Genomic DNA, 60,948 nt, shown 5'->3' with positions numbered 1-60,948 from the left:
AATAGTTGTTAATATGCCTTACAGAAATCAATGGTACTCATCTGACACATTCAACTTTCATATTTTTATATAATGTATTACACTATTCGACACAAAATTATTTGCTCTAAAAAAGTAAAATGGAAAGAATACTTAATGAATGAGCAGATTTAGCACCTCATAAAAATCAAAAAATAGTGAAATGCAAGCTTAGATAAAAAATCTTACCTTGTATCTAGTCGAATCTTTGTTCCAAACCAACTTATTTCAATCCCAAATCCTACAACTTGATGTGCAAGTCTCTTTATAGCAGGACACACACTTTTGACTGAGATAATCTCTGTCTATAATTCTAGGTCTTGAGAGATGATAACTTACATAACTGACCTGTCATAATTCTAGTAGTGAAGAGAAAAATATGTTTATTATTTTGCTAACCCTAGAGGCAAAAATTACCCTAAACCGTATCTACTCATAATTTACATTTTTATTAAATGAGATTCAGATTTACTGGCAAAAAACCAAAACATTATGGAGGAAGCGAGTTCTGTGAAGAAGAGCATCCAAGGGAAAGGTCAGCACATAACATTAGGACAGGTGCTTTTAGCAATTTTGTTGCATTCAGATGTGAAATGGTTGCTCTTGTTTCATTTCTAGCTGAGTGGGTTAGACCTCCATAACAGCAAATGGCTGTGTAGTTTTCTAACTATAACCTTGATTACAAAGAAGAACATGGAGGGAAGAAAAGAAAGAGCCTCAGGCCTGGAAGCCTTTGGTATCTATACATGTTCTTCATGTGTCTATCTTTATATTGGCCTCGTAGTATGAGTTCACTTGAAATAAAACAATTGAAAAATCACTAGACTAGATGATAATCAAGATCTCTGACAGCTCACAATTCTGAAGGAGTTTGTTTTTAACATGATATATTCCTGTCGACACACATTTTGACCCTCTTTCCTTGCAAGGAATGAAATCCATCTTAGTGAGGCCACTTGTTCTTTTTGCCTTTTGTATCTCTTAGCTATCAAAATATTATCAAGTTTGAAAGAAAAATACAATTCCAGCAGAGGAAATACAGAAGGGATCAGACCTTGTGTGATATCGCCATCATGAAAATCATTCATTACATACCAAAGTTTAAGAAATTATATTAGAACACTGCCTTAGTCACTGTTGCTTTGAAGAGACACCATCACCAAGACAACTTATGAAAGAAAGCATTGAACTGAGTACTGGCTTGCAGTTTCAGAGGGTGAGTGCAGGCAGGAGTCTCTGCAAACACCGTGGCCAGCAGAGTATCGATCCATGACAGACAAGAAGGAAGTCCAGTTCAGCATGACTCAGTAGCTAGTGTTGGTTCAAACTTCGAGAGTCTGGCATCAGTGTTTATTTCAGGCATATTTAAGAAAAACACAGTTTGGAAAAAAAAAGTTTCGTGGTGATAATTAACTAAATCCCATAGATACAATAAAGCTTAAGACACGATTACATTGAAACTCTCTGTAAAGTACATGTGACCTCTTCCATAAATACAAGTTCTGTAGATGAACTAGTGATACGTCTTAAAGGTCAGGGAGAGGATCTGCTGTGGTCTTGATCATACAGATAGAGCAAAGGCCATCAGGCTGCACCTAGCCCCCTGGGCAGAAAACAGGTCATATATATCTCTCCTTTTGAATATATAACCCTGCATGTTTAGCATTCCTGGTTTCCCCAGAGTTTATCTGTGAGCACATGGATCTTGTGCCTCCTACAGGTAAGTACATGACAACCATGGTAGCGAGTATGATAGCAGACAAGCTGGCATGATACTGGAGCAGTAGCCAAAAGCTTACATCCTAAACCACCACTTGGAGATGCAGAGAGAGTGATATGGCCTGACATGGGTTTTTGATACTTCAAAGCCAACCCGCATTGACATACGTCTTCCAACAATGTCATACCTGTTAATCCTTCCAAAAAACACTTTTGCCTACTAGGTACCAATCATTAGTTATATGAGCCTATGGGATCATTCTCATTCAAACACCATAAGCACATTCTCATTTCATTTTACATTTATCTTTAAATGTTTAACATATATGCAACTATAATTTAGCACTTATTAGTCTAATAATTTTTATAACTTAAAAATAAAATTATGTAAGATATTGTTCTAGTTTTCTATCTGTTGCTATGACAAATGCCATGACCTGTGTCAACTTATGGGTGAAATGGTTTATTTAGCTAATATGTTACACTTCATTTTGAAGGAAGATGGTACAGAAATTCTAATAGGAATTTGAAGCAGAAATCATGGCTGAACACTGTTTGTTGACTTTCTTTCAAGTTTGCTTAAATAGCTTTCTTATACAGTCTAGGACCAGCTACCCTAAAGATAGTGCTTCCCACAGTGAGCTGGGTCCTCAAGGCAATCCCTCATAGACAAATACAGGCCAATTGGCTCTGGATAATCCTTCAATTGAGATTCCTCTCTCAGATGACTCTGGGTCATGTCAATATATATTTTGTAGTGTGTCAATACTGTAGACATAGTAGGTATATCCCACTTTTCTTGAAACTTTTTCAGAAATTTTTGTAGTTTTGTATAAAATGTTTAATTAAAAAGGATGACTAGAGATTTGTTGGCAGAGGCTGCTTGTTTGTCTTGGCTGCCCAGACCCAAAATAAGCACACGGAAACTCTATTAATTAAAACATTGCTTGGCCTACTAGCATGTTTCCAGCTAGCTCTTATATCTTAAATTAATGCATTTCTATTAATCTATGTGTTGTCACTTGGTTGTGACCGAGCAGTAAGGTTCTGTCCGGTATTGGATATCTGTTTCCTGTGGCATATACATGGCTTCTCCCTGACTCTGCCTACTTTCTCGCTATATCTCTTCCAGCCTGACTATATTCTGCCCTGACATAGGCCCAGGCAGCTTCTTTTTTTTATCAATGGCAATAAAACATATTCACAGCATACAGAGGGGAATCTCACATCAGAGATTCATTCAGTTTCAACTTTCACTGTATTTATGCTTATCATACTATCTGTAAATCTGAATTTTAATATAGGAATAGTCAAAATAATAAGTTTAAAACCATTTAAAAGTCCACTGGAGAAATATTTTGTATGTGACTTTAGTCAAAAAGAAGTTAGGAAGGAAAATGATTGTTCTATTCTATTCTTATGTCATGTGTTAGTCTTGTGGACCGAAGTAGGCAAAAAAATTATAACATTAAAACTAAATTTAATTTTAGCCAAGTAATGGTTGGTCACACCTTTAATACCAGTATCTGGGAGTCAAACGCAAATGGATTTCTGAGTTCTAGGCCAGATTGATCTGTACAGCAAGTTTCAGGACAGCCAGGGCTACACAGAGAACAAAAACAAAATAAATGAAACAAACAAACAAAAAGCAACCCTGAATTTAATTCTAGAAAGGGCATAAAATTATAGAGATTTTAACCAACATTTAAAAAAATGCAAACAGTGGGCCAAGTGGTGGTGGTGTACGCCTTTAATCCCAGCACTCAGGAGTCAAAAAGGCAGGCCCATCTCTGAGTTCGAGGCCAGGCTGGGAACAGAGTGAGTTCCAGGACAGACTCCAAAGCTACACAGAGAAACCCTGTCTGTTTTAACTGCAAGCAGCAATGCATGGTTTTATCATGTGACTTCATAATGAATTTCTGTTTGTCTGTTCTGCTAGATCTTTGTCACGGAGCATATGCAAATGGTTAGAAAAGGAAAGTGAGGTTATGAAATTTTTTATTTTGGGTTTTTAGTGATGTATGTAGGCATTATAGTCTATAAATATTTAAGTTTGCAAATTGTTGTCTTCTTGTTACTTCCCATATGACTGTTTCGTCATTTATTTTTCTCTTCCTCTTCTCACTTCCTCTTTCTTGGTCTACAAATGTAAGACTACTGAAGGGAAGCCATCCCTAAGTGAGTGGAACAGTATGAAACCATATGAGAAGTGGGGTAGAGGAATGAAACTAAAAATGTCCTCTTTCTACTTTTAAAATTCTCATAAGGTAATAAAATACGCAGTCAGGCAGCTGTAAGTCTCAAAAGAACCTCACACACCTTGTGTTCAACAAATTATTTATTGTATTCCTTCCACAATCTGAGAAATATTGTGCTAGAGATAAGACAAATGAGTCACTATTCACGCCCTCGAAAGGTTTCTAAAAAGAAAAAAAAAGCTAGCATGAGAATAAAGGTGGTCACTGAGAACAATTTATAATTTATAATGCATGGGATAATTAGTGTTCTACCTAGTATGAAAGAGATTCTGGGAAGGGCTGCCCAAGTTGACCTAAAACAGATGAATAGATACTAACAAGGGGTGAGAGAAAATTGAGGGTAAAGAGCCACAAAGGCAAATATACACCCACTGCCTGGGCATAACATTAGAGTTTTAGTATTGGGGTATAATTGACTGGAGTAAAAACCAAGGAGCAATGTAGAGTGGATGTAATCCCTGCAGAACAGCTTATACCAAGTGAAGACTCTTGAGCTTGATTACATAGTGATAGTAAGCTTGGAAAGGAATGAAAAGATTTACTGTGAAATGACTTCACCCAAAATGTAGGTAAAGAGTGAACCTCCAGGAAGCAAGCCTGCAGATAAGAATATAGTCGAGAAGATTGCTGAGACAGTGTAGAAAAAGTGAATTTCGCCGGGTGGTGGTGGCGCATGCTTTTAATCCCAGCACTCCGGAGGCAGAGGCAGGCGGATCTCTGTGAGTTCGAGACCAGCCTGGTCTACAAGAGCTATCTCCAGGACAGGCTCTAAAGCTGCAGAGAAACCCTGTCTCAATAAAAAGAAAGGGTGAATTTCACACTTCCCTGGGACAAAAGGAACATGCAAAACACCCATTTCTATGAGTGGCTAATGTGAAGTGGTACTGGAAAGTCATATCCCTACAACTTTTTATCCTATTGGTACAACATGCTTAAGCCAAGATCCAGGGGCATTCTGTGAAGAGGAGCTGAGTGTATGCAATCTGTTTTTATAGCAAATGAAGATGGCTCCTTCTCTGTGGTACCCATATCTGTGCTGGGCACTTGGATGCAATGTGTCAGTCTCTCTTACATTTCTGGCTCCTGTGGAAGAATACCTGAGAGAAACAACCATCTGAGAGAAGCAAGATTTCTTTGGTGCACCAGCTAGAAGGATACAGTTTATCAGGGCAAGAAACACAGGGTAGTTGGAGTCATGATAGGAAGTGAGAGCTAAAGGCACAGATATTTATACATTGTTGAAAAAGAAGAGTTGAGTAGGTGAACTCATATCAGACTATAATCCTAAAGTCCACTCCCAGTAACCTCCTCCCTCCAGCTGGGTCTCACTTCCTACAGTTTCAATAGCGAGAACCACCACCATCCAGGGACCAAATTTCCGAGGCGCAAGCCTGTGGGAGACATTTCACATCCACTCCAAATGAGCTACATGAGGTCATGTTCTAAATGTGTGATGGATATCCACAACTTCTCAAAAATATAGCAATGTCACGTGCTTTCTTACATGATCTTTCGGTGGGTAAGTGCAATACTGTTTGCTGTCGTGTGTTGTGTCTATGAGATGAATTATTTTCTCAACTTGCCTTTCATCAGTGCTGATGCACTAATTACTCCATAGATGTTGTAATTGATAATCTTAGGTACATCTGGTGTTGGGAGTAAAATTCCTTTGAATTTTCAGCACACAGTGTCATTGACTCAGAGGTTCTACTGTTCCTAAGGAAGCAAGGAAAATCATAGTGTTAATTAGTTTAAACCTGTTTCAAAAACAGAGTCAAAATTTTCAAATTTCATTATTACCTTAATTATCCTCCTTTTGGTTCTCCAATGAGTATTTCTTCTCTCCCTTTTTGTTTTCCATTTTCAGGAAAGAAAGAATTTGGCATCACCCTTCACCTCTCTTAGAAATAACAGCACATTTTAATCAGAGATTTGTAAGTATCCTTTCATGTTTCTCTACTAAAAAAATTAGATAATGACTCGGGGAAAGAAATAGCTCCTTTGTTTGACCAAGTATAGCCACACAATATGAATGGGCATGAAAATTTGAAAACTAGACCTCTCTTCAAAGACAGCAACAAAATATTATAAAGGAAACCAAACACCAATCAGAAATCATTTACTACATGTATGTACAGCTAGTGAATATAACATTTATTCTTTGGCCAATTCTTCTTTCTTAATGACATTTTCACTGTGTTTTTCTCTTATGTGTATATGTGTCCACATATGTATGAGGCTGGCATGTTACATATTGATCTAATGAGGCACCTATGTAAACATATTTTAGAAAGTTTATATCACAGGTAAGAAGGAAGAGAAAAAAGAAAGGGCATAAATACAGGAAAGAGAAGAATGTTTATTCATTTAAAAGTCACGTGGCTTATGTTGTCCATGCTTAACAGTTTTAGTATGTTTTTTAAAAGTCCGTGCTGCATCTCACACAGCTAAGATTTGTTCAGTTTCAACACATTTTTAAAGCCTACTACGGTGTCATAACAATTGTGTTCGATGGGTCAGTTCTGGATCTGGAAATCTGACAGACCCATCCTGTACTACTTAGTGAAGAGTTGAAGATAAGCAAACAGATTTACAGATGTGTTATTAGGTAAATTTAGAGGAACCAGTAAGAGAAAAACAAATAGAAATCTGTCCTCCAAATGTTATTTGTAATGATAGCATTTTTACTATTGACTGTTTGAAAGAAAACTGTGGGTTTAATAAGGCTATTTTTATTTATCACTAAAGCCATGATGAGTGGATATATATTAAGTTAGAGAATGCAGTTCCAGGGTCCATGGTTTAAAGAGAGATCAAGAAAGCAAGGCCACTCACCAGCATCCTTACTAGCTGGGAAACCTCCACACCATATGCTTGGGTTTCAGAGTGGTAAATATCTGTATCTGAGGTTTGTTAACCTGAAATGATCACTGCTTAAGATCTTTCTATGATCCAGCAAAATCCTCAAATCACTGTTACTTACTAGTTAATATTCATTTTATCTTGGCTAATCTATAGTTGCTATAATAACCTTACCATTTGCAGGGTAGCCAATAAAACCAGTCAACAGGCACTTGACATATTTCTAGCTGCGTCATCAGATAAATTTTAGCAAATCATTTATTTCAAAGGGCGTGTTCAGCTCTTAAACATTCTGTAGTGGTGTGATCTGTTTTCTAGTTATGTGAGATGACTTTGGGGTTCTAATCCATCTACTTATTAATTTGCCAATCCCAAATTTCTGATGATGTTTTGACAGTACAAGGCACGCTATGGAGTTTCTTCCATAGGTTGTGATAGGAACCAAGTGAAATAACGAAGCAGCGCTACATAGAAATGAAATATGTCGACATTACTATCACATTTCCCCATCGTTCCTATGTCATTTTCATAAATTTTGAGCTTTTATCCGATGATGATGTTCCTTAGTAAACATCTACGAACTGTTTTATGTGTTAAGTTAGTCTCTGTGGAATCTTGGAGAAAACTCTTTCAGGACAGATGGTTGGCCACACTTCCCAGTGTTTCCTTCTGAAATGTGCTGATTTAGCAGATCAAGTAGCAGTTTCGATTTTAAAAAAACTATCTGATTTCTACATTTTGAATCACCTCCTACCTTCATCCCTAGGTGCTGAGACAGAAAGCTATGCACATGTCTGGCCTGTGTGGGTGAGGGGATATATTTATGTTTGGCAAGTCCAGATTAAGCTGAAGGAGTGAAAGATTTGTGTTATGGGTGTCTAATAAAAGCCAGGAGTGAAACTTGCTAGATGGCAGAGTTTCTCAGCTAAAAAGAACTGTAGATACTGTTTAGTTTAAGTCTCTTACTCATGGAGGAGAGAAGCAACTTAATGTTTTGCCCAAGGCCACAGCAGAAGAGAGGGATTAGAATTTGTATTTCTGCCCCCAATTCCACTCTATTCCTATTGCACTATTATACTAGGCTGGCTCTGCCTCTGCTGTTTCAGGAGCAGCTAACACGGGTGAAACCAGTTTCTCTAGTGCTGAACTGGACATCTGAGCAGTCTTGCAGTGAAAAAGTAGAAAGTGCTCTTTGAGACAACTTTCCTGTTCAAATATCCACCTGCAAGTATCCAGAGGAATATCACTTAGCAAGGAGGCCTCTGAGACCCAAGAGGGGCAGACTGTGAGTCCCATGTCCACCTCTACTGTTGCTGTCTTGCCTCTGATGCTGTGCCTTTTCTCAAGGTCCCCAGTTGTGCTTTTTTCTAAGAAACAAAATCCAGGTGGAAGACCATGTTTCCAAAGAGAGATGAACACCTCTCAAGATGAGCAGAAAGTGGCCAGCTAGCCTGTCCTTGGTTGTCTCAACATTAATGGGTCGTCCACAATGACTCCACAGGCGTTGTCACATGGAGTCTCCCCAACTTTGGGAGGTTTTGTTTTGTGTCTAAGCAGAGGTTTAGACAGCTTATGTGCTCACCTAAGGTTTTATTTAAGAAACAGAAGCACCAAGATCAGGTGACAAACCGTTGCAAATCCTGTGTATATCATGTTTTATCACTGATTCTTTTTAGCTCTGCCACATATAATTCTGTGAAAACAGGTTAATTTTAAATGCAAGTCACTTGCAGTTTTATGAATTGTTAAGTAGGAGACATGAGCTACGTTGTTAATTATTCTCACCTCTCCTTTAGACTACTGCAATGTTCTCTAAACTCTTAAATTTTAAGAACACACCAGCAAGCCTTAGGGATCATCTGCCTCTAATTCACCAACTCTGAAATTACAAGTGTGTGCCACCATGCCTGGCATTTATTTAAACATGGGTTTTGGAGATTCAACTCAGAATCTGGTGCTGAGAGAGAGGGCTGAGTTATCTCTTCAGATCCTGTAAACTCATTTCTTTATTTGCATGTGTGTATATGTGTGTGTGCCGTATATATGGCACACACACGCACACACACACACACACCTATATGATGTGTATGTGTGTATGTGCTTGTGTGTGTATTCATGTGAGTGTGCTTATGTGACAAATTACTCATGGATTATCTCATTTTGTTCTAATTGGCTGCCTTTAACCACATCCATCAGTTCATGTCAATTCCAGTGAATCGTGCAAAAGAAAGTGGACTGTGTATGTGATTATCTAGAGCAGAGGGACATGTAAATTTCTTCTGTACAATATAGATCACCATCTTAAAATAAGCCTACTAAAACATTTTCTAAACATTTCAATATTCTGTAACACACTTGTTAATTTTACTATCAACTGGTCACCTTCATGGGTCACTAAGATGTATTATGAAAAAGTTGTTATAATTTTCTCCATCACACACTGTGATGGAGCTGGGAACAGGAGCTGGGATCATGCAGTCCAGTGTATTAAGGGGGAGATTATACAAAAGTGTGGGCAATCAAAAGGAGTTATAGTTTTTAAAAGACTACAAATTTCATGTATAGTGCTAATTATTATGTGTATAGAAAAATAGAGAGATGAATAACCTATGTTTTGCAAACAAATCTGGAGGTAAGTTTTAAAAAGAATTAAATGAAAGAAAAGAATTTTAGATTCTAAAGCAAAATGCCCATCTTATTTGGCCTCAGCTGAAAAATATTATGGATACAAAGAAATACTCATTTCCTGCTATAACTAGTTTATCTTAGAATTGAAAGACACCTCCGAAACATGTTTCAAGTTATATAATGCTTTCTAGAATTTCCTGTGGAACTGGCTTAGAATTTTAGTCATGGCAATCAACAGTACTTTAGACTTGAGAGGCTCTGTGAGGAGATGGAAGGAACATCAGCTTTCTCTCTGTGACCCATAAACATTTGCTGAAGAATGTTATGCATGATTGCATTTAAAAAAGAAAAAAATTGAGCTTTATGCTGTTTTTGATTTTTCCATATGCTAGACTAGAGGCTACTGAAAATGCCGGAAATGTTCTTTTTTGCATATTTACATATAGTCCGAGTCTCACAGACCCCGGCATTTGAGGATTCCAGGTTTTCTGAAATCCCTGTTTTCTAGGGCACAGTGTGTATCTGGGAATTTAAAATTGAACTCCTCTTGGACTAAAAGCCTCAGGGACAATGGACGGATGACAAGGGAACTTGTACCAGAACATTTTTCATTCAACCCAAATAAGAGCTGTCGTGCACATAATAATTATATTAAGCTCATACTTTTGATGCAAATAAGATATAGTTTTAGTAAATTTTAGCAAAAAGCCTTCCAAATTTTAAACTGTTAAGGTTAGTACATTTAGTCCATAGGTCTTAAAGTGAAAGCAAATTGATTTTCAAATGTTTAGAACTAAATTAGACTATGCTTAGCCATTTTGTCCTTCCTTAGCATCCTGCTGTTTCCATTGAGTGGCTAGAAAGTCTAGGTTTGATTCAAGCAGGTGTGTGGAACACAAGTGTCTTAGGGTTTCTATTGCTGCAATGAGACACCATGACCAAAAAGCAAGTTGGAGAAGAAAGGTTTTCTTTGGCTTATACTTCAGGAAGGAAGTCAGGACAGGAACTCAAGGAGGGAAGGAACCAGGAGGCAGGAGCTGATGCAGAGGTCATGGAGGAGTGTTGTTACTGCCTTGGTCCCCATGACTTGCACAGCCTGCTTTCTTATAGAACTCAGGATCACCAACTCAGGGATTGCACCACCCACAATGGGCTGGGCCCTCCCCCATCAAGCACTAATTCAGAAAATTCAGGTTGTATTTTATGGAAGTATTTTCTTAAGGTTCCCTCCTTTCAAATAACTCTAATTTTTGTGTTAAATTGATATAAAACCAGCCAGTACCGTGAATCAGTGAGATCACAGGTAGTAGCTACTTATTTACTAGAAAGAAAACTAAAGACACAAAAGTATTCCTGCCTACAATGCAAACATCGAGGAGGCATTACGCAAAAAGGACCAAGGAAACTGATCCTTAAAGTGGTTAAGAAATTCCCTCATGTTGTGGATCTGGTTGTACTAGGAACACAAGTCTAATATCCTTTCTGGTCTTGAAAATAGGTAGAAAACAAAATTTTGTTTGTTCATAGAAAATATATCCCACCTTAAAAAATAATACCTCTTTTCCATTAGTTAATTGGTGGAAATGCTACCACTAATGAGTCAGCTGGTTTAGTTTAGAGCATAAACCTGTACATGAATGAATGAGTGAATGGTTTCCCAAGAGTTGGTTTGGATAGGATGAATTAAAAGGGGTTTTGGAGGATCTGTAAACTGATAGAACAGAAAGATGCATATCAATGAAAGAAGTTAAGAAAGAGGGTAGGGTATACAGTTGATCTGGGAAATCTGATTAAGAAAAACTCTTTAAAAAGCTTCAGTTCTCCACAATTGGTGGCTTCTGGTGGGGGTGAGGGTGGGGAAGGACTCAGTTTTCTTTAAGGGGATAGCCATGGGGAATTTGACCATGCTCCAATGACCATATGTGCAATACAAATTGGACTTGTTTTTAGTTAATGAGGGTCACGGGGTTAGGGGGGCAGACCTGAGAGGACAGGGGAATGAATGTGGCTGGGGTCCATTAAGTGAAATTCCAAAATAATCAATAAAAATATTATGTTGGGGAAAGAAAAGACAACGATCACATTGATCAGATATTGAGCTTCGTTTTTTTTTTAATTAAAACATGCCTGAGACAGTATAAAGTGTTCATGGAGTGTCTTCTTCACTTCTTTCACACATTAGTTCTCAGACTTTATCTCTTATAAAGATGGTAAATATCGACCTCATTTCCAAATATTTCTTCTGATTTGTTTGATTTAGGTAAGAAAACGTGTCCAGTAATACTTGTGAAACTTTAGTTAAATGCATGAGATCTTTTCCGTATTGCCTCTTGCTTTCTCCATCTTTTATATCTCTGAGAGAGCCAAAGAGATCTCAGTCAATAGATTCAAGATGGTGAGGCTCCCTTCCAGCCAAATGAGTGTCTCTTAGCAACGTTTTCTGTGAGCAACTCTTTCTCGACTCTTACTGAAGACCCTTGTAGGGTCAGGTGATTATTTTCTAGTTTGTTTGCTTGGTTTTGTTGTTGTCATTGTTGTTGATGGTATTTTCTTCAGTTATTATAATTCAAATAGATTTGGGAGAATTTTCCTATTCCAAAGTTCTTTGTTATCCTTAATCAAATGTCATAGGATGTAAGTGAAGAATTTGAATGTAAACAGAGTAGTAGGACAACTCAGAGTTGTCTTGGTTCATGCAGGTTACCTAGAAAAAAAATGTAGAATGCTTAAAATAGCAACAGACGTTGTATTCTTGTGTCAAATTCACTGAAAACTTCCTGTCTGTAAAGACAGGCTTTTCAAATGAGAGCAGCAGCAGGTCAGTGGATATGAAGTTCAGCTGGAGTGTGCAACTGAATCTTTGCTGTCCCTGGCTGATGCATAGAAAATATTTGCTCATGCCCCCCAGGAAACTATGTCTCTCCCAGAAGGAAAAAGTACCCTACCTAGTACTTAGTGACAACGATATTAAACTGTTTTATCCGTGAGCCTCATACTTGCCCATGAGAATGAAAGGTAGCAGAACCCAGAGGAAGACACTGACATATATCCTGATGTATGTAACAAGGGTAACAAAATTTTATAATTTAGTTCAATTTTTAATTTACTAAAAGGAAAATTTTACTTAGGTCCGAAACTGAGCTCGTAGGTCTCCAGGGCTGAGTATGTGAGTTGCTCGTCATTGCGAAAACCACCAATTACAACCTACTAAGTGAGTGACATATCCTCATAGATGTGAGAACCAATTAATCAATGCCGTCTGGAAAAGGTGGGAAAGAGACTACAAGATGCAGTGAGAAAGATGCAACAACTTGAGCTGTATTCTAATTCAGTTTTCAAGCCTGTTAGCCTCAATTACCTACAGAGTTAAGAATACAGATGGCACCAGATTCTCTAAATCCAAAGCTCCCTGGAATACAGGGAACTCTGCGTTGATAAGAACTGTCGTCATTGACGGTTATAGACAAACAAATTAGGCAAACACTTCATTCATTCTTCTGGCATAAGATTAATCCTCAGCAAATAGGGTTTCTTTGGTTTTGGTTTTGTGGAGGTTTTTTTTTTTTTTTTTAATGTTGATTCTTTCCCTCCTCCTGTATGTCCCCTGGCTCTCACATTAAGATTTTAAAAAAGATCTCAGGAAGAGCTAATTTGCTGTAAATTCTGTTTGCCAGGCTCCAGGCAGGCACAGGTGGGGTGTAATTTTCAGAGACCTCATTTTGTCTTCTCCTTTCTACAATTTAATCAAGTGCAAAGGTGAGAATCCAGTTCCTGGCAGAACAACACATAAGAAAGAAGAGGCATTGATTTACACTGCCTGGCATCAGAAGGGAAATGATTTTGTTAGCAAAGCTATAAAAAACCATATCTAAAGGCTGCTAAATTCAACAAGGTCAATGTCAGGGCAGATGGATGAAGCAGAGTGGCTGGTCATTCAGCAGCTAAGGTTAAACGATATGTAGGCTGAGGTGTATGTAGCTAGAAGAAGGTCACAAAATCTTTGTTATATGTTTCAAAGGGAAATTGCAGGATTTTGCAGAGCATTTCAGGTGGATTTGCCTTACTATATAGAAATGACTCAAAGGACAGGATAGTAGCACACGGCCCCCACCTGTCTGCTATTGTTAGTGCATCAAACAGTGGTTTCCTTTATTGCATTATTTGTGTCTTTTCTCCTTTTCAAGAGAAAATGTTGTTTTATAAGATGTAAATCATTTTAATATTCGAATAAAAAGCCATAAGGATAAAGTACATCAATAAAACTCTAAAATGACATTTGAAAAACTCTTAAGTTCATTAAAAACCAAATTCACATTGGCCTCATACTGTTTTTAATGAGTAATTTCTGTTACCTATTTTGAAAAGAAAATAAGGTTGAAGGTAAAATTAACTCACCCAGACATAACATAGTGATTAAATTATATAGAAATTTATACCATAAATTACAAGAGTTTTCTATTCTATGAAAGACTTTTAATGAATATGGAAGTATGTATTTCCTCCATATATAAACTGTATAATAGTTAATGAGGAACATGAAGAACACATATTATTTTCAAAATTATATTTTTCAGTTCCATGATTTATATTTTTAAGAGTAAATAAAATTTTAAGAGTCAATTCAAATCAAAGTGTTTGAACCAGTTGAGTTGCTTAAACAGTATGTTGAGTATAAAGCACTATGGAAATGGGGCTCCAGAGATGGCTTAGTGGTTCTTGCAATGGGCCTGAATTCAGTTCCCAGCATCTAAATTTGGCAGTTTGCAACTACCTATAAGTCTAGCTCCAGGATTATAATCATTTTTTGGCTTCCATGACCACTGGCATGCAAACAAACACACACATATACACTACAGTTAAACACACACACACACACACACACACACACTAATACAATATGATATAATAAAGTAGAAATACTGTAGAGAGTATTTGGATCATAGAGGGACAATACTTTGAGGAGATTCATGCATGTGACAAGTGAATGTACTAAGTAAGTTTTAGGGGGCTTATTTCTAAATTAAGATATTTCTATTTTATACTATTATCATCCAATTTTATAAAGGTCAATGGAAACTGGATAGAACATAATAAAATCACTAAAAACCCATGTTTTGGAATTACATGTAAGAAATTTAAATCCTAACACAGGGCAAGACTCTCACCGTCTAGAAAATTCAGTTTTACTCATCTCACGTTTATAAGCTTTCTTTTTCTCTCATGCGCACACACATTTATATTTGCGATAATGACTAAATGAAATAATGCAGTAAAGCAATATACAGCCTATAGATGAATATAAAGCAACTGCCTAACTAAAGGCCCATTGAAGAAGAGCTGCTAAATTTGTATGACTGATAACAATTTAATTATTAACTGAGATTTCTTTACTGGTTAAACTTCCTTTAGTGTCTTGCATGAGAACTGTTAGCTGGAAATAATACACATAATCTAGAACAAAAGATCACCCAAGTATCTGACGTTTGTGAAGTGGAAACAAAGAGCCACAGTCATGAGAGCCAGAATGGCTTCTGACAACAACCTGACTTCAACCTTCTGAGATGAGACTGGAGAACTGAGAACAAACCTTAGAGGAGGAAAAAGCAAACAATGACATAAGAGTAAGGTTTTATGTTCTGGGAAGGGAAATGAATCATTTACTAGCCAGTGGGAGAATTCATAATTTGAGGAGTACTTGGCTATGGAGTATTTGCTGAGGTCCCCAGGTCTCCAGCCCTCTTAATTGAGCAGCAAAGACATATCAATAGAAGTTTTAGTGGGGTTAATAAATCCAAGAGAATTACACCCTAATTTCTAGGGAAAATCCTAGCAAGGTAGACAAGTTCCATAGGTACTAGGGCACTAGAAAGGTAGAGAAGTCATAAGAAACAGAGACTCCTAGGTCGATGAGCTTGAAGACCACCTCAGAGTTTCTAGGCTCTTAGAGGAGTGTGGTAGAAACAGCAAAATGATTCAATAGGTTTCAAACACTAATATAAGTTGTTTAAACAGACATCAAACTTCATATATCCTAGACTGGGCCAGATGCAGCTCTGTATTATACTTCAACTCAATGTTGGGGTTACATTTGAAACAATTGTAGATCACAGTGTACAGAATAAATTGCACCCCACTGAGGGTTGGTGTCGACACATGATGTATGTAAAACCAACACCTTTCCCCTTTCTATCCTGCAGGCTCCTTTTCAAGGGAGAAGGAAAAGTGGTACTATGCGATGTTTTCATCTATTTACCCCCATTGAAACGAAAAGCCAAATGCCACTTGACACTGAAGTCATAAAGCTGAGGGCAGTTCATCAGCTGCATATAGTGACAGCATGGGGATGGAATGGGCATGGGGAGAACACTGTATATTTTCAGGGCCACAGACAGGACAGTTTTTATGTATAATGATGTGCAGATGCCACTGGCTGCTGAGGAAAAGATGTAATTGGTTTGCTCGAAAATTTATACAGGCAGACAGAGAGTAGGATCCTGCTAAGTCAGGGTTTTTAGAACCGGTGCTTGGTCCCTTTGATAAGAACATGTGTCTGGCTCAGAAACCTTATCTATAGGAAGAGTGGTGAGGGGATGTATGGCTGGACCAGTTGCAGAGTATTACATCAGATGCTCAGCCTTAACTTTTGTCCTTAAGCCGTAATTCATGCTTGATATCAATTAAGGTGGTTTGTTTTGTTTTTAATGTTTGCTTTATTGTTTAGTTTGGTTTTGTTTCATTTTGTATTGAGATGGGGGTCTCACCATGTTACTCTGGATGGCCGGATTTACTATGGCAAATTCAAATTTATGGTAATCCTCCTGAACCTGCCTCCTGAGTAGTGGGATTATAGATATGTGCTATTAAACTTAGTGAACAACAGTTTATAACCAGATAATAACAGAGACTCTTAGGAATTGGCAAAACATCTCTACTTGTATGCAAATCACCCACTTAAGAAAATATGACAACATATTTTGAGATGGCAATAAAACATGTGAACTTTACCACACAGCCTCTTGTCCAGCCAATAATGGCAACTCAGGGACCTGTGTGACACTGACATAGAACTCATTATCTCCAGATACCAATCAATGCCTTTGGTGAGAGTGACACTTAGCAGGGGCAGGGGTATCATTTTCCAAGTTGTGTTTTAAATAAAAATTGTTTGGAAAGATCATTAGAATTCCTACCCTGGCTGTCTCCTAAGCCTAATCATCACTACATCTTTATGGGAGGTTGAATTCCCACTAATGTCTTCCTCAGGCCCTCAGCCTGAGTATTCTAAATCACATGATTTCCCAGGTTGTTATTGTTGTGTAGTACTCCTAGTCAGATAACAAGTATCGTAAACAGAGACTGCACTTTCAGACCTGAATAATCACACAGAAACTCTATTAATTAGAACCCTGTTTGTTCAGTGGCTCAGGCATATTTCTATCTAGCTCTTACATCTTAAATTAACCCATTTCTATTAATCTCTGTATTGCCACATGGTCATAGCATTACCTCATTTTCTACATATCTGTTTCCTTGGTGACGGGCTGACATCTCGCTTACTCTACCATTTTCCTCCTCTATCTCTGCTTGGATTTTCCATCTTGCTATATTCTTCCCTGCCCCTACCATAGGCCAGAGCAGTTTCTTTATTAACCAATGGTAATAAAACATATTCACAGTATACAGAGGGAATCCCACATCAGAGTATCCTATTGTGGTTAAGTTGTAGTGTGAACCTAATAGGAGAATTGGACTGACCTAGTTCATCCTTTGAGTATCTGTAAAACAATAAATTCCCAGTGTTCATTATCGAAGGGAGAAACTTATGGTAATGGTCTATAAGTTGGGAAAAACGTTCATGTGGGGCCATTGGCCAAGGCATCCAGTGCTTATATGAATGCCTACAATGTGCCTAATGAACCACCCTTTGGCTTTTTCCTTTATTAGAAATGTTTTGACTAGAAGATAAAAATAAAAAAACTCTCCATAAAGATCCATTGTATGAAATAGAAATATTACTACTGTATTCACTCAGTTTACCACAAGAAATTTGTCATATTGCTGAGAACATTGAGAAGTGGAGGAATTCATGAATGTCATGGTGTCTGTCAAATAAGAAAGCAGAGAAGAGATCACCCCTCCTGGGGAAGAATTTGTAAAAATGCCCAGATGTGACTTCATTCTGTATCCGAGTTCCTAGTAGACATGATGAGCTAATAGGGCACTACTTCAAGAATCCAAGGTAAACGGGTGACTGGGTACTTCTGAGAACAGGTTCAAGCTCTATGAGGTTCTATTCCAAGACTCTAATCTAATTTCATGGTTGGCCACACTACTGGAATATAGTATGAGGCCAAGAAAAGGCATTTAAAAAATTAGAATCTGAAGGGCCATGTGTAGTTATCATAGACAACCCAGAAGCTAGAGGTACACCGAGAATGCTGCAAGTGTTTTGAGACTCAAAACCCAACTCCAGTGAAAAAACCTCCTCCAACAAGGCCACACCTCCTAATCCTTCCCAAATGCTTCTACCAGCTGGGGACTAGGTATCCAAACATAAGAACCTATGGGAGCTATTATCACCCAAACTATTATAGATGTTGAACTTGTATCTACCTTGTGGGTACAGAGAATGTCAGTGTCTATTCTTGAGTGTCAGGAATGGAATGGCATATGGGTTAACCAGTGACTTCCAAGTATTTAATAGTGGTGGAAGGGCCTTCTACTGTCTGAGGTAGTGACTCATTTGCTTTTGTAAGCTCCTTTCTCACTCCTTTTTAAAACATCATAATATGTAATTTTTTTCTTTTACAAAGATTGTGTGCAACTAGCACTGCTGCTCAGGGACACCATAAGTAGCTCAGCTAAGGTGTATCATGTCTCCTTGTAGACAAAAGCAACTGTGATCAAGAGGCTGTTGAAATGTGCGGCAAACTCGTCATATTAGTCAGATTAATAGTAGTAAAGTATTTGCAAGTTATTGATAGGGTGACATCAACACTATTAATCAGGAGGTTTTTAGATACATGGGCCTTTATGGAATGGGGCCATAAATTAAGATTTTAGAAGCCACTGCAGGACATCATCCTTTGTCTCCCTCCCCACAATGCAAGAATGGGACAAATTAAGACCAACTGAACAAAAAATGGAGAATCAGTCAGGGTAATCCATCTTTCACCCACCAGCTCTTATATAATAAGTTTTAATCCCTGAAAACACTATTTTACATTAAATGAGACATGTTAATTATGTTAACATGGAATAGGGGTGGCAGAATCAGGATTTCTCATTCTGTCAAATAAATTTATGTCAGAAATTTAATATAATTTTCATTACGTAAGAATATCTATGCAGATTATGTGATACTTTAAGGCAGTGTGTTCTGATGACTAAGGCAATAATAAATAATAAATTGTTCTGTTTTTATGCTTACATATTCCTCCAACACTATAGGAAACAATATGTTCAAATTTAGTAAGTACTTCTGATTCAACCGCTAGTGGGCCTTTATTTTATTAATTTTTAATTTTTTTTTCAGACAGTTTCTTTGTGTAGCCCTGGCTGTGATAAAAGTCACTTTGTAGATCAGGCTGCCTCATATTCAGAAATATACCTACCCCTGCCTCCCAAGTACTGAGATTAAATGAGGGGACCACCACCATACGCATAAAATGAATTTTTGTTCACCCACATATATGTCTGTCTGAGGGGTTTGGAGCTCCTGGAACTGGAGTTAGACAATTGTAAAGTGCCTTGCAGGTGCTGGGAATTGAACTCATGTCCTCTAGAAGAGCCGTCAGTGCTCTTAGCCACTGAATTATCTCTGCATTCCCCCTTAGACTTATTTAAAGTCATGGTAAGATACCAATCGGTACATTTCAGCAGATATCATTGTAAATTGTGAACCTATATTCTGAAGACATAAAAAAAGATCAGAGCCCTTTTCCCTTTCATCTACAAACTTTTTCAGGTAAGTTTTAAAATCCAGTCAGGTTAGCTTGTATAGCTTTGATCAGAGATTTTTTTCTCTGTTTTCCTTTTTCTGTATTTAGTTTTTTTTTTTTTGAGGTTGAATATTTATTCAAGGGGGTTATGAAGGGGGAAGGGAGGGGGGCGAGGGAGAGAGAGGGAGGAAGCAGAAAAGTGGGGAGAGAGGTAGAGGCGAAGCTGCCTCTCCGAGAGGAAGATGGAAAAGAGCTGTATTTAGGTTTTTAACTTTTATCTTTTTTTTTCATTTTTTTGTGGCGGTCATGCACTGGATATATTTGATAGAGGTGGTTGGGGAGGGTCCTCTTTACCTCTGTCATATTTATAAGTTTCTTCCTGAAATCAGTATCTTCATGTTCACAGGTCTGCCTCATGGTAATTGTTGATTTGTATGTGTAAAGTTTGGATTCACCCCTACACAAGGTTCCACAAGGATGCCAAGCATTGTCCTGCGGCATGCCATGAATGTTTCCCTTTAACTCTATGGATTAGGATCTTTGTTGCAAGAGAAACACTGTCAGTGATATGGTGCCGGGAACGAATGCCAGATTATGACTCAAACTTGACTAAAACCATCTTCCATAATAGCCCGACAATTCCTATTCCATGGGCAAACCCTTCCCCTTTCTCTTTTTCATCACCATTTTTTAAATGAAAAAAAAAAAAAAAACATTTGAGAAGATTTTGTGTTTCTAACCAGGCGGCATTTTATACTTTTGTCTCTACCTAGCCATCCATTTCACAGACTTTTGGTGGTTATAGGGAAATATTCAGGACCTTATTAGCCTGCATTCAAAGTGGCTGTATTTTCCTCAAGAGATTCCTAGTTCTTTTTCCTGGGTAGAGGTCCACATCCAGAAAAATCCTAAGTCTATGGCTTGCATGGGGTCTTGGGCTTGTGATTACGACTTACCTCTTTGGTGTGCTTTTAGGCAACAGTGTGGAGCCCAGGGCATATTGGCAATGGGTTTTGCATCCCAAGATTGGTTGAGTGCCAAATGTGCCTTCCTCTCCCTATCCCCTTTTTGTTTTCATCAGCACCTGGGCCACAGGCCACGGGCCACCATGGATGTGAACCTTGATGCCCTTGGGGGTCAAAAGAAAACAAGTGACAGCAGCAAGGGAAGCGACAGCCCAGGAGTCCAGCAAGGTCACTACCCCTGCATGAACAACAACTGGAATGCCATGCTTGATTTTCTGCAGGATGGTGGTCTTCTTCCTTTCCATGATCTTACAAAGGGTTGTCCTTCAGCTTGTCCCTTGTACTCACAATTACAAACATCTGTATTGTAACCTCAAGTAACCCATGGCAGTCACCGGGATAGACACAGTGACCAGAGAACTCTAGATTGAATCATAGAAAGTAAGACTGAACTTCTACTTGGTGAGGGTGCTGCCCTTTTGTTGGAGGGAAGCTGCTTGTTGGTTCCTGGCTGCTCAGCCCTGAAATAATTATACAGAAACTACATTATTTAAAACACTGCCTGGCCCATTAGCTCTAGCTTCTTTTTGGCTAATTATTACATATTTACCCATCTCCATTAATCTGTGTATTGCCACGTGACTGTGGCTTACCAGCTAAAGTTATGGCATCTGTCTCTGGCAGGGCTCCATGGTTTCTCCCTGATTCCACCTCCTTTCTTCCAGCATTGAGTTTAGTTTTTTCCCACACTGCCTAAGTTCTGCCCTACCATCAGGCAAGGCAGTTTCTCTATTCACCAATGGTATTCACAGCATACAGAGTCCCATATCACCCTTTCATTGCTCTTAAAGCAGAAGCCTCAGTAAAAGAAGTGTTTAACATGATACCATGTGACATCACCTTGGAGATGATGAATCATTGTATGGAAAGAGACAATAATGGTTGATAGAGACAACATGCTACCACTCAGCCCACAGCTCAGAGTCTCCAGCAGTTAGATGTCATGTTTCAGCTATTGGCTTATTTCAGAACCAGCTACGCAACAGCAGTCACTTTATTATGACTAGATGTTCTTTAGATATCAACGCTTAGAAGGCTATGTAATTCCTAACACCAGTAATTTGCATTGCTTCCTGTTCACCCCATTGGTGAGGCTAAGATGCCCTCTCTGGGAACCTGGCAGTGGTTGAACACATGTATCATTGAATAGATGATATCCACAAAAGTTTGAGATCACAAATGCTCATAGGACAAGGCCAAGAACACTGAAGGCCAAACAAAGACTTGAAGAGGTCAGAGTGAATAACCAGGCACTGTGAACAGTAATGAGAGAATCCTGTCCATGATTTCCCAAGGAGGTTAGGATTTGCCATGCACCTACTAGGAGCTAAAATCTGCTACTAGGGATAAGCAGCAATTGTGCCTGCTCCCTGAAATAAGGATACTTTAACTAGGGGTCCACCATGGCAGCAGAGTGAAGGGAGAAACATGTCATTAAGTAAATCGAGGCTCTTATCATTTTACCAGTTTGATGCAGCACAGAAAATTGCACCTTAATTTTAATGCCGTAGGCCACATGAAGGAATGAATCCTGTAGATGGTCATAAATTATTGGGAAATGCATGGTGAGAAAAATTTTACTTGCTTTTTTATTGATTTTTTTTGATCTCTACATTTTTCTCTGCTCCCCTTCAACCCTCTACCAAGGTCCCCATGCTCCCAATTTACTCAGATCATCTTGTCTTTTTCTACTTTCCATGTAGATTAGATCTATGTGTGTCTCTCTTAGGGTCTTCATTGTTGTCTAAATTCTCTGGGATTCTAATTTGTGGGCAGGTGTGAAAGTAAATGGTATTATTATTTTTGAACTAAACAACTGTCAAGACTATGAAGGAAAAATGAGAACCTGTGATTTAAAATAAAAACTATTAAAGAATATTACTTTTATATATTTGAATATCTATATATGTGCAAATGTATGACCAAATGAAAGGGAAACTTTGTTAGTACTTGGATGTACAAAAATTGAAATTTAAAACCAGAGCTAACTTTTCTAGAGTTATGGAAACTTAATGACCAAATAAGCAAATCCCAAAACTATGACAACCATAAAAACCAAATATATGATATGTTTAACACCAGGATCATATATTTTTAAAACTCTTTTTTAATTGATAACTATGTTGGCAAATAAGAAAGATAATTTTTCATGAGCTCAGAAGAATAAAAGTTTACAAAGATCAAGGTGAGTGCTAAATGATGCCTCTTTGCTTCTCCATCTCTCTCTCTCTCCCCCAAACACTTGAATAAACTTCTGTTTATTCTAGTCTCATTTCAAGTCTAAGGACCAGGATGAACGATTCTTGCTCCAGTCCAAGTCTGAGTTCAATGGTAGAGGAAATGTGACGCTGTAAGTCAAAGACAGGCAGAGAGATCAAATTCTTCCTTACCCCATCTTTAGGGGGTGTGATGAAGACTGCCTATCCTGGGAAGGACTATGTACTTTGCATAAGCCCATGCTGTTAGATTTAAATCCCATCCAAAACCACTCTCCTAGGATATCCAGCTAAAGCTTAGTCACAATCACAGCATCCCATGGCCCATTTAAGTTGACTTGTAAAAGTAATCATTGCCATTGTCAGACGTAACTGTCAGTGTGGAATGAAGTGAGATGATATTGAGGTGTGCTTGGTCAGGTTCAACTTGGAAGAGTCGTTCCTGTCAGAATGAGGGTAAGAATAGATATTTTATATATACAGAGAGCAGAAGGCTCCATGAATTTTAAAAGTTTGTTCTGTAAGGGAAACAAGGTGAGCTATTTCAGGGGTTACAATATAGTAAAGAATTTTGTGAAAAAATACCAATTTTATGGATATATATGTGATCAATTGCCAAATAGATATACATGTTATACATTTAGATATGTCAAATTATAAGTGACCTAATTTTATGTGGTTGAACAAAAACTGTGTGTGTGATTAGAAATGTTAAATACTGCTATGAACTGTTGAGTAATCCAACTTATCTTAAAGAAAATATTTATAATGTGAAGTCCACTAAATAAATACTATATTTGATGCTATCTGTAACATACTTATTGAATTTTAGATAAACTATTATAGGCTGTATTTATTATTAAGAAACTATTTTTAATAAGTCATTAGATGGGATACCTTAAGGTCTTGATTTTTGCTCTCATTTTGATATAAAGCCATTCATGGCCATCTGCATTTGGAAACAGTAGGCTTTTCTATAGATTTGCTCATCTAACTTTTCTTCCTTTTAGCCTTCTAATAGTTTTCCTTGACATTGGTCTCTATTTCTAGGTAACGCTCCTCATATTCATATTTTCTATGTAACATGGAGATTTTTTTTGTGGTTCCCTAGTGCTCAGAGACAAAGATGCACTCATGCATTTTAATGACATTTGCTTCCAGTTATGCCGCAACTCAGCAACAATCTATGTCAGCTAGACATTCCCTTCTTGGGGGGGGGGGGGGAACTCAGCTTTTACACATGGGTGTCACTGTTGTGTATATTACAGTTCTTAGTTTCTTTATGGCTGATTCCCCGGAATCTGACACTGAGCAAAGCACTCTGCAGATCCTCAGTAAGACATGGCTGAAAGCAGCTGAGCTGTGCTGAGCCACTGTCACAGGAGATGCAGATGGAAGCATTAGTGAGGATGGATGGACTCCCATCTTTCCCTCTTAGCTAGGCTACTTCTTGCCTTCTGTTTCTTTAAAATAGACCAATGACCACCCTACAACACAAGATCACACAAGGGAATTTTCATCAGAGGGCTTAAAAGCAGTGCACGTTCAAAATGATTTTGTCAGTTTTCCTACTATGAACATCCTCTATGTATATATGTGATAACCATTAAAAAGAAACCATGAATTTGAGCGAGAGAGGGGCAGGCAATGATAGGAGGGGTTGGAGGAAGGAGAGGGAAGAAGGGAAGTTATGTAACTGTAACTTTGAAAGCAAAAACAAGTACTTTTAAAAACTGTCACTACAGAAAGTTTGGAAAACAATAAAGTTGGGAGGGAAAAACAGAAATCACAGCTGGTAGCTCCACCCATAAAGGACTGCTGTTTCAGTGCATTTCTCTTAAACTGTTGTTTCCTCATCCATTTTGACAAATGTAAGAGATGCATACAGGTTACAAAATTATTTTTTTTCACTTCTTTTTTGAAACACATTTTGGATACTATTTTCCTGAACTCAGTGTACTTATGTAAGAAAAATAGAGTGACATTTTTATTTTACAAAAGATTTTGTGCAGGTTAAAGGAATCCATTTAAATATATTTTCATCTGTTTAACTTGATTATAGGATAGTATGAGTATTATAATTTGAGGAACAAAAAGCATTTTGAAGAGATGATTTTTCATGTTATTTGCTTTTCGGTTCTTTTAGTTTTACCATGACGTAAAAAGTCCTCTAAATGCTTCAAATTTTCCTACTGCGATTTTGATTCAATTTTTGCTTGATGAAACACTAAACTGGTTTCTTCTCCTATAATGAAAAATAAAGCCGCAGGGAAGAACAAAGCGGAGCCTGAGCGGGTGCACTCATACTCATTTTATTTATTTTTTGGCTTTTCTCTACAGCAAGGGAAAAAGGATTAAAAATTACATTTATTCAAAGATAGATTAAAAGACATTCCAAAGAATTTTTAATTAAATGGATAAAATAAGATACACTAGTAAAAAAAATTTAAAATATATATACAAATTCATACATATCTATGTATCTATAAATATAGATATAGGTATACATATATAGTAGATATATTGAAGTATCATACCTATATGTCAACTTATTTATCCATGCCACTTTAATGAACAGCTTTACTCTTTAGTCAGGTCTTTTATTTTTTACCATTATGCTTTTTGGGGGGTTATATTTACTTAAATTAGAATATATATTAGAAGTTAACAAGTGCTGAGCGAAGTGAGGTGATCAGGAATTCTGCCCATGACCTTCTTCGTTGTAATTATAACAGTACTCAGACTAATGATTATCCTCCAAGCATCATGAAACAATTGAGGATCTCGACCCAGTTTAAGTCCTGAACACAACACTGAAAGAGTTTATTGCAGAAAGAATGTAAAAATCTTTCCCTTAGGGAGAGACTCTCATGGGTGGGACTAAGGAAGTGTGGTTTTCTGTTACAAAGGGCTTTTCTGGTCCAGATGCTGTAGAATAGCAGCAACAAGGAAAGTGGTGTGTATGTTCATACTGACAGATTATACACGTGTTTTTTTTTTTTATTAAACACCAACTCAGTAGGAATGTCTCCATTTTAACCTTTTTGTCATTATAACCCATACCACAGGCTGTCTCTAAAACTTTATCCACAGAGTGGCTAAAGAGGGCCATTGGTGTCCATAACACTATTCTATTATAGCATTGATAAATTAATGTAATCGGTAGCTAAACACTTTTCATGTAGGAAGTTACTAACGATCAACATTTAGAGCCATTGTTTGCTTGGGTCCAATAGAATAATATAGGTTATATTAATCCTACTTTAATGCCAATAGTATGAAGTTTGCAAAGAACTTAAAAATTTTGCTGGAAGTCAAAAGACTGTAGGGAAGCAATGCAGGATTCAACTTCAGGAGTGTTCCCTTTTAGATCATCAGACTTGCAGTTTTTCTAGATGGGCTACTAAACAAATGAAAGGACCCCATCGGAGGCAAGTACTACTTAATGCTGTTCGTTTTCTGCAATGGAGTAGTTAAGTATGCACTCCACTGCTCAAAAGTGTCTGTTGAAGTCTTCATTTGAAATGGTTTTCTGTCAAATAGGCACAAATCTAAGTTGCTTAAGGAGATGGGGAATAAAATCTGAAGGCACTTTTAGTGCAAAGAGATGAGGGATCAATAAGAGATACAATTTTTAAATCAAAATGTTTATCATAAACGATAAGGATATATTGTAAATATAACGTGCTATCACATATGGTATAAAATGCGTTGTATTGATGAATTTTAAAAAATAACTCAAGAAGTTAAAAATATGTAGATTCTTACATTTATTGTTTTGATGTATATGGTACATAGTACATTATTTGATTTGTGTCAGACTGCAATTTTTCATTTCAAAGATGAATGCATATGTGTATATACATTATAAAAGAGTTCTGAAATGAGAGTGTGTGATTGAAAGTGCTCACACTTAAATTGCTGCCCTAAGTTATCTTTCTGGCAGTAGAATAGTTGCCCTGCAGCTTTTGTTGATGATGTGTCCCTCAGAGTAATCCTATATTTAGGAAAGAAACCCAAAGTACAAAGACCGAATCTCCTCCCCATTGAGAAAAACGATCATAATAAAGGGGACCCTTGAAAACTCTGGAACTGATTTAAAGTGTTGGGACTACAAGTGTACAGAAGACAGTTGATAATTGTATGCTACTGACTATAGGTCAGTATGTTTGTCCAGTTTAATATTTATGAATCCCATCCAGAGATAACTTATGTTAGAGCATAGAGCTATTGAATGCCTGTCTGAGGACAAAAGTTGATGCTCTAAGAGTTTTGCATTAATTGTGACTCTGTGAATTATAACTAATGTGTGTTACACACACATATACACACACACATACACACAAGGTCCTGCATTTTCCTAGCTTAAGGCCTTCATGTAGAGCTATTTGAATGTCACCATAACAAAATCTACTTAGCAGTTGATAACTGGACTTACAATCTTATGTTTTTATCTTATTCTTTAGCTGCCTCTAATCTTTACTATGAATGTTGGAAGCAAACTTTACCACTTTCTGACTCACACTGGGTGTAGGTCTCAGCTTCTAATTCACATTTGCTTAGTGACTTTATTAAACGATAAGTTTCCAGTTTTCACACAAAAGAGAGGAGTGCAAAAATATTTCTAGTGTGGCCATGATGGCATTTTAACTTCTCCTTCTCTCCTTTCTACTGATCTCATCACTCATTGGGCATTTTAAAGCTATCTTATTAGCAGAGAAAATGATCCATATGAAGACAGTGGATGTAAGTTATAAGGATTCTAAAATGATGTTATTTTCCCACAAGTGTAAATTGAGTTCTCAGACTTTTGTGGACTCTAGGTGTCTTTGTCCCTATTTTGAAGAATGGGGATATGTTGTGTCTGGAAGCAATCATAAAAGGAAAAGAATGAGTTAGGGAAGATGAGCAGGGCAGTCTCTCACACCAGTAGCTTGCTCTGGAACTTCCTGAAGTGAGCTTCCACTAGAATATTCTGATGCCTGGAGGGCCAACCCCACTTCCAGTGTTGGGAAGAACCTGTTCCTTCTCTGCTCACCTAGTGGAGATGCTCAACATGTGGGTCTCATGTATCCCAGCTATGGTTGGGAATTCCTGAGTTGGGGTCCCTAACTGTGATTGGTGTACTATTCTTTCTATTTTGAATTTTCTTTCTTTCTTCCTTCCTTTCTTTCTTTCTTTCTTTCTTTCTTTCTTTCTTTCTTTCTTTCTTTCTTTTCCTGCTTCCTTGCTTCCTTCCTTTCTTCCTTTCTTTCCTTTCATCCTTTCCCCATTCCCTCCCTCCTTATCTCCCTTCCTCATTTCTTCCTTCCTTTCATCCCTCTCTGCCTCCTTCTCTCCTTCCTTCCTTGCTTGCTTTCTTACTTTCTTCTTTCATGAGAATGATTCCTTCTAATACTTGCTAAGTCCTCTCAATTTGAGTCACTTAGAAGATAAGATATAGACTGTCAAAATGATGGAAGTTTTAACACATGAAGATGTTATGCTGTTGTTTATAGCTACAAAGAAGGTCTCTCATCCAAGGGACGAATGAAAGTGTCAATCTGTGTTCTGTATGTCTCCCACACATAGAGATAAATAAATACACATGCATACATACAACCCTCCATACACACAACAAATCAGGTATATATTGTACAGGTCTAGTTTCAATCTTTCCAGCACTGGGGGTAGGGGAGGATCATTCATTCAAATGAAAGCATGATTATTTTTTAGGAGAAGTTTTTGGTGCATAGAGAGTTTATTTTATCCTCCTGGGTAGATGCTTTCTTCTCTTATAGAAAGGAGCATGAGGAACAACAATGGGAATAAAAGAAGGAATGCTATCTGGACTTGGGAAGAACTTCACAAAGAGGCATTATGTTGCCTTAAATTTGAATTAGACTGTTCCATTGGGAGGTTGCAATGAATTTGAGAAGGCCTTAAAACAGATTGACTGTTTTATAGACATATATTTATATTTATATAAATAGCTATGACTATTTATAGAGTGTCTATAATGGGTCAGTCTTTCTAGCAGGAAACAGAAAACAGCACAGTCCATTAAAGGGGATCCCCTATGGCAACACCACCGTACACATAGCTAAGCATCCTGTACCATGTACTGTAGTATTTATTATAGTTCATATTATTATCATACATAGCCCTGTTTTAAAACAATAAGTACCATAGTGCTGGAAAGGTATTCAGATTTATGTATTACTTCATCGGCAAGATTGTGGGAGCATAAAATTAAGTTTGGTTTTGAATACTACATGCTTAACTGTTTAAGTAATTTCTGTGCTAGCACAACTTGAATATCCATGTGATTATATGTTGAGAATTTGTGTTATTGCAAGCAAGAACCTAAGCATTAAAAAAGTGTATGTCTATATGTAGTGTGAAGCGGTGGGCTGCGTCCCGCCACCCGCCACCCGGCCGCCGGCTAGCTTTACACCCGAAATAATTACACGGAAACTGTATTCTTTTAAAACACTGCCTGGCCCATAGTTTCAGCCTCTTATTGGCTAATTCTCACATCTTCCTTTAACCCATATTTAGTAATCTGGGTAGCACCACGAGGTGTGGCTTACCAGGAGAGATCTTAACCTGCGTCCATCTCGGAGAGGAGCAGCATGGAGACTATCGCGACTGCCTGAAGCGTCTCCCCAACTCTACTTCCTTGTTCCCACAATTCTGTTCTGTCTACTCCACCTCTCTTAAAGGGCCAAGGCAGTTTTCTTTATTAATTAACCAATGAAAGAAACATAGACAGATAACTCTCCTCCATCATCTATAAATATAAATAAATTTTCAGTTTACTTTTTTTATTAATTTTACTAATTTTTTGTCTTTACTAGAGACATAGAAATCCCACAAATGGAGGAATTTTAAAGAGACATATCTCTAAGTAAAAAAGTAATTTCATCATATGCTAATGCTTTTTCTAAGTTCTGTTTAGCTTAAGATGGTGTTGTCACTTGGTAGGATAGATGTGTTAAAGGACTCACATCTTTTACCTAATTTCCTAAGATTAGGACTTGAGGTTAAGTAGCCAGAGGGACCAGACTGTGTCTCATTTCAGCACTGTCTGGTTCCTCTTTGTGGCTTGTGGGCCTTGGTCAAGGGCTCATATGTGATCAGAAGGATAAATACCTGGCTTGTTGGTTCCCAGAGAAGCAACTATTCTGCTTCTTTCACCATGTTTGGAGGAGGTTTTTGTATAAAGGACAGAAAATCACAAAATAAGGATCTCTGCCAACATAGAGAACTGAAGAATATTAGTATAAAGTATGGAGATATAGAGATCTGGAGAGAGATAGATAAAGCCATTCCTCTCCTTCCATCCCCTCTTCTCTCTCTGCCCCTCCTCTCCCTCCTTCCCCCTTTCTCCTTTTCTTTTCCTTTTGAAAAGTGTTTATGCTGAAGTCTTAAATATTCTCAGCCTTACTTTCTCACCAAGTTAAGGAAGTCCTTAGCCCCTATGTGTCAGCTGAGACCAGTATCTGTCTTTGTTCTTTTTGTTTCCAGAAACAGACTTTTCAGAATTCCATTTTTGTTATTCTAAGTTTTGATTTTTTGTTGTTTTATTTTTAGTTTTTGATGTTGTTGTTGTGTTTTTTGTGTTTTTCTTTTTTCAAACAGTCTGGCTCACACCCTCCCCCACAAGAACTAAGTTAGAAGATAAGTTTTATTGACATGGTTGACAGTGGTTTCACTGTGGAAACTGAGGTGAAAGATAGGGACTGAGAGATGAGAAAAGAGGAAAGTATCAGCCTGCTTATATTCTCAGCTTCAAGTAAAGACATCATCTGAGGACAGGCTAGTATGAGCAAAGGATGCACTGAACAGGGAGAGAGAGAGAGAGAGAGAGAGAGAGAGAGAGAGAGAGAGAGGAGAGAGAGAGAGAGAATCTATAGCTACACGTTCAACAAAGAAACATACTATTTTCTAGAGTTCTTTTAAGGTCACTGGGAGTTTAGTGGTTACACATGTGTGCATACACACACCATTATGCACATATTATGTATATGTGTATAAATATAATACTCTATTTAAGCTTAAAGATTAAAGTGTTTGTCTTCATTTGTGCTTGTGTTTCATTCTCCATATTTTGGAGACTGCAAAGAAGCTAGAATGCAAGTGTACATGACTGTATCATGGTCTTTGTTAAGGCAACTTAAAAGCTATATTTTAAACTAAGATCGTGTATGTCTATGACAATATAAATGGCATTGTCTCACTGGGAATGCAGGGCTTCAATATAATCTCCAATTTTTCAAATGCTCCAGCCATTGTAAGCAGTACAGCAGACAAACAGAACTCATCTAGAGTTCTTTGTTAATTCTGTGGATGAGAAAGAGGAAGCTGTGCTAGTGAGTCAGTCACCTGAGTTAGCAAACATTCATATAACTAGCTTTTTAAACTTAAAACACTTAAAATGCCTGGAAGCTTATCTCAGGTTTATTTCCCTTAGGTAGTGTATTACCTCATCTTCCCATGAACTATGATTTTTAAATGTCACACGGCATTATAAAAGAGGAGTGTCATGTTTCTACATATGCCATCCCTTATAAAATATTAAAAGCACTACTGTCTAATAACAAAGACAAGTAAAATGACTATTTAGGTAAGGGTGGACATTCATTTCATGATTTTCTGTTTATATGCTCAAAATATTATTGCTAGAACCTTTCTGTGCTAGGATTGTCTGATGGCTCGTAATTTGTCTTGTTTCAATCTTTGTACACTATAAAAGTAATGTATGTTCAGTATTATACATTAAAATGTGTCTAGGAAATTAAAAATTGGTTTATATGATCTTTGTTCTCTCTGCAGTTCTCAAGTAGGTCTATTTGTTTCTGTGTATAAAATCTAGATGACTTTATATTCATTGTTTTTCTCTTTTTGTTCAAGTAATGCATATTACTATAACATGGCAAAATGTCTGGGGACACGCTTCTGTTGGTAGATCTCACACTTTCGACATCACCTAGAATTATCAGATTCATAGCATGATGTACGTGCTATATTCACATTATTTTCCTGATGGACTTCCCATGTTTTTTTTTTTTTTTTGGTTTTTCGAGACAGGTTTTCCCTGTAGTTTCTAGAGCCTGTCCTGGAACTAGCTCTTGTAGACCAGGCTGGCCTCGAACTCAGAGATCCGCCTGCCTCTGCCTCCCGAGTGCTGGGATTAAAGGCATGCGCCACCACCGCCCGGCTTGAACTTCCCAGTTTTGTCCAATGCTATAGGTCACCTATTGCCAGAGAATTTAAAGAACTGGATACTGTGGCCAGAATCAATAGGCTCTACAAACTCTTTGTAAACCAAACACATTGGGTCAGAAGGTAAAGAGCTTTTCACCATAGAATGCCCGTCTCCTCACAGCTCTGTGGATTGAGATGATAAACTATCTCATCTGTCAGTGGTGGATATCTTGGTCAGCTTCAACACCAAGCTATGAGAGGAGCCCAATGCAAATGTAAACTGAGAAACAGCAGAGCAGAGTCCCAAAGGAAGGCTGCCTGGCTCTCCCTGGCTCTCCACTTCTGACCTGGTCTTAAGATTCTCATTACTGAATGTGGCTGACACACTTTCAGAGAGTTTTATGATGTTTTCATTTCAAAAATTTCTGTGTTGTTAATAATGTAAAGCAAAAGGAACAACTTCCTAAATAGCAAAGAAGTTAACTCAGGGTCCTGAATTTTCCTTTTACGCTCATGGCTGTAATCACTTTTTAGAAGCTCTCTTTCAATATTAACGTTGAGAATTATATACAATGTACAAATGTAGACAGAATTAGAACTTCTCTTTTGGTAGAAGTTAAAAGCTCTTTTGACTTTTCTTACCTTGTTATGAAATGTACCATTTCATTTTACATATGTAATATTGAAATATTTATAGTATTATATCTTAATATTTTTATTTCTGTTGTTATCTTCAGCCTTAAGGCTATGGACCATCAAGCAAGAAATCATGGGTCTGGTCTGTGAAGCCAATCATAGTGTGCTGGCAATTACAGGGCGAGATGATTTTTGTAGATAAGCATTTGATCATGGGCATCATTTCTGAGGCAATGAAAACTGACTAGGGATAGAGTCAGGGCCCAAGAACAAATTCAAGATGGCATCACTCAGTTCTTCACAAGCTATAGGGAAGATGCCTTAGGTGAAAAGAATTCATCATGAGTAGGAGTTTTCTCAAACTAACAGATATTTAAGATAAAGAATTTCTGTATATGTGTCACACTAGCTCTCTTACACACACACACATACACACACACACACACACAGAGTGCGGGGGTGGAGGGAGCACAGAGGGAAAATTTTGAATGCTCAGTTCCCTGTTCAGAGTTATTGAAGAACAGAATCTAAAGGAGGCCTATGTGCAGCTAGCTACATATATCACCAGGACTTTAGGATTTTTTTTTTCTTAACAATCCATGTCATTTTGATTTCAGGGTTAACTGAACTAAGCTTCTCTCCAAAATTAGATTAGTGGTTATGCACTTTAAGTCAGTCATTGAACCTCTCAGCCCCAGTCACTGCATCCATAAATGTGGACCATACCCCATTGCCCTTATAGAATTATGAGGATATTAAGTGAGGTGATAGACACAAAATATTAATACTATTGGAGAAATGCTGGTCCCTTTGTTAGAAAATTCAAGATAACTAGCAGGTGTCTGGAGGATCCTGTAGCAGGATCTTCTTGTTCGGATTAAAGGGGGTACACGGCCGGGTGGGAAAGTGAGATGCAGTGAGAGATGCTCAATGACGCAAGCAGCTGCTCATCGGTGGTCTTACAAGGGTAGAGAGATGTTTACCCTTTATCTCGTTGCTTTTCCACAAAGCAAGCCCTGTGAATCAGACAGGCTAGTTGTTGTACCTGATATGTAGAAGGGAAACTGTGACTCATAAATTTCAACGAATTGACCACTGTCACTTGCAAATCTACAATCAAGTGGACTCTTTTGAACTAAAATTTCAATGTTCTCTATACTTTTCTGAGCTGGCAATGCCAGACACTTGGCGAAAATCAAGCACTGAAAGTCTAATTCCCGGATTGTGTCTACAAACCTCATGCAATGCTTACAAAAGCAGATTGACTAGCACAGCAATAGAAGGCCTCTTGTAGGGACACTTGGACTGCCACCACAGTCCTAAGGAACACATGGAGCACCACATGAGTTCTGATGTGTGACAGACAACAAGAGCTGTGTTCCTAATTCCAAATGAGGCATGTCTGCATGCACTCATTTACTTATTAGCATTTTCTGAGTGAAAGTTGATTGTCTAAGAAGAGCGACCCTTTGGTTACTGTGAGAAGACTAGCTTGCTTTCCTAGACCAGAGTTTCCTGTCATAAATACCAGAAAGGATTAATTCCATCCTTTGGGAGGACACTGGGCATGTTTTGAGTTCTGAGGTAATCTTCTAAAGAGCATACACCTTCTGTTGTCTCTGAGTACAAACACCCTGCAGATGGACACACACACACACACACCACACACACACACACACACACACACACACACACACACACATTCTCAAGGTCTTGCATAATGCCTACTCAGCAAATGCTTTCTGCCAGCAACACAGCTTCCGAGTTTACAGTTCAATATCAAATCCTAGGGAAATTTCATAAGAAAAAAAATCATATGAAGCAGGGTCAGTTAAGATTTTTAATAATATTTAACGATTTCTACCTCCTGTACATTGAATGATTTCTTAAGAATTGTGAAAGATTATTGCTAGGAGGATGAAGGTTGATGGGGAAGGTACTAGCAAAGACTGTGCCCACCCAAAGGCAAGGGAAACTGTGCCCAGGATAAACATGAGTCTACTGAAAACGTTGTGTCAGAACAAATGAAGTTCCAACTGTGGAGGGAAAGGCCTTAGATAAAGTGGAATTTATTTCTAAAGAATAAGGGAAAAGTGCTTTGTTTATTTCCCACAATTACAGTGATTTGGTTTCAGCCTAAACAAACACCACAAGCAAATACTCTGGGAGTGGCTATACCCGTCTGTTTTCATTGGCTTTCAAGCTCTAGCTTGGCTGATTCATCCATAGAAAAGCAGAATAAAAGTCTAGGTCTACTACACCCTCAAGCGTTCAAGTGGTGCTTTGGACTCCGGGGTTATTTATAGCGATCTGGCTCACAGAAGTGCTTCCTGCCCTATTCAGCAAATGTTCACGTGGGCACCCCAGAGCCAAGGCGCAAACGCTGTAAGTGTGCCACCCGAGATCAGATCTTCAAGCCTGTAGCGATTTTGATCTAGCCATCGGTCTCTGGGGGGGGTGACCCTTTACCTCTGAACAGGCTCATTTTTTTAATGCAGCACATTCTATCTATAGATGCTGTGATGAGGACAGATTCATCGGAGATGACTGATGTGGAGTCTGTGATCAGCAGCTTTGCATCCTCAGCAAGGGCAGGCCGACGCAATGCCTTACCTGACATCCAGAGTTCCGCTGCTACAGGTGGATCCTCTGATCTTCCACTGAAGCTGGAGGCATTGTCCATGAAGGAAGGTAACACTAATCCTCTGAAATAAAACCCGCAGCACGTCTCTCCTTTTAATCCTTCTCTTTGGAGAAGCCTTTAAACTAGTTTTAAGTGTTCTCTTTCTTCTTGACTGAAAGCTCTCAGGTTTTAAGGTAAAATAGATTTCTATGCCCTTCTGAAACCAGATAATCTCATTTTGATGTCCTAAGAGTGAACACAGAAACTGTCATTCTGTCTATCAGATGTGTATGGTCACGCATTAGAATTCTAGGTTCACTCTCCAGTACAAAATTAATTAAAAGTCATCATAAATAGTAACCATTGCACTGGAGCCGAGTATTGTGGCTCATGGCTAGTTCATCATGTGTCTTAACTTACTACTTACAGTCTGAGAACCCTAATTAAGAAAGCAATGAGCCTTCTCACATATCAACAAGAGGTGATGGAAGATGATGTTCCAGTCACAAAATATCTTTTCCTTCTTCTGTCATTGCTACTTTGTCTACCATTCAATTTTGTGCCTGATAAATATTAGGGACCCTAGCGGTGCATAGGGCAGATGTGAACCCCCGCTGTCCTGGATTTTGTAGTTCAACAGGAGCATTAGATCTTAAAGGGGAAAAGATATAAAATAACAAGGATACACTTTATCAGAAAATGGAAATGGGGTGCTTTGTGGAGAGTTCCTGGATGATTACATTAGACTAGAAATCAGAGAAGGCTCATCACTGAAGTCAGAATAACTCATGAGACTGAGGCAAGAGGACTGCTATGAGATTGATGCTATCCTGGGATACACAGTGAGATCCAGTACAGCCTGGGCTAGTGTGAGACGCTGTCTCAAACAAAGCCATCATAAAGCAATTGATACACCGATGCAGATAGGGTAAATGCCACATGGTCCCACACTAAATGAAGAGCTTCTGGAGGTCAGTGTCTACTGAGAACCAGTTACCTTACCTACAGAGACAAATTCCCACATAGATTGTTCAATCCCTAGTGGTCAGCCTTGAACATGTGTACAAATGTGAAAAGCTAAACAGACTCAGTAAGGTTATATATACAAGTGTGTATATACATACATATGCTTACAAAAATAAATACAAGAGGTTATGAATTTGCATGGGGAAGGATGGAGTTGAAGAAATGTGGAATATGAAAGCAGTGTTCATGCATGAAATTCTCAAACCCTCACTTTTTAGAATCCTTAAAAATCAATAAAACTCAGCAACTCTTCTCTGCATACAAGAATAATCCAGCTAGAAGATGGGGTGGAGGAGAATGCATAACTAGGAATGCAGAATAAACATCCTTTGGGTAAAGCAGACTGATGTCTAGAAAGAAAGACTGGCCACCGTGGGTTGAGAGTGAAGTAAGAGGAAAAGTACCACAGAAGAGAACTTTGGGCACATAAGCAAGGGCCAGACCTTGTGAGATTTGAGACAATGACTGACAGGACCCAGATGTCATTATGACCTTATGTTTTCTTGCAGCTGTTACCTATGTCTCTGTATCATGATGATGTGATGCTCTTTTGATTACTAATTTTCTTTTTCTCCCCTCTTTTCTCTAATCCTTGTAAGACTTCATTCTATCTCATTTATCTATGACATTGTCTTTACTATAGTTGTTGGTCCATTCTTAGCCTTTTTCTAGCATGACCTTGCAAAATGTTACCATGATTGATTATTGCATCTTTCCTTAAATAGTGTCCTTTGATCCCCAGGACACTATGGCCTCATGTTTTTTTTTTTTCCTCATCGACTTTTTCACTTTGGATTTCTCTTTGCTCATATCATAAATCACTTGATGGAATAGAAAGTATAAAGTACAGTATTTTGACAACTTGGTCACTATTTGTTTCTAACTGCTATCTTATCTCATTGTATAGTTTGTATTCTTCTGAAACACAGACTTAGATATTATATCAGTTACTTTTCTTGTTGCAATGACCAGCTAACTGAAAAACCCATATTAAGGAAGTATTTTTTCTTTTATTGAGAATAGATTTTTTCCAAATAATATATCTTGATTACAGTTTTCCCTCCCACTCCCCCTTCTTGTTCCTCCCTACTTCCCCTCCCATCCAGATCCACCTCATTTCTTTGATTTGAAAACAACAGGCTTATAATGGATAAAAAGAAAATAAAATATAATAAAACAGAGCCTAACACATTGAAATAGGACAAAGCAGACAAATAGAAGGAAAGGAGTCCAACAAAAGACACAAGAAACAGATTGAGAAGCATAGACCCACTTGTTCAGACTCAGGAGTTTCTTAAAGGCACTAAACTGGAAGCCATGATATATATGCAAAAGACCTGTATGATAAAAAGAGAGGAGGAAAAATGCTTGTGGAAAGAAAAAAGAAAAAAATAAAAGAAAAAGAAAAGCCCTGACATGACATTATGGGAAAAGGAACCTCCAAAGATAACTTTGAGTTTATTTTCTGTTGGCCATCTGCTGCTGGGCACGCAGCCTACCATTGAGTAGTTTGTTTCCCCAGCGAGACTCTCTGGGAGAAAACTAAATTTTAATTTTCAAGTGGTTATTATTTGGAAATTGCTTCTGCCTTAAGGATGTAGGCAAGTGTCCCCTTGACCTTTCAGCTCTAAGACCCCACCAAGGGCAGACTCATGTAGGCCCTGTACATGTTGCCTCAGTTTCTGTAAGTTCATTTGTATTGGAGACATCCTGTTAATTTTGTGGGCCTTGGTTTTGGGGTCCTACATCCCCTTTGGTTCTTATGCACTCTTCCTGTCTCCTCTTTTGTACAATTCCCAGATCTCTGAGGGGAGGGATTTGATGGAGACATCCTTTTAGGGTTGAATGTTCCATAGGCTCTTAATCTCTGCATGCCTGGCTGTGGTTCTCTGTATTTATTCCCATCTGCTATACGAGGAAGCTTCTCTGATGATGGCTGAACAAGGCATTGATCTACGAATACAGCAGAATCTTGTTAGGAACTATCTTAGTGCTACATTCTTTTAGAACAATGGTATTTGCTTTTATCCTAGATCCCTGGACTGTCTAGTCTCAGGTTCTATGTCACCAAATAATTGTCAAGTATGGGTATGGAGGGAGCCTTCAATAAAATCAGATATTGGTTGGTTATTCCCAGAAGCCTTGTGCCACCTTCCACCATCATATCTTGCAGGCTAGACACCATTGTAGATCAGAGAGTTTGGGGTTGGGTTGGTGTTTTGTTTTATTTTATTTTATTTTTTGATAGTGTGCAAAGTACCTTCCTTATACCAAAGATGCTGCAATGAAGTGGTAATGGCTTTATGTAAGCACCAGTTTGGCCAGTTTGGTATATCCATGTTCAATGAGTTGTGTAGGTGTTATCGTAGGCAATGGGGGCTCGCCATCAGTTTGTGGAGAGCAACCTATAGCCTTGGCAACAGCCTAGGTTGTTTGGGTGTTTACAGGGGGATCTCACTGGCCAGGCTAGTTGGCTCTACCCTAGGATTTGGCTATTTAATTTAGATTGCCTTCATATATGAATATATTTTAGTACTTCTACTCCATTAAGTTTTCATGTAACCCCTCAAATGGTCATTAGTTTTACCTGCCCTTACATGTATTTCATCCCTCACTCCCTTTTTGCTCCCTTTCCCCACTTGTTTCTTCTGTTCTAGTATCAGCTATTTTTCCATAGTTATCTACTCTATATCTCCTTCTTAGGGTGATTCAATCCTCTCTGCCTGTTCCTTACTCAATATCTAACTTCTGTGGTTATAAGGATTGTCACTTGCTTATCACTGACTTAACAGCTAATATCCATATGTTAGTGAATATATGCCAAATTCATCTTTTTGGGTCTGGGTCACCTCACTCAGGATGATTTCTTCTGTTTTACCCATTTGCCTGCAAATTTATAATTTCATTTTTAAAGAGCCAAGTAATAAATTTCTATTGTGTAAAATGTATCTCATTTTCTTTATCAATTTATATATAGAGGGATATCTATGTTGTTTCTAACTTCTGGCTATTAGGAATAGAGCAGCAATGAACATGAGCAAGTGTTTCTGTTGTAGAATAAAAAAATTATTTGAGTTTATGCACAAGAGTGGTATAGCTTGATCTTGAGGTCTATCAACTCCCATATTCCTGAAGAACCCATATTTCCATAGTGACTACACAAGTTTGTGCTACCACCAGCAATGGAAGAGTGTTCCCCTTACTCCAAATCCTCACCAACATGAGCTGTCATTTGTTTTACTGGTCTTAGCCATTCTGACAGGTCTAAGATTAAACTTCAAAATAGTTTTGATTTTCACCTCTTTGGTGATTAAGGATACTGCATTTTTTTTAACTAGGCCATTTGTTTTCTTGATATCTTGTTTTTTGAGTTCTTTATATATTTTGGATATTGATGCTCTATCAAATGTGTAGTTGGTGAAACTCTTTTCCATTCTGTAGGCTGCTCCTTTGTTCAAATTATGGTGTCCTTTGCTGTAGCAATGAGGGCTGGCTTGTTGGGGTTTCTGTCCCACCTGATACCCCATAGCCGGCAAGCCCCAAAGAAAATCACACAGAGATCTCCATAAGTAATAAAACTGATTGGCCCATTAGCTCAGTCTTCCTATTAGCTCTTGTAGCTTATATTAACCCATTATTCTTCTCTATGTTAGCCATGTGGCTTGGTACCTTTCAGCAAGGCAGGTTACATCTTGCTTCTCAGTGGTCTGGGCTGGAGTGGGAGGAATGGGCTTCCTCCTTTCCAGCATTCTCCTGTTCTCATCTCCCCACCTCTACTCCTGTCTGGTTGACCCACCTATACTTCCTATCTGGCCAATCAGTGTTTTATTAAAACACATGATTGAAAGAATACAGACAATTCTCCCGCACCACTTTGCTGTACAGAATCTTCTCAGTTTTATGAGGTTATCCCATTTATTTATTGATGATCTTAGTGTCTGTGCTAATAGTATCTTGTTCAGAAAGTCTTTCCCTGTACCAATGAGTTCAAAGCTATTTCCCACTTTCTCTTCTATCAGATTTGGTGTACCTGGGTTTATTTTGAGGATTTTGGTCCATTTAGAATTGAGTTTTGTGCAAGGTGATAAGTATGGATGTATTTTAATTCTCCTACATGCAGACACTTAATTTGACCAGCATCATTTCTAGAAGATGCTGTCTTTTCTATGTATTTCTGCTTTCTCAAAAATTAGGTGTCCATAGTTATTTGGATTTATGTTGAGCTCTTCATTTTTATTTCATTGATCAATGGACTGTTTAATGACAACACCATTTTTTTTAAAATAAGGTAGGTACCTCCATGCCCTCATAACTTACATTTTGGTCAATGTTAGTTATAGTCTTATCTACTTCTATCATGGCTACAGAGCAGTGATTCTCAACCTATGGGTCATGGTCCCTTTGGGCGTCTAATGGCCCTTTTTACTGGGGTCACCTAAGACCACCGGAAAACACAAATATTTATGTTTATATTACAATTAGTAAGAGTGGCAAAGTTACAGTTATGATGTAGTGAAGAAAATAATTTTATTGTTGGGGATCACCACAACATGAGAGGTTATATGAAAGGGTTGCCACCTTAGGAAGGTTGAGGACCACTACTCTAGAGCAACTGTGTAAGGTCTGTGTGGAACTAGGTAGCTGAGTCCAGGAAACTCTTCTTTCAACGGATATTTTTAGCAGATACCTCTTCATAGGCTTCACATATGAGTCTCACCCTCCTCAAAGAAATTTGCACTTTTGCAAACGTGAGCCTTCAATGATGAGGGCATTGCTCTTGGGCATCTTTCCTCTTATCCAGTGCAAAATATGAAGTTTTCACATTCATCTCCCTCATCTCTTTAACAGTTACAGCTGCTTTCTCCACACATGGCTGATCCGCAGCTGTCAGCATTTCCCCTTCTTTGTCAAACTTTAACATTTTGCATCTTTCTGCTCCACTGGCTGCTCACTCTCACTGTAAGAACGAATATATGAGGACAAAAGGCAGTAGTTATGACATAGCCTCAATGCTATGTTACCTTGACGCTTCCTCTACCAAACACATTGGTCAGTTCCTTTGAAATTCAGTCTCAAGTTCTCAGAACATTGGCAAAGACTTTGCTAGAACATAGCATAATGACTTCTAGTCTAATTCTTTATAGAATCCCTGCTTCCTCTCTGGCCTCCAGTGTTTACATGTCGTGCTATTCTGGTCTTCCACATTCCCATCAGAATATCCTATTAAAAGCTTCTTCTTTTTAACATCTTAGGGCTTTTCTCTAATCTGGAACTCAAAACTCTTCCTCCTAAAAGCTTGTGGTAAAGGCCTATGAAATCACACAACCAGGCTTAGCACTGCAGTTCTGTTCTTGGTACCAGTATTCTGATGTTTCTTATTTCTATGGCAAAATACCTGAGGAAAATCAAATTAAGGAGGAAGGGTTCACTCTGGCTCACCATTTCAAAGGGTACACACTTCATCGTAGCAGGAAGACAGGTTCACGTTGTCTTTGCAGTCAGGAATCAGAAAAGAAAATGAATGCTGATGCTCAGCTAGTTTTTCTGGTTGACATTTTATTTCATCTGGGATCCTATGAAGTGTTCCTGCCCATAATCAGGGTCTTAACTCACGGAGTCTAGGCTCTCTGGACTTGTGTTCAGAACTGAGTCTCCCAGGTAATTGTAAATCCACCCAAGTTGACATGAAGATTAGCTGTTATGGAACTCAGTCTGGAGATCCTTGAAGTTTGCTCTCATTGAAGAAACTACCTGGCTGACATCATTGCTAGGCTATCAAACTTACGAACATAAGAGCCAACTTTGCGTATTCCTTCTGGAACTTACTCTTCCTGTGTCTTTCCAATCGTGATTTACAGCTGCAGTTGCTGAAACCAAAAATCTTAGCCTCATCCTTGTTTCCCTTCTGTTTCGAACATTCTTCGTCTCTAACTGTAGAGAACACTGTTAGCTACACTTTCAAAATTGGCCCGGAAATCTGCCGTTTTCTTCTACCTGCTACATACGGTCTTGTTGCTTCTTAGATTCTATCCCGTGCATTTTAGTTTCTTCCCATTGGGTCTCTTTGCTGATGCTGCTTTTGATTTTATTATTATCTCATTTTGTATCCCTTTCTGCATGGGATATGAACAGCACACTGCCTTGTTTTTGTAGGCCTTTGCTAAAATGCCTCCTTTTCCGGTGCCTGTTTCCAGCCAATTCTGTATCAGTTTTTAAACTCTAGGCCTGGAGACATCTTAACAATTCCTATTTTCTACTTTTGATTTAATTAACCCCATGAAAATATTTCACTTCTCACCTACCACATACTTTACATATTTTGTTTATTGTCCATTTTGTGCCACTCACTGGATGGTACTTGAGAACTACTTCAGGTGCTTAGCTTGATAAATATCTTTATTTAAAAAAATGGGGAGGCCTTACATTGTAGCCCAAGCTAGTCTGAAACTCATTATATAGTCAAGGTTGCTTAACGGGTATTCAACAAATAAAACGTCCTAAATATACTCTACCAGACCTATCTTCAAAGATTTCATAAACTGTTTTGTTAGGAGAATTTTTGTTGGAAGTATTGAAACGTAAATAATTTCATTTAAATGAAGACTGTCAAAAGCAGAACATTTTATTTAAAAAAGAAAGGAAAAGGAGAATACAATTGCAACTGAGTTGCGTGTCTTTAATCACATAACGTGGGAGGCAACGTCAGATAAATCTCTATGACTCTGAGGTTAACCTGATCTACATAGTGAGATCTTGTTTCAGAGAGGAAGACAAGAGGAGATGGGGGAGAAAGAGAGTTTAAAGATAGTTGTTTGAAATGAAAAAGCAGGAAAGAGGGGAAATTTTGGTAGAATAAAGACAGGGAATTGTCACTGGAGTAGGTTTCTTGGTGAGTTGGGAACAGGGCATTAGACTTTGGCAACAAGAGCATCACCAAGGACAACAACAAAGGCGTCCACCCAGGAAAATGAGCAGGGCCCTACACTCACTGAGGGCTGTACTTGCTTAATGCTCTCCTCTTCTGATCTCAATGTTATTCATAGTTTTATCAGTATAGTCACTATTGTGTCATTTCTCAATGAGTAATAGCAAATTATGAAATCATTCCTGAGAAGCACATACGCACTCCCATTGTTCTGGAGGTGCGGGCAGGAACAATGATTCCAGATTACAGAAGACTGTCGACATTTAGTAGTAAGAAGGTGAAGGAGCTCCCACACAATGGGAGCTTTGATTTCATCTTTTCTGAAGGGCAGAAGGTAATCTCTAAGAAGCAAAGGAAATAGAAAATGCAAAGAATACAGAGAAAGTGTATTCCCAGAACAGGGAAATGATTGAGGACCTATGTAGCCACTTAATCTAGATTCAAGTTATGACTTTCACTAGCTTGGTGACTTCCCACAAGTCATTTCACCTGCTTCTGCTGTAGTTTGCTATCCTGTAGATAAAGAGTATAATGACATCTTAAGGAGTGTGCTTGGTTGTAGTAACTATAGACCAGGAAGAAAATTGACTAGGAAAAAGATCTAGAAACTACTCAAATATGTCCTCTCTGTGCAGATTTGCACATCTGCTGAGGGCAAAATATGACCTAGTCAGGATGAAAAACTACTCAGGGGGACAAAGCACAAAACAACCCTTTCATTCCAAATATAAAATATATTTCTATGTATTTTGCATAAGAATGAGAAATTATTTTTTTTGCAGATGTTAAAAAGAAGAGTGAAGAGAAAGCACAAGACCAACTGAAAAAGTCCCTAAATGACGAAAAATGAAGACTTACAATTTATCCAGGGTGTTGATTTTATGTACATCGGGAGACATAGTGGCTATGCACTCCTGAAGTGTTTGATCTGGTAGTAGCCGTGGTAATGTGTGCGTTTTAGGTAATTTTGTTGTGCTGCTCTGTCCTTAAACCGCAACCATGATACCCAAATAGGTTATTAAAAGGTATTACATTCAAATTGCACCCAAGGAAGAACACACTGTTTATACATCCAACGAAGTCCACTGTCTGTCTTGGGATTTACTTAGTCAGATGCGTGTTTAACTATGTTCTTATTGATATGCATAAACCAAAACCTATTGATTTAATACTTTGCAGAATTTGTAGGAGATTATATTTTTAGTGAGATGGTATTAATAGTAAAAAAAAATCACAGGAATAAAATGTGTTTATTTTTAATCAAAACTACACCATATTTTCCCCAAAAGTTAAGAAAGATCTTCAAATATTGTAAAAGTTGTCACAACATAAATATCTCTAGGATGCTTTTGTCTAATGTGTTTTGCATCTGGTCTGTGTATAGTGTGACCTTTCATATGAATGCACAGAGTGTAAAATTTGTGGCAAATTGCTTATGTGAAATATGTGTAATAAATAAATTTCACTATATTCCTTAACTTGGTTCATGTGTCTTGTTTTATGTGGATTGTACAAGACATTGTGCTAGTTTCTCTATACTGTCTTTTCTTCTCTGGACTTCTGCGTGTGTGCAAATTGTTGCTAAAGTAATTTCATCGGGTGTACTGACCTTAATTTTTATATTTTTCCTAAGTAGTCAACATAGCAGTAATCACTTTAAATATTTGCATAATACACTATAAATAAAATTTGCAAAAGACACGCTTTTAATATATGTTTAATTACACATTTTTTTTAAAAAGAACGGAAACAAAACTAAGGTGCTAACAAATTTTAACATCACAGTGGCAGTCTTCGTACTTTAAATCACCTCCTGCTTGGGACTCTATTGACCAAGTATAACTTTAGGAGTATATATACCAAAGAAGGATTTCCAAGAGCTTCACTGTTTCCAGCTCTCAAATAAAATTTTTCTTATAAAATAATCAAAATTAGTATATGTATATATATACATATATACCATTAAATTAATGTCCAATAAAATATATTATAGCCATTAAAGTATTTATCAAAGGTGAGACTGGGCAGGACAAGCAGGGGGAATAGTTGTTTCCAAATTGGTTGGGGTTACAATTCAGCCTCCTGGAGGACTGGGGGGGATTGGGAAAAAGAGGTGAGCCCAGAGGCTGCTGCTGGAATGGAGTGAACGGAGCTGGGATGCTGCCAGCAGCAGGTGAACATTCTTCATCCCCATGAGGCTTCCACAGCAGAGCTGCCCAGCCTTAGCTGTCAGTGTTACTGAAGTTGCCAGCCTGGAGAACAAACCCCCTGGGTTTGAATTTTAACTCTGTGTATGAGCTATACGATCTCGAGCAATGAAGATCGTGTCTGTAAGTTTCCACCACATCCACTGTGGAATGACATCAATAATAGTCCACATCTTACAGAGTGAGTGTGATGAGGGTGCGTTCCAATCCAGATCGACACACCCATGACCACCAGGGAAAGGAGTCTCCATGAAGAAATTCTTAGGTTAGCTTAGCCTATGGGGATGCCCTTGGGGGGGGGGGGCGGTTGTCTTGATTAAATTAATTGATATGGGAAGACCAGCCTGCTGTGGGTGGTACTCTTCTCTGGTTTGGGGTCCTAGCCTGTATAGGAATGGAAAAAATGAGCAGAGTGTCTGTAGGGCGTGCCTGCCTTCTTTACTTCTCTGCTCTGGACTGCAGTTGTCATGTGACAGGCAGTCTCGAGATTCTGGTGCTGTGCTTTCCTTTCAGCCATGGTCTGTCACCTGGAGTTGTTAGCTAAAATGAACCCTTTCTCTCCTAAACTGCTTTTGTCTCCTGGAGCATTTTACCACAGCGATAGGAATAAACAAAGACAGTGGGTGAAAGCAGAGGTGAGATGGTATGTGCAAAGCACTTGAGTAACTCCTGGGAGAAATGTTTCGATAAATATTAGTCATTATCATCTCCTTTGCTCTTGGTCCTATTCTTTGGGTAGATGGATAGCTAAACTGGTCAGTTGACTCTGATTTCACAAATGTCTCGAATTCATGGTATGGGGAGAATAGATTATACTGGAAATGGACAGTTAGAAATAATTACCATATTATTGTGAATTCCATCATGTTAATGAGTGGTTGGCAGGTGGTGAGTATTGGTGATGTGGGATTCCCCTCTGTGTGCTATGAATACCATTGGTGAATAAAGAAACTGCCTTGGCCTGTTGGTAAGGCAGAACTTAGGTGGGGAAAACTAAACTGAAGGCTGGGAGAAAGGAGGCAGAGTCAAAGAGAAGCCATGGAGTTGCTGCCGGAGACAGACGCTGGTAGGCTATGACCTCGTGGCGATACACAGATTAATAGAAATAAGTTAAATTAAGATGTAAGAGTTAGCCAATAAAAAGCTGGAGCTAATGGGCCAAGCAGTGGTTTACTTAATATAGTTTCTGTATGGTTATTTCAGCGCTAAGTGTCTGGGAACTAACTAGAGGCCTCCTTACAATACATCTCTCTTTAAAGATGAGTCTTCACCACTAGGGTTTTATGACAGTTGTCCAACAAAATAATTGTGAGTCAGTATTTAACCAAGTCATTTTTTTCCTACAAAAATATAAAAGGAAAATAAGTAACATAGCTCTTGGATAGTGACATTTTCTTTTATTTACACTTACACTGTCTTTCCTCATTATCTCCAGTAGTAACAAACATTCTGGATTGTATATCTTCTAGAGCAAAATTTTTCATAGCTTGCACACACACACACACAATGTATTTTGCCTTACACAAGGTGCCACATTTTCTGGAAAAGAATGTTTAGAGAAAGAGAATGTATGTGTTTGTTCTTTTGCTGAGGATCCGAGACGAAGGAGAATTCGAGGTCAGAAGTTGTTCACACACAACATTGAATTTTATCACCAGGTTTCTTAAGTGTATAGAATACTATGTTTTTAAGAGGTACACATTTTCAAAAGGAATTACTTGGCTGTGTAGTTGTAGTGTTTTAAAGTCTCTAGTCCATGTTTACATTGTCTTTGTGAATGCTGTCTGTTTGAATCATTTATTAGAAAATCTTAGTTATCACTGTCAGATAACCAGGCTAAAATGGAACAATGAAGCTATCAAGCCGCTGTCTAGAAACTTAACTCTCTCCAAAGGAAGAAAAAGGATAACAAATGTGATCCGCTCTGTGTCCTGTGCCCAGAGAGATTCCTGTGATCTTTGCATCTTCTCAGAATGTAACTAAAGGTGCGTACCCTACTGAAAAAGGAAATTATGCAGAATCTTCAGCTTTGCTCTCTTAAGTGGTCTGGGCATGCTGGGTGGATGATGGGAGAGGGGAGAAAGGAGAGAATAAAAAACAGTGAGAGGAGAGGATGATGGGGAGGAAAGAAGAAGAGGAAATAGAGGATCAGAAGGGAGAGGAAGAGGGAAAGGAGGAAATGGAAGAAAAGGGAGGAAAAGTGGAGATGGAAAGAGTGAGATGGGGGAGAAAAGGGGAGAAGAGAAAGGGAGGGAGGGGAAACGATAAGGAGAATAGAGAAGACAGGAGGAGAAAGAAAAAATGGAAGAAAGACAAGAGCCTGCGAGAAAAAAAGGAAGAGAGGAGAAAGTAGAGGGGGCTAGAGATCAGATATGAAGAGTAAGAAGGTGGGAAGGGGTAGGGCCCAGGCAAGGGAGGGGTGGGGATCTAACTACTACTCACAAGCCCATCTCCTCTGTGCACCTGGCATCTTCCAAGCACATGTCTGCTATTTGCTCTCATGACTGATTATTTTATGCTGTTTGCTTCCATTTCTTCAATGTGTAAACCATTGAATTATTATAGAAGTGTAAGGACCAAATATTGGCAAGATTCTGAGCATGGTGCCAGACACACAGCAAAAATCGCGGCTACTTGCTAAAGCATAGATGCTTACCACGGCTTGAGGGCCCTGGTCTGTCGATTCGCTTCCATGTTATTGGTCAAAAGTTCCCTCTTTCTCCTTAGTCTTTTCTCCTCTTGTAGGATATTTTCTTATCTACAGCTGTGCTTGCTTCATTAGTGAATTCCTTCTCTCTGCCCAGGTATCGATGACAGTTCAGATCATCAAACACCTGCTATCATTCAAAGATAGGTCCCCTGACTCAAACAAAAAGGAGAAGTTGAATCAGGAGTTCTCACCTGAATGAATCCTGGAACCAACTTCTCATTGAGCACCAAGCAGCAGGAAGAGTTAGAATGGCCATGCTCCTGGGGATCTGGGGAATGCTAAGAACATATTAGAGCCTTTAGAAGTTTCAAGAAAATCATCGTACCAGCTAGTTGCTCCTGATTCTCACTTAAAGTGTATAAAATGAGTTTGGAGGGTGTCCCCGAGAACTCTCACAGCTGCAACTATGAGCCCGGGCAGAACTCTTAGAGCCTAGTGAGCGCTGCCTCCCTTAAACCAAAAACTCACTTGCCCTCATGGGTTCAGTCAAGAGTCTTATTAAATTTGCTTGAATCCTAGTAAAACTGGAAAGTTTATACAGGGAAAATCACACAAGACTTGTTTGCCTTTCTTTTCTTCCCTCTCTCCCTCCGTCTCTCCCTCCCTCCCTCCATTCCTCCCTCCTTCCCTCCCTTCCTCCCTCCCTCCCTCTCTCCCTCCCTCCCTCCATTCCTCCCTCCTTCCCTCCCTTCCTCCCTCCCTCTTCCTCCTTCCCTTTCTCCTTCCCTTTCTTATTTCTTCCTTTCCTTCCAGAGAAGACTTTGTATGACAAACATAATAATCATCTCACTGATCATTAATTTTCAGGATGTGAACAAAATGGAAAATCTCTGGAAAACCCATGATTCTTGGGGTCCCGATGATAGGACTTGCAAGAGGGAACGTGAGAGCATCTAGCTGTGAAGAAAGAGGAATGCCACAGCTAGGCTCACCCTTCATTGTGTGTCTGGGGGCCTCCCACCATGGAAAACAGAACACAGTGACTTTCCAAAAGTGTGCTAGGTACCTTTGGAGCACTACGTCAAAACACCAGGAATAACCAAAAATATGAAAAGATTTGTTTGGGCTCATAGTTTCAGAGGTTTAACTGCAAGGTCTTGGTGGGAGCATGGAGTCAGCTGGCATGTTCATCTATTGGCCAGGGTCACAATACGACTTCTAAGGTCTAAACTTCCATCACAGGTCCCATCTCTTACCTCTGTGAGTAGTACCAAGGACACATTGAGTGAGCCCTTCAGAGGACATTCGAGCTGCAAACTGTCGCAATCTGGCAGCCACTGACGATGAATGTTTTCAAAGTGGAGCATCTTGAGTGCATTTGCTATTGCCATTTGCCCTGGGACAGTGTACCTTGAAGGTGCACGTCTTTGCACCAGTGAGCTGTTGCGGCCTCAAGGAGCCGTTCTCCAGAGAGTAAGAAATTAACAAAGCACTTGCTACTCCTCAGATTCCATGGACTTCACTTCGGCAGTTCTGTGAGAACTCTCATGGCATTAAACAGATGTTCAGATATTCCTGTTTCATTTTTTTTAAAAAAAAGAAATTACTTGAACTGGATTCGCAATAGTGTTAGGGATGTACTCTTTCTGCCCCCATCTTTTATCAATGCGCTAAAGTTATGGCTGCTAAGAGGGATAGAGCATGGCACTCAGTAAATATGGATTTAGACTGGCTTCTACCTATAGAAATCAGTTTATATAGCTTCTGGTGTGATTCCAAAATTGAACACTTGTGAGAGTTCCTAAAACTGCCACGAGGTGGCGATCTCACTCCACTGTTTATCCACCAAAGCCAAATTTTTAACCCAGGTTTCTAGTTTTTGCTAATTCTGCTATGTGTGCTGATTAGGATTCTCTTAGGGAGAAATAACACAACGGAATTATTTCAAACACATTTTCCCAAAGATATTCATAAAACTATAATAAAATACTCTAACCTGTCTACTATGACTTTTTAATTTTAGGAAACACTATGCCTTTAGGTGCCAGAAGAGGGGGCTATAATGCATCTTTTAAATATACTCAGGCATGTATAAAGGTTACAGCTTTTTCTATTATGCAACAGTTTCCTTTTTATATACAACAAAGTTAGCTGATTTTTTTATTAATTTAATATGGTTCCACACAAATGCTTTTTTCATTAAAGCCAAATTACAAACAATTCTAAATTGTCTAATGCTTTAACATTTAAATAGGCCTTTGATGCCTTTCAAGTTAGAAGCCCTATTTCTAATAGAGACTTCTTTGGAGTTCTTAATGCAGTTTGAGATCAATTGAATGATGTATGAAGAATGGGTTGCTTTGTTCTTAATTCAGAATATCTTCTGTCACCATGTAGCCCTCCACTGAGAAGATGGGTCTCCCAAAGACAGGGCAGGGGATTAACGAAGTGTTCTGCCTCATCTTCCCAGGGAGGGGAAGTGGGGGAGATAACTTTCCTCACTGTGTGTTCTGTGTGGGAAACTTGAGTGTACAAAGGGGATGCTGGCCAAGAAGCCTTGGCAAGGAACTGTTGGGGTTTAGAGGCCCCGCCCATGGCAGCTGCTTCTTCTGGAGTTCTTTTCCTGGACAGGACGCATGCAAGTGGGTAGCATGGGAAGAGGTGGAGAGTAATATCTAACACTGAACATTAGCTATTATCCTGAGTGCTCTGTGCGCAGTAATTAAATTCTGACAATAGCCCTATGTATGTGATGACCAAAGCCAAGGTTTGAAGCAAGGCAGGATGGCCTCAGAATGGCCTTTCAAGCTGTGAACTTCTATCATCTCCCCAAAGAGCAACAAATGCTTCCATAATAGTTCTCCTGTGTACAAATCTTGTTCTGAGAGTTTCGCCTACTTGGGTGCTTTTAATTCTTGAAAGAATCCTATGGTACAGTGCTACTAATGCAACTGTTTTGCATCAGGAGAGGCCCAGGCACAAAAGAGTTAAAAGGTTATGGCGATTACTGACGTCGAGGTCATGTTTAAAGACCATGATTTTTAGTAGAACAAAGTCCTTTGGAAGATATTGAGTAATTGCAGAATTCAGCTTGCATCGCTCCTCCTTGGGAGCATTTCTTCCATTGATGCCTCCTTCTCCAGCTTCCTATGAGCTGTGCTGTCCCTCTTCTAAGGTACTAATGTAATCTTTCTTCTTGGTGCCTGTTAGCTGGAATACACACACACACACACACACACACACACACACATGCGCGCGCGCTGTTGCTAACATTCAGGGCAAACAAGACATGGCCTGCTTCACTTCCTCTGTCCTGAGGGTAACACCCTGTGACAATTCTGCTTTTACTCCTTTTACGCAAGGTTACAAAGATGTCTACTTGCTTTCTGCCACCAGCTTTTCTTGGTGCCACCTGCCCAGTATTCCCTGTTAGCTAACATGGACAGTCTGGCTGTGGTTCTTGGCTCAAGCGTTTGTCTCCCAGTGGTAATTAACAAGTGAACAGTCTCACTCTTCAGACCAGAGCATCTGTGTCCTAACAACGTGGAAGTTTAGGAGATGGACAGGAGGTGCTGAGGGGACCATCTCCATGGTGAATAGAGATTTGAAGACACTGATCAGTCACTTTCCCTGCTAGCCAAAAATGAGGCACAGAGCCTGGGTGGTTCTGTCACCAAGAGTGACAAAATCCAAAAGAGGAAGAAGGAGTGGTTCTCTTCTATGCACACATTCTATTACACATCCTTAGAGTTTCAGTGTTATTGTACATAGACTGGAGTGATTGTGAAATCATTAAACAACCTAGCTTTGTATTATTTGAGTTTTTTTATTTTGGAAGATAATTTTGAAAGAATAAAAGATTATTGACAATAGTGGTAAGTGTACTCTTTTAAACATTGATAATTTTATTTTTCCCTGCATCGCTTAATTTAGTTTTTCTAGTTTGAGAGGACACAGATGGGGCTTGTTGTGTGTAGTCTCCACAAATGTACACACAAACTGAGTGGCCTTGCTTCTCAGCATTAACTGAAGGTGTTGTTATCAGAAGGTGTTATCAACAAGTTATTCAATGTAATATGACAGTTTAATTCTACTTGTCTTTGTTGAGCCCTCTTCACTCCTCACTGTTTCTCCAAGGTATGGAAACAGCCAGTTCCAACCTGTCTGTCTTGCCCAGGTTGCAAGCATATTGCACTATGTTGCTTTGGTGATGAACCATCCTATTTTAGTGGATGGAACTATTAAGACCTTTCTTTCTCATGGAAACAGCTTCCTGCCCCCTTCGCTCAATTCCTTCCCTATTCTAGATGTCTCTGGAGTTCTCACAGAGGTCATGTCTACCATGGTCAAAGAGTGAAGAGAGATCACACCAGTGGCTGCTTTTCCGGGTACTATTTCAGAGCTATTGCTGTTTCTTTCGTCTAGGTTCAGGCAGAAAATGGGCAGCAATGCCAACATGGGTCCCTTGACAGAAAGTACACTGTAATAAGTGGAGGGCACTTCCAGATCAGGCAATCAAGTGGCATCACAGAGGAAGGATAAGCTCAGCAAGCATGGCAGATAGGTCAGGAGTGATGCTGAACAAAGGCAGAAACACACAGGCCTGTTTGGAGAGAGGGGGCTCTTGTGGTTCACACTGCGGTATTCACAGAGAAAAGCGGTGAAAAACAGGCTGCAAAGCTGGGAATGGGGTTCAGAAAAGACTCCAAAGGCCCAAGAAGTTAAGGCTGAGACATGTTTGATTTTGTTTTTCTCCTGTAAGCAAATGTAAACAAAAGTGATTTCTACCTTACTCTTAGTCAATAAAGGAGAATTTATTTGACAATTAGTAAACACTAACTGTTCTAGTTTCCTTCTTGTTAATATGACAATACTCCTACCAAAGGTGATTTAGGCAATGAAATAATTTAATTGGTTTAAACTTCTAGGTCACAGTCCATCATTGAGAGAAGCAGAATAAATCTCCTTCTATTCTGAGGCTCATTCATAGGCTCGAGCTGTGCTAGCTTTCTTAGTAGCTCATGATCACTTGCCTAGGGATGGGGCACCCCACAGTGGGTTGTTTCCTCTTTAATCAAGTATCAAAAGACAATTCCACCCACAGGCATATCTATGGGCCAATCTGATTTATAAAATTTCTCAGTTGAGGCTCTCCTGTCAGATGACTGTAGGCTATGGCAAGTCAACAAAGCTAACTAGCAGGATACTAACTATAAAGGGGATATTCACACCAGAAAATGAAGATCTGGAAGGTGTTAGTAAACGTGCCCAAACAACAAAATACAAACCCACAGATATCTCTGCTCAATCTTCACATGCATCTCTTCCAGGACACTGCATGTACTTATTGCATATCCATCTTCCTTCCCGTAGCCGATGAGCTGTTAACAAAGGCAGTCTCTCCTGAGATCAAAATTTCCTTCTCAGTTTGTTTTTGGAATTGTTTGAAAAATAGCATTAGAAATTTCCTCAGCCATCAGAGATGCAAGTAGATGAACTACTTTTGAGCTACTGTTAGTTCTGCCACTAACACTTCTGCATTTTAATAAGCTGGGACACAACCAGGCTCTGCTAGCATAAGTGAGTAGAATTTCAATGCTCAAGGAGGGTCTTCTGTGGATTGCCTAGATAAGAGCAAAGCAATAACTGTTAACCCCACAGTTGTGAGAAGAAAAACCACCAACTGAAATAAGCTTTATGTGTGTGAACATCAGAGCTGAATCCATGTGTGTCTCCCACCAAGGCAGGATTCATGAGAACAACCTGAATAAATTTTTTCAACTCCTTTTTATAGGGAAAACCCCATAGGGTGGGGGATTTTGCACATAAGTGTAGCTATAGAAGTGGAATGTAAGCAAAACAAGGTGGTTTTGATAACCTCCTGAAACAAGGGCATTGTTGCTGCTTCCTGAAATGGCCAATGCAGAGCCATTTGTAGTTAAGGTTACAGGTGGGTCATAGTGGCAAACTTGAGAAACAAGGATTTAGTTATAATCAGGAATGGACCTATTTTAGTTTGAAGCCCAAGATAGGGGTAGGTGGTTTGTTATAATCAGATGGTAGTTGACAAGCCAACTTTAAAGGCAAGTACTTGTTTCAGTTGCTTTTCTATGGGAAAATCATTGGATCATCAGTGATAGAAAAGAGGAGAGAGAGGAAAGCAATTGGAGAAATACATGTAGAATATTACTTTAAGATGAGTTACATTTGTTTATGCTGTGGAACATTTGCTTTAATAATGCAAAGACATGTTGCAATCTTTTATGTTGCATTTGTTTAACTCTGTGAAGTTGTATTACTTTGTCTGTCTAAAACATCTGATTGGTCTAATAAAGAGCTGAACAGCCAACAGCAAAGCAGGAGAAAGATGAGGAGGGAATGGCAGGCAGAGGAAATAAATAGAAGAAAAAGAAGGATTTGGAAGCACGAGAGGAGGAGGAGCAAGTAAAAGGAGAGGAGGACCCGAGGGGTCAGTCACCCAGCTATGCAGCCAGCCATGGAGTAAGTGAGTAATATATACATAACTAAAAGAAAGGTAAAAGCCCAGATGCAAAGGGTAGACAGATAATTCAAGTTAAGAAAAGATGTCTAGAAACAAGACAAACTAAGGCTGGGGATTTGTAAGTTATAATAAGACTCTGTATGATTTATTTGGGAGATGGGTGGCAGGCCCATCAAAAGAGTAAATAAAAATAGCCAACAAAAAATACTAAATGCTAAGAGAACATACAAAGAGAAATGTAAATATGTATAAATATTGGAAGCAAAGAGGAAAATAAAGCAGTTATAGAAACATAGAAAACAGGAAGAAATAAAGCTAAATGAATTTCCAAAAGTGGCTGCCCAAGGAACTCAACTGGGAGAGGTTCTCTCTCTCAAGAATAATTATTGAGGGACACATTGATTCAGTCTTTTGTGTCTACTAGTATCAACTGGAAAACAAGCTCATTTCAGGCCTTGGCATTATGAACACTTAATTTCCTATGGCACACCTCTAAGCAGAAGTACTTTTCTTTCAATGTAATAGAAAAAGGAACTGTAAGGTGGAAACCTAGGAACATAGGAAAGGTGCGACTTTAAAAATTCTATCCATCTGAGAAGCCACAGTTGCATTTGGAGAGGCCAACAAATTTTGACAAAGGAAATCAGGAAAGCAGCTCCAAGCCCACGTGGCCAAGAAGAATGTGATGAAATGATTATTAGATTTTTCTTAGCATTCTTCTAGAAAACATTTATCTTTTCATATGAAGAACTTTCTTCGTATATTTACATGCAGCATGGAGGCATGTTGCACATTGTAATGCAGCTCTTAGTCTTCCCAGAGCTTGTGGCCCCGTAGAGACTACTATCAAGGCTCTCCATGCAGTTGAAGAGCACAGAGGGCAAGCATACATTAAGCATACATCTACTCCCACTTCGAAATTCAGTTTTCCACAGTTAATTCTATTTTGCAAAAATTGTTTTTTTTTTTTTTTTTGGTTTTTTGAGACAGAGTTTCTCTGTATATCTTTGGTTGTCCTGGAACTCACTCTGCAGACCAGATTGGCCTCAAACTCACATAGATTTGCCTGGCTCTACCTCCATGAGTGCTGGGATTAAAGGCGTGTGCCACCACCACCTGGCTAAAAATTGTATTCCTTATATTGCTCCAGATAAACTTATCCTGACAAAATTGTCAGTCTGGTATTTCTAGAATTCTCTAGGTGCACATGGTGAGAGGTGGAGGATGGACCATAAGAAGAGTAGACCACTTGCTTTCCTTAGTGTCTTAATGAGGGTTTCAATCGTTGTGAAGAGACACCATGAGCACCACAACTCTTAGAAAGAAAATATTTCATTGCAGTTGGCTTACAGGTCAGAGGTTTAGTTCAGTATCATGGCAGCATGCAGGCAGATATGGTGCTAGAGAGGTAACTGAGAGATCTACATATCATGCTGCAGGTAATTGTCCAGCTCCCTGGACATAGTTTGAGCATATGAGACCTCCAAGCTGGCCCCCACAGTGACACTTCTTCCTACAAGGCCATATCTAATAACACCACTCCCTCTGGGCCAAACATTCAACCATATGAATCTATCAGGGCCATACCTATTCAAACCACCACACTTAGTTACTCAAACCATCTTATTTTGCAAAACAAAAATGGGAAGGAAGAGTATCTGCATTTTTCTGTTGGTTAGATTCATTCTTTGGTTAAACTGTCTTTTTCTTTGCATCAGCATAGATTTTCTGTGAAGGAAACTTTCAGAGTCCTACTTATCCTAATCTCTGGGATGGAGTTAATCCTGCACTGTAAATATTTATAGCTATAGACAGATTTGAAAGATTGATTTTCGGCTAAGATCTGACTTTCCTCTTGGAATTTGCACTGTTAAGCATTTGTTTATCCTTATAACATTGCCTTTGGCTTTCAATTATTACAGAGAGCAAGTAGAACCCAAGAAATTCATACTGGTTGCAAAAGAAATGTTATATTCAACTCTCAATGATCTATCTGGATTAAAGTAAAAATTGATTACAAAATAGTCGAACATTAATTATCATTATAAATTTTTATGTACTTTCCTAGATCCAAGTAACACTCGGAAAAATAAGCATCTATACCATGGCTCCATTTATTTTCTTTTCATCACCAATACATAACTCATGTACATAGTTATAGATTCATAAATTTAAATTTATGTGTATATACTTATCTAGCTTTCATGCTTCAGTGGGCAAGAAAGTTATATATTTTAAAACAAAGAGAATTTCATAAATCAGTGGTTCTCACCCTGTGGGTCATGATTCTTTGGGGATAGAACAAACCATTTCACAGGAGTCATATGTGAGATATCCTGTATATCACATATTTACATTATAATTCATCACAGTACCAGAATTAGATTTATGAAGTAGCAACATTTTATGGTTGTGGTCAGCACAGCATGAGGAATTAAAGAGTCCCAGCATTAGGAAGATTGAGAAGTAATCTGACAAATGACCAGAATTCTTACTTGGGACCTTCATTGGGACCTGACTTCTCCTCTCCAAGTTCCTAAAAGGAGCACTACTACAGCTAAAATCACATATTGATGCTCACACAGTGAGAGAAGTTCATTTCAATACTCCATTTTCACCAGTAGACAAGTCATCCAGACAAAAACTAAACAGAGATATACTGATGCTAAGTAACATCATAAAGTAGTTGGTTAGAGGAGCCCTATTTAAACCCCAAACAACCCTATCTATTTTTGGTGTGGTATAGTTCTGTATTCTGTCAATTATGTTTTAAATAAATGCTGATTGGCCAGTAGCCAGGCAGGAAGTATAGGCAGGACAACCAGACAAGAAGTAGAGGTGGGGCAATGGGAACAGGAGAATTCTGGGAAGAAGGAAGCTCTTCCTGTAGTCCTGCCCAGATGCTGAAGAAGATGTGACCTGCCCCAGTGAAAAATGTACCTAGCCATGTGGCTAACAGATAAGAATAATGGGTTAATATATATTGTAAGAGCTAATACGAAGCCTGAGCTAATGGGCCAATCAGTTTATAACTAATGTAGACTCTCTATGTGATTTTCTTTGGTGCTAAATGGCTGTGGAAACTGGGCAGGACAGAAATTCAACAAAGCAGACCCTCATGTTACATATTCCCAGTAATATCTCCACAAACTGATGATAAGGTCTTATTGCTACAAACAGCATCTAATTAACACTGCTGGTACCTAGTGTTCATGGTACAGAAAGGTGCTCTGCATACTGCCAGAGGAGAAAGGTAAATACCAACCCAGATACAAACTCTGCTGTCTACAGTGGTGACTTAACTGCAAGATACGCTGGTGTAATAGAGGAACAAAAGTTGAGGAAGTAACTAACCACTGTCTTATTAGATTTAAACTCCACTCTAAGAGAGCAAACCCATGTCCAACCTGGCCCAAGTTGCCAAGAACCTGAGACTAGATAAGCCACCATGAACTTGGGGGAAACCAAATACTACTGCTCTGGTAAAAAGAAATAGCAGTAAAACAATCCCTAATACATTCTGTTATACTCATAGATCAGTGCCTTGGTCAATCATCATTACAGAACCTTCCTCCAGTAGTACATGAGAACTAATACAGAGAGCCATTTCTGGATGGTATGCAGAGAGTGGGAGACCTTCAAACAATCAAAATGTGATGTCTCCATCAGATTCTTCCCTCAGGATGCAGGGAACTATGCCAAAGACAAAGCAGAAAGATTGGAAGAGTAAGAGGAGATATAAGACACCAAAGAAAGAAGGCCTTCAAGACACTGTGCACATATGAACTCACAGAGACTGTGGCAGCATGTGTAGGGCCTACACAGGACCAAGTCAGATGGGTCCCCAGTGCTGAGAGGGGAAGTAGACACAAGATGCCATCCTTAGCACAGAAATTGTGTCCAGTTGATAACCATTGACAAAGGAAAAAATTAGTTTTCTCCAGTGGAATCTCAAAGGATAATCAAATTACACTGAAGGGCAGGTCCTATGCCCAGCCATAAAAGGCTAATGCAGCATGAACTCAATGTCACCGGCATTTTGGATGTCTTTTTAACTTGCAGGGCTTTGCTTGAGCATTTTTTAAAACTTACATATCTTTTACTTATATATCCTGGTTTTCAATTTTGTTTTTATGGCTTTTCTATGTGTGTGATGTGTGTATATATGTAGCTATGTGTCTTTCTTGTGCTTTTTCTTTAGCATTTTTTTCTGTTTATTTGTATTGTCTTATTCTGACTTGTTTGTTTTTACTTTGTTTTATCTCATTTTATTATCATTATTTTTTAAATGCTTGAATGCTTGTCTTCTAAATGACAAAGAGAGAATGAGTGTGGATTTGGAGGAATTGGGGAGGATCTGGAGGAGTTGGGAAAGAGGAAATTGTAATCAGAATATACCATGTGAAATTCTATTTTCAATAAAACATACTGACTAGAACAATAATACATACATACTGAAAATAATTTTAGAATTTCTAATAAAATTAGGAGGTGAAACCTACTGTTTGATCTGATGCCTTCTTCCTTAGCCTATGCTCAGAGACTAGGATTTTGAGTAATGTATGATCTTGCTTCTTCTCAGCTATTACCTGAAGGAATTAGTCCAAATCACCTATTAAAATTTTATTCTGGCAAAGGTCTTTTCCTATTAAAGAATCCCTTATTTAAAAAAATAAGAGATAATTTTTTAAAGATGATGAAAAAAGATGAAAAAAATATTTCCAATTATATAGACAACATGAAAACAAAATTATACAAATTAAAGTATAAGAATATTCAAATCACAAAATAAGGTACTAGCAAGGACATACAAGTATTTGAAAAATAATAAAAAATAAAAAGAGCTGGCAAAAGAGCTCAAGGGCTAAAAACACTTGCCATTCAAGACTGGTTATCTGTATTGTAGCCCTGGAGCTCACCCATGTGAAAAGCTGATGTGCATTTAATCCCAACACTCCTGTGGAAAGACAGACAGAAGAGATGGGAGTCGCTGCTAGAATCCAGGGGACCAACAGGACTAGACTATGCAGGGCATAACCAAGAGACCCTGCCTCAGAAACAAGGTGGGGGAAAATAACTGAGTCACGGCCTACACAGAACATCATGGCACATGCAGGCACATGCACACATATACACTTACATCATACACACACTCACTCACACACACATTTTTTTTTAAAAAAATAAAACCCCAGGATGGTGATAATTCCAGAAGTTTTTTTTTATTGTATAGGATTGTTTTGGCTATCCTGTGGTTTCTGTTTTTCCATGTGAAGTTGAGCATTGTTCTTTCAAGGTATGTAAAGAACTGTATTGAAATTTTGATGGGAAATGTGTTAAATCTGTAGATTGCTTTTGGTAAGAGGACCAGTTTTACTATGTTAGTCCTACCGATCCATGAGCTTGGGAGATCTTTCCAAATTCGGATGTCTTCTCTAAATTTTTTCTTCAAAGACTGGAAGTTCTTGTCATAGAGATTTTTCACTTGCCTTGTTAAAGTTACCCCTAAGATATTTTATGTTGTTTATGGCTATTGTAAAGAGTGTTGTTTCCCTAATTTCATTCTCATCTATTTTATTGCTTGCATATAAAAGGGCTACTAAATTTTATGAGTTAATCTTGTATCTAGCCACTTTGCTAAAGGGGTTTATCAGCTGTAGAAGTTCACTGGTAGAATTTTTGGGATCATTTTATATATATATATATATATATATATATATATATATTATCATGCATATGCAAATAGTGATACTTTGACTTTTCCATTTATATCCCCCTGGTCTCCTTTTGTTGTCTTATTGCTCTAGCTAGAACTTCAAATACTGTATTAAGTAGATATGAAGAGAGTGGACAACCTTGTCTTGTTCTTGATTTTAGAGGAATTGATTTGACTTTCTCTCCATTTAATTCGATGTTGGCTGTTAGTTTGATATTGCTTTTACTATATTTGGGTATGTTTCTGATATCCTGATATCTCCAGTACTTTTATCATGAAGGGTATTGTATTTTGTCAAAGGCTTTTTTCACATCTAATGAACTGATCATGTTGTTTTTTATTTTAGTTTGTTTATATGATAGATTGCATCAGCAGATTTTTCTATGTTGAACCCTCTCTGCCTCTCTGGTAGAAAGTCCACTTGATGATGGTAGGTGATATTTTGATGTATTCTTAAATTTGATTTCAAAACAGCATGGATTGAATGAAAGACCCAGACATAAATCCACACACCTGTGGACACTTGAATTTGACAAAGAATCCCACCCCAAAAGAAAGTATCTTCAGCAAATGGTGCTACATGTAGAATGCAAATAGATCCACATCTATCATCTTTTACAAAACTCAACTCCAGGTGGATAAAAGACCTCACTCTATATAAGTCCAGTTATGCAGAACTTGATAGAAGAGAAAGTGGGAAGTAATCTTGAATGCATTCGCACAGGAGACAACTTCCTGAATAGAATACCAGAATCAGAGACACAAAGATCAACAATTAATGAATAGCACCTCATGAAACTTAAAAGC

General features: G+C 38.5%; 1 protein-coding gene across 2 annotated transcripts; it reads left to right on the top strand.

Moving 5' to 3' along the window:
• The first annotated feature begins 5,860 nt into the window (after window positions 1-5,860).
• Window positions 5,861-44,407, top strand: Pkib (cAMP-dependent protein kinase inhibitor beta). 2 transcript variants are annotated; one of them, XM_038340246.1, is made up of 3 exons: window positions 5,861-5,929; window positions 35,007-35,183; window positions 43,849-44,407. In XM_038340246.1, exons 2-3 carry the CDS (start codon window positions 35,015-35,017, stop codon window positions 43,914-43,916), a joined length of 237 nt encoding a protein of 78 aa, XP_038196174.1. In that variant the 5' UTR covers window positions 5,861-5,929; window positions 35,007-35,014; the 3' UTR covers window positions 43,917-44,407. The 2 variants fall into 2 exon arrangements, with proteins under 2 accessions (XP_038196174.1, XP_038196175.1); XM_038340247.1 differs by lacking the exon at window positions 5,861-5,929 and adding an exon at window positions 34,748-34,877.
• Window positions 44,408-60,948: the final 16,541 nt, after the last annotated feature.

Source organism: Arvicola amphibius, chromosome 8 (assembly GCF_903992535.2).
Source record: "Arvicola amphibius chromosome 8, mArvAmp1.2, whole genome shotgun sequence".
NCBI classification, from domain to species: Eukaryota; Metazoa; Chordata; class Mammalia; order Rodentia; family Cricetidae; genus Arvicola; species Arvicola amphibius.
This window is presented reverse-complemented; position numbering and strand designations above follow the sequence as displayed.

Bases quoted from the DNA above. Each gene is read 5' to 3' on its own strand.
- Pkib (XM_038340246.1), top strand. From the start codon at position 35,015: ATGAGGACAGATTCATCGGAGATGACTGATGTGGAGTCTGTGATCAGC. The intron at 35,184-43,848 runs GTAACACTAATC...TTTTTTTTGCAG, and splicing joins GGCATTGTCCATGAAGGAAG to ATGTTAAAAAGAAGAGTGAA.